This window comes from Trifolium pratense, linkage group LG1, assembly GCF_020283565.1.
Source record: "Trifolium pratense cultivar HEN17-A07 linkage group LG1, ARS_RC_1.1, whole genome shotgun sequence".
In the NCBI taxonomy this organism is placed as follows: domain Eukaryota; kingdom Viridiplantae; phylum Streptophyta; class Magnoliopsida; order Fabales; family Fabaceae; genus Trifolium; species Trifolium pratense.
Window position 1 is genome coordinate 27,472,326 of NC_060059.1, and position 63,433 is coordinate 27,535,758.

General features: G+C 33.6%; 8 protein-coding genes across 10 annotated transcripts in view; 5 read left to right on the plus strand and 3 right to left on the minus strand.

Annotated features, from left to right (window-relative positions):
• LOC123902991 (uncharacterized CRM domain-containing protein At3g25440, chloroplastic) overlaps positions 1-2,193 on the plus strand; it is a 3,313-nt gene extending 1,120 nt beyond the window's left edge. Inside the window, exons 3-4 of the mRNA XM_045952840.1 lie at positions 542-949; positions 1,437-2,193. Of these exons, the coding sequence (XP_045808796.1) occupies positions 542-949; positions 1,437-1,976 (948 nt within the window). The 3' untranslated portion in view covers positions 1,977-2,193. The remainder of the gene's footprint in view (positions 1-541; positions 950-1,436) is intronic.
• A 2,788-nt stretch (positions 2,194-4,981) lies between these two features.
• On the plus strand, positions 4,982-9,366 carry LOC123923232 (pentatricopeptide repeat-containing protein At1g80270, mitochondrial-like). The gene is made up of 3 exons (XM_045975920.1): positions 4,982-5,107; positions 5,320-5,836; positions 7,960-9,366. Exons 1-3 carry the CDS (start codon positions 5,067-5,069, stop codon positions 9,202-9,204), a joined length of 1,803 nt encoding a protein of 600 aa, XP_045831876.1. The 5' UTR covers positions 4,982-5,066; the 3' UTR covers positions 9,205-9,366.
• A 7,033-nt stretch (positions 9,367-16,399) lies between these two features.
• Positions 16,400-20,095, minus strand: LOC123923547. Its single transcript, XM_045976240.1, has 3 exons — positions 19,891-20,095; positions 17,906-18,051; positions 16,400-16,898 (listed from the first exon to the last, which is right to left on the minus strand). The coding sequence occupies exons 2-3, from the start codon at positions 18,026-18,028 to the stop codon at positions 16,848-16,850; spliced, it is 174 nt and encodes a 57-aa protein (XP_045832196.1). The 5' UTR covers positions 18,029-18,051; positions 19,891-20,095; the 3' UTR covers positions 16,400-16,847.
• A 500-nt stretch (positions 20,096-20,595) lies between these two features.
• LOC123896860 (phosphatidylinositol 4-phosphate 5-kinase 5-like) lies at positions 20,596-24,615 on the plus strand. Of its 2 annotated transcripts, none has more exons than XM_045947274.1 (8): positions 20,596-22,200; positions 22,286-22,453; positions 22,548-22,713; positions 22,818-22,934; positions 23,084-23,277; positions 23,387-23,520; positions 23,604-23,676; positions 23,806-24,606. In XM_045947274.1, the coding sequence occupies exons 1-8, from the start codon at positions 21,017-21,019 to the stop codon at positions 24,095-24,097; spliced, it is 2,328 nt and encodes a 775-aa protein (XP_045803230.1). In that variant the 5' UTR covers positions 20,596-21,016; the 3' UTR covers positions 24,098-24,606. The 2 variants fall into 2 exon arrangements, with proteins under 2 accessions (XP_045803230.1, XP_045803237.1); XM_045947281.1 differs by having other exon boundaries at positions 21,149-22,200; positions 23,399-23,520; positions 23,806-24,615.
• Positions 24,616-25,958: 1,343 nt separating this feature from the next.
• LOC123898973 (ATP-dependent RNA helicase DBP3) lies at positions 25,959-31,816 on the plus strand. The gene is made up of 7 exons (XM_045950030.1): positions 25,959-26,276; positions 27,102-27,659; positions 27,845-27,933; positions 28,238-28,337; positions 29,779-30,033; positions 30,972-31,132; positions 31,312-31,816. The coding sequence occupies exons 1-7, from the start codon at positions 26,121-26,123 to the stop codon at positions 31,604-31,606; spliced, it is 1,614 nt and encodes a 537-aa protein (XP_045805986.1). The 5' UTR covers positions 25,959-26,120; the 3' UTR covers positions 31,607-31,816.
• A 1,149-nt stretch (positions 31,817-32,965) lies between these two features.
• LOC123883927 (glycerol-3-phosphate dehydrogenase SDP6, mitochondrial-like) lies at positions 32,966-37,656 on the minus strand. Its single transcript, XM_045932899.1, has 6 exons — positions 36,944-37,656; positions 35,903-36,376; positions 34,722-35,053; positions 34,198-34,358; positions 33,744-34,002; positions 32,966-33,567 (listed from the first exon to the last, which is right to left on the minus strand). The coding sequence occupies exons 1-6, from the start codon at positions 37,296-37,298 to the stop codon at positions 33,268-33,270; spliced, it is 1,881 nt and encodes a 626-aa protein (XP_045788855.1). The 5' UTR covers positions 37,299-37,656; the 3' UTR covers positions 32,966-33,267.
• Positions 37,657-38,431: 775 nt separating this feature from the next.
• LOC123924736 lies at positions 38,432-39,045 on the plus strand. The gene has a single exon (XM_045977705.1). It carries the CDS (start codon positions 38,535-38,537, stop codon positions 38,991-38,993), a length of 459 nt encoding a protein of 152 aa, XP_045833661.1. The 5' UTR covers positions 38,432-38,534; the 3' UTR covers positions 38,994-39,045.
• Positions 39,046-41,635: 2,590 nt separating this feature from the next.
• Positions 41,636-54,218, minus strand: LOC123909937 (serine/threonine-protein kinase CTR1-like). Of its 2 annotated transcripts, none has more exons than XM_045960883.1 (17): positions 53,730-54,218; positions 52,148-52,449; positions 51,918-52,059; positions 51,570-51,673; positions 50,714-50,919; positions 49,319-49,414; positions 48,986-49,126; positions 48,818-48,858; positions 47,485-47,553; positions 47,229-47,329; positions 47,046-47,130; positions 46,844-46,942; positions 45,433-45,501; positions 45,207-45,338; positions 43,498-43,592; positions 43,042-43,195; positions 41,636-41,897 (listed from the first exon to the last, which is right to left on the minus strand). In XM_045960883.1, the coding sequence occupies exons 1-16, from the start codon at positions 53,997-53,999 to the stop codon at positions 43,120-43,122; spliced, it is 2,028 nt and encodes a 675-aa protein (XP_045816839.1). In that variant the 5' UTR covers positions 54,000-54,218; the 3' UTR covers positions 41,636-41,897; positions 43,042-43,119. The 2 variants fall into 2 exon arrangements, with proteins under 2 accessions (XP_045816839.1, XP_045816848.1); XM_045960892.1 differs by lacking the exon at positions 41,636-41,897 and adding an exon at positions 43,354-43,409 and having other exon boundaries at positions 43,057-43,195; positions 53,730-54,146.
• Between the last annotated feature and the right edge of the window lie 9,215 nt (positions 54,219-63,433).

Sequence of the window (63,433 nt, forward strand, 5' to 3'; positions counted from 1 at the left end):
CGGCAGGCTGTTAAGGGAATAATATGAATTCACCAAGTCATTTGATAATTTAAAGACAAAGATGCAATGCAAGTAATAGATTAATTCAAGAGTGCAAATTCCATAGCTGTGTGAATGTGTCCTGACTCCTGATAGTATAGAGTCCAAATCTGATTAGTTGAATTTGGATTGCCTACTGTCAATTATCAATTATAATCTATGAAGCACCGACACTCCTTAAATTATGTCATTTTCTCAAATTATTATCGGCGTCGACGTTTCAGTGTCCTTGTCGTGTCCGGTGTCCGTGCTTCATAGATTATAGATTATAATAATAGTCAAGTTCTTTGGGGATCCATCATTATTGGTTTTTATGTGTTAATTGCATGTCAATAGGTCATAAAACAAGTTCATTGCTTTCCTCCAGGGTGATAAATAAAGCTCGAGCATTCTCATTTACTTTTTATTTCATTGTTTTTAATTAGATATAAGACATATATGGTTTGTATTTTATGTTTATCATGTCAGTTGGTGAATATATAATTATTTCTGTATAACGTAGGCTCGTAAAAAAGAAGAGAGACTTTGCGAAGCTCTGAAGAAGATTGAGCCAACGGAATCATCAGAAATAACTCATGATCCTGAGATATTGACACCAGAAGAGCACTTTTTCTTCTTAAAAATGGGACTGAAAAGCAAAAATTATGTGCCAGTTGGAAGAAGAGGAATTTACCAAGGTGTAATTTTGAACATGCATCTACATTGGAAAAAACATCAAACTTTGCAAGTGGTGGTGAAGACATTTCCACCAGACGAGGTTAGGGAGATTGCGACTGAGCTGGCAAGATTGACCGGAGGTATAGTGCTTGACATTCATGAAGAAGACACAATAATAATGTACAGAGGGAAAAATTACTCTCAACCACCAACAGAGATAATGTCTCCACGAATCACTCTCCCAAGAAAGAAGGTACTTTGTTTTGTGTTCACAAATTTCATTATTTTTGTGAATAAAAAACACATTTGGAGTTTCCCCGAGTGTGGTGTTTCAAAATTTCTTCGTACTATTCTAGGATTTCATTGCCCAAGCATTTTAAGAAAATTTGGTGACGAGAAATTAAGTGTTCACTGTGATGAGTCTATGAGTATTCTTGCTCAATGCCGTTGTTATTTTGTCAATAATAATTAATAACAGACTCTAACCATTGTCATTTAAGCTGATAAAATGTTAAATCCAACTCTCAGTTTTCTAGTGTGCTTCATTCAAAAAATGGTGATGAATTTATTGTGTTGTGGTTTTTGTGTGTGTGTGTGTGTGCGCGCGCGCACGCTGCTCATGCTTACTTTTATTTTTTTCAAAACTGTTTCTTTTTCCAATTTTGAACTTTTTCATACTTTTTCTTTGTCATCATGCTAATTCTCACTGTCTCTCGTTGGGTTACTCTCATCTTATTCAGGCATTGGATAAATCAAAGTATAGGGATGGCCTCCGCGCTGTGAGGAGATATATTCCCAAACTTGAGCAACAGCTCGAAATTCTTCGAGCACAACTTCAAAGCACAGCTGAAAGTAACACAGAAGCAACTGAGGGAATCCAAATAAGTGACAAAGTGAGTGATGAACCGAGTAGTATTTCAAATTTCCAACTAGATAAATCAGACAAACTTCGCGCGATGATAAATGATAACAAAGGTTGCTCAGAGGATGAGGCAGATATAGACTTTGATTTGGATTCATATTCTGAAAAATTATCAGACATCTTTGAGACAGATTCAGATACAGAGAATTCGGTAAATGAAGAGAAACCTCTTTATTTGAACGAATTTAATAAATTTCCGGATCAAAGTGATGGAGACACAGATGATTTTGAGGAGCATCTGCAACAAATATCTTTCAACTCCAAACACATGGAAAAAGATACCGACTTACCCAAGTTTGATGAAGTCGATCATATTTTTCTGCGTGCTGCATCATTTTTAAAGAAAAAGAGAAAGTGAGACGCATCATTGTACTAAATGTAATTTTTTTTGTCGGAGGTGGTATTATAGTAGAGATTTTTGGAGGAGAGGAAAGCATAATTTCATTTTATCAAGTATAAACCATTAAAACTATCAACTTTTTTCTTCCTGACAAATACTATGAATGAATGAGTTATGGTGCAAGATGAGTGTTCAATTGTAGAAATAATATCCAGAAGAGTTGTTTGATTGTAAATTCTTAGTCATCATTTTCATTCCATTTACTCCTCTATGCAGAGATAGTTGGTTACAATTGTCAGCACAACAGAAGCTATATATTAAAAGGAGAAATTAAGAAAAAGGACTTGAACACTTGAGTAAAAATAAAATAGATACAATTTTAGTCCAAGCCTAAGTGATTAAAACTTTTCAATAGAAATTATTTTTTGAATAATAATCTCTTATCTTATAAATAAATCTTATAAATATTATCCGAATGAGGGATTTCTAGAGGCGAAATTGGGTCATAACCCAAGCTATGTTTGGCGTAGTATCCATACTTCTCATGTGATAGTCAAAAGAGGTTTACGATGTCGGATTGGAAATGGAGAACGAATCAATGTGTGGAACCAACCATGGCTCAGGTCTGATAGTCAAGCACATGTCACCACCAACATAGTCACAGGCTCAGAACATATGACAGTAGCATGCCTTATAAATCACAATGAAGGGAGATGGCAAACTCTACAAGTGCAGCAGTTATTTAACCAAAATGATGCCTCAGCCATCCTTCAGATTCCACTCCATTCAACGCAAGAAGCAGACATGCCGGTTTGGCGATTTAGTCGCGATGGAAAATATTTTGTATGGTCAGCATATTACCATCTAATGGAGGTGGTCATTGATAATAACCATCTCAAGGAAGAAGGAATCTGGAAAAAATTGTGGAAACTCAAAGTTCCAACGAGAGTGAAGATATTCTTGTGGAGAGCTCTCAGAGGCTGCTTACTTGTAAAAGAAAAGCTGATTCGGAAAGGAGTTCAATGTGATTCAAAGTGTCCTTGCTGTGATTCAAGTGGCGAAAATGAGTGACATTGTTTCTTTGGATGTAACGCTGTTCAAGAGGTTTGGATGGATGTGGGATTATCATCGAGACTGCATCAACATATTTCAAATGCGGAGGGATTTAAGCAGCTGGTTTTTTATCTGATTGAAGAACTGGACAGCAAGATCATGGAGCGAATTGGTATGATCCTTTGGACAATTTGGTGGAGACGCAATCAAAAGTGTTTGAACGATAAATTACGTACGACTTTTGAAGTTGGTAGAAGAGCTACAGAGTCACTTAACGACTGGTTGAAAGCGACAAATATGAGAACAACACACCGAAGTCCGGCTGTACATGAGACTGAACTACACTGGTGCAAACCACGACCAGGTATGCTTAAATGTAATGTCAATGCGGCATGCTATGAGGAAGCTAACCAATACTGCATTGGAGCTTGTTTGAGAGATGCAGAAGGCAAAGTTATACATGCCTATATGAAGAAATTTGAAGGCAAACCAAGGTTAGAGAAGTTGAAGCAGTAGCATTATTGGAAGCTCTCAATTGGCTACAACAGTACAACATGCAGCAAATTCAAATAGAAACCGATTGTATGCAAGTAGCCCAATGTGTTGGAGGAAAGGCTAGAAGCAAATTGGAGTTTGGAGTCATTATTAATAAATGTAAAAGTCTTTTTATGTCATTTTCAAAAGTTAGTTATGGGCGGAGACAAGTTAATCGAGTGACTCATGAATTAGCTCAAGCAACTCGTTTATATGCTAGTCCCCAAATTTTTGAGTCTTGTCTATCTTGTATTGAAACTATTGTTATGAATGAAATGAATTAAGTTGTTTCCGTAAAAAAAAAATTATATTAAAAGAAGATGCATATGATTTTACCTATCTATTCTTTTTCCATCTTTTCTATTTTTTAACGCCTAATTAAACTAAGGGACACAATAGTATATTTACAACATTTTAATTCAATAAAATATTAAAATAATCACCTACAATCCTATTTTTTTAACGGGTGACTATTTTTTTATAATTTTTATACGGACTTATATTTCTACTCATATATAAATACACGTAAACGCCTTATATTTTAACAAAAACCTTTTCAACACCATTATAAAAAATCTAAATGGAATTCCACCGGAAAGAAGATTTTCTGAAAAATCAACCATCTCAGTTTCATTTTTTCTAAATTTTCAAGAATTTAACTAGTGAATTGGTTTCTAGACAAATTTAGAGAAGAGAAAAATCAAATTCAAAATATTTTTCAAATAAATTATTCCAAGCAAACATTCAACTACACAGATTATCAAAAAAAAAAATTCAACTCCACCAAACTTGAACAATGGCCTAATTCTTTAGGTATTAAACCGGTTAATTTTTTGACACATGGTATTAAACCGGTTAATGAATTCTCTTTTTAATTAAACAAGTTAGCATTTTTTAATTAATTTATCCCAAGGAACGTTACATTATAAATTTTATTTAATTTTTTATAATTTTTTTGTTACAAAGAGGGCTTTCGTTTCAAATTAGTTGTTGTTTTTTTTAAAAAATTGTTTTGAATTACTTGTCGTTTTGATAATTTAAGGTTATATTTTGTCTATTATACTCTCATGTAAATTCTAAATATTTAGGAGTTGTTGTTGAAACAGTAAAAAATTTAATATATATTTGAAAAATTAAGGTGTCTTTTAACTTTTTTTTTGTATATAACATTTTTTTGGTACATAATATATAAAATTTATTGAAAAGAGAAAATATTTGAAAAAAATATTGATGAATTAAAATAATGATATAATAGCAAAATAAAGTATAAAAATACATTTTCATTATTTTTTTTTTCTAAAATAACAAATAATTCGAAACGGAGGAGTAATATTTTTATTATTCTTTTTGACAAAGGCTTAGAGTTTTTTTTTACCTAGTTGCGGGATAGACGGGATAGTAAATTAGTAATAAATAAGTAATAAATAAGATTAGCCCAGTTTGAGGGTTTTAGTTTCATTTCTAGGGTTTAAACATTTCACTCTCCACTCTCTCTCTCTCTCACTCTCTCTCTCTCTCAGCATGTGGGCTCTTCGTCGAACTTCGATTCGCCTCACGCTAAGGTTATCTCATTCTTCAATCTTCTCTTTACTTTTATTCATAATAATAATCCATACTAATAATCGCTTTCACTAATATTTTCCCATTTCAATCAATTATTTGCATTCTATCGATCTATCTCATTCACTATTATGATCGATGCTTAATCCAATGATTACTGCCTAATTTTATCAATTTTTTCAACATTTTTTTGCTAATTGTGCATTGTTTGTAGAAATCAAGTACTTAATCGTGCTTCTTGTGTCAAATTAATACCAAACACGGTGGTGGAATATGAGGATGCTGTTCCTCATCATGGTAGATTTCTGTCAACCAGCCACACATTTTACCGCACAGACCACAAATTTACTGTCAGCAGCCGGCAACTTTCGTCACAAGCTGATGCTAGTAACAACAAAGAGGATGATGTTGTTGATAATGATGGCGTGGAGATTGAAGATCGTTTGTCTGAACCGGACCTGACTGATGGTGATGACGGTGATGATGGTGGGAAATTACAAGATGAGCTGGATTTGTCTGATACTGAGAGTGATCCAGCTGAGGAGGAGAAAACATCACGGAGAGCAAAGAGTCGGTCTGAATTATTCAAGGCGATTGTAAGTGTTCCAGGTTTGTCTGTTGATTCTGCTCTCAACAAGTGGGTTGAAAAAGGTAAAACATTAACCAGGCAAGAGATCGTGCTGGCCTTGATTAATCTTCGAAAGCGTAAAATGTATGGAAGGGCTTTGCAGGTAAATAAATAGAAACTTATATTGCCGTCGTCCAATTTATGCAATTTAACATTTAAAGTGTTGATGTTATGATAGTAAATTTAGAGTCATAGAGATGAGAACGTTACAATAGATGAGTGGTTACACATGACATGATAGGTTTAGAAATACAATTGGTAGAGAGAAAATTGTGGTTGTTTCCAATATAGACATTCATGTTTAATCTTCCAATTTCTCAAATTTATCTCGACAGTGCAAGTTGAAAAGATATTACTTGTTTTCTTGGGGCATTTGGCCCTACTCATAAACAAACAAAATATATTCCCAAATTAGTGTACACTGTGATTACCAAGTATGAGAATGGAAACCACTAAAGCAAAGTCATGAGAGATACCCTCGTCCTCATTAAGTTGCTGAACATTGCCTCTTGCCTCACAAAACTCACACTTCATAGGCTCTTCACAACCTCCATGATCTTCAACATCTACGAAATAACCTTGACAACCATGAATGTGACTATTTGTAACAATCCCCCCAAGCTGGAGGATAGCTATTTCCCTTTCCTAGCTTGCATAAGCATTAAGCATAACATTTCAAAATATTGACTGTCCAATCCTTTGGTAAGAATGTCTGCAGGTTGCCTTCTGAAGCTACATATGATTACAAATCCATCCACAAACAAGCTTTTCACAGATAATGGCCCTGTTTGTTTCAGATTTTCCAGCAAAAAAATCTATTTTTTTCAAAAAAAAAAATTCACTTTTTTATTTTACTTGTGTTTGTTTCAGACTTTTTCAAAAATCACTTTAGTAAAAAAAATCATTTTTTTCTTCAAAATGAAAAGCTATTTTCAATAGCTTTCTTCAAAATCAATTTTTTTGAAAACCATTTTCTAAGAAAATAGATTTTTATGATTGTAAACAAACGGAAAATAGCTTTAGATTTTCTTCAAAATCTCTACAAAAAAATCTCTAGATTTTTTTTTAAGCTTAAACAAACAGGCCCAAATGTGCCCTCCATCCCAGATTATGAGCTATGCTGAATTGCTGATTGCTGGCTCATTATCATAGGGCAGCTTCTTAGGTCCATTTCATCCCATTTATTCTTCAATAGAGTAAATGGACATAGGTATAGTTTACTTTCTGTATGTATTTGTAATTGTATTACAGTAACAGCTTAGGTTCTGTTATTAGAGAGTTAGCTTCTGACAATTGAATGAGTTAGAATACACCACTTAACATGTTTTAAGGGGCCTCCCTGCATTACACAAAGTATTGTATTGTGTTTTGATTGAGTGGCCATTGCAGGTTGTTTGCTAAATCCCAATATGGGGGACAAAAACTCCACTTCACTCTTCTTTGAGTTTTTTCTATTGTGCCATTGGACAAAACCCCACTGCCCCACCTGTGTTGAACTTTCAGCCAAACTTCTTATTTTCAGCATTCCACTTGTTTAATTCAGAGCTCCAGTATTTTTTACAGCCAAGTCCACTGGTTTGACCGTCTTCTGGCCGGTTTTGGTTATTTTTCTGGCCATTAAAGCAACATATTGATTGCTGATGACTCTGCTGATTCATGCATTCTCTCTGTTGATTTGACTTCAAAAAACTCATTCTCTGCACCCACTCCCGTCTGATTTATGCATGTCTTATTTCTTTCCTTTTCATCTTTTTCTGTTAGTGTGCTTCACAGTTCACACCCCAAAAATTTTGATCTCACGAGTTCATTCATCTTCTGTTTTATGCAGCCTCTGTATATACATATTATTATAAAGTATTTATCTTGTATACCTAACCTTTGGGGTATAGTGGCCATCCTGGTATAGCAGTTTCGGGGTTGATGGGTTTGTCATTCAATGCAGCTCTCTGGGATTAACAACTATAGCTAGTCCTGCAGGGGAGGGGGGAATGGTTCGTTTCCTTTTTGGGCATATAGATTATATTGTGCACGGCCTGTAATTTTTCATCCATTAATTTTGCAGGCATATTGTTATTGTCTTATTTGATCATTCTGTAGAAGTATATTATGTATTACATTACATTATTAATTATTAATGTATATTTACCTTGTTTATGTTTCTGGTTCCACAATATGATGTTTTATAACGTAAGTTTATCTTTTTTCTTTCTTTGGTTTGAATTGTAGCTCTTGGATTGGCTAGAGTCAAACGAAAAGCTTGAATTTACTGAGAAAGAGTATGCTTCTAAACTTGATATGATTGCCAAATTGCGTGGCCTACAAAAGGCAGAACAATTCCTTGCGCATGTTCCAAACTCTTTCAGAGGAGAATTATTATACAGAACATTACTAGCTAACTATGCTAGTGTGTTCAATTTGGGTAAAACAGAGGAAACATTCAACAAAATTAGGGAGTTAGGTTTTCCTATTACACCATTTGCTTGTAACCAGTTACTTATCCTTTATAAGAAGATTGACAAGAAGAAAATAGCTGACGTTTTACTTATGATGGAAAAGGAGAATGTCAAACCTTCTCCTTTTACTTATAAAATTTTAATAGATGCTAAGGGCCTTTCCAATGATATTGAAGGAATGTCTCAAATTGTTGAGACAATGAAGGCAGAAGGTGTCGAACTAGACCACCAAACACAGGCAGCCCTGGCTAGGCATTATGCCTCTGCCGGGCTTACAGAAAAAACTGAAGCTATATTGAAGGAGATTGAAGGTGAAGACTTGAAAGAGAATATGTGGGTATGTCCAACCTTGCTCCGCCTTTATGCAATTTTGCGAAGGGATGATGAAGTGGAAAGAATTTGGAAGGCTTGTGAGTCAAAACCTCGGGTTGAGGACTGCCTTGCAGCAGTTGAAGCTTGGGGCAAGCTGAAGAAAATTGAAAAAGCAGAGGAAGTTTTTGAGATGATGTCAAATAAATGGAAACTTACCGCCAAAAACTACTCAGTACTCTTGAAAATTTATGCAAGGAATAAGATGCTAATCAAGGGTAAGGATCTTATTAAGAAAATGGGAGATAGTGGGTGCGTAATAGGTCCAACGACATGGGATTCAATTGTGACACTTTATGTTCAAGCAGGGGAAGTCGAAAAGGCAGACGCTGTTTTGCAGAAGGCACTACAGCAGGGTAAACTGAGGCCAATGTTTAATACTTATATGACTATTATGGAGCAGTATGCAAGGAGAGGTGACGTCCATAATGCGGAGAAGATGTTCTATAGATTGAGACAAGCTAATTATGTTTCTAGAATAACTCCGTTCCATGCTCTAGCACAGGCTTATAAAAATGCCAAACTACCGGCATATGGGATCAGGGAGAGGATGAAAGCTGATAACATATTTCCCAACAAAGCTTTGGCTAACCAATTGGCTCAACTTGATCCATTTAAGAAAACTGCAGTTTCCGATTTGCTTGATTGAGGAGGAAACTAGCATATTCTGCCTCATGCTTCTACTTTTTTCAAATGCTATTGTTAGATAGTTTGATGCTATGATTCAACTTCCCAAATTCGAATATTTTGTCTTGTACTAAATACTGCATAAATAGGTTTTATGATTTCATTGGGTCCATTTGTTGAGAGCGTTTTTTTTTTTCCTCCAGTTCTCAAAACAATGTTAAGCAGGTATTGGGTGTAGACATAAATGGGACATGTCCTTTAAACCGGTGTCTTACCGGTTCAAGGTTAAATCGGTTGGATCATAGTTCAACCGGATCAAGCCATTTTTATTTAAATATATTAATACGAGGAGGGATCCGTTGACTCCAGGAGTAAGTTTTCATTGACTTACTCCGCTTAATAACTCGATATCGGCATTATATTTCTTCAACCCAACTGTTGAATTCAAAGATCTTATTGAGTAGATCAACTCCACAAATTTTTATAAAAATTCATAATCGTTTGATACTTTTTCTGACAATTTCAATTGAACGTACGACAAACTTTTATAAAAATTTGTGGAGTTGATCTACTCAATGAGATTTTTTTATTTTTTGATAAGCTACTCAATGAGATCTTTGAATTCAATGGTTGAATTGGAGAAATATAATGCCGATATCTAGTTATTAAGCGGAATAAGTCAATGAAAACTTACTCCTGAGTCAACGGATTCCTCCTCTATTAATATTATTAATAACCCACTTATAAGATTTTGGTAGTTTTATTTGGGTCAAAATATTACTTTTAGTTAATTTTTATCTCAATGTATCTTTAGCCAAAGTCCATTTGTTTCTAACCCTAAAAGGAGCTACCGCCCCCTCTTTAAGACAGATCATGATAGCATTTTCTGTCTAAAGCAAAGTATATTCTCTAACACTCCAACAACACTGAACAACAAAAGGAATAAGATCAAATACAACAAGTTGTATGCTATTAATTGAATATCGTTAATCTTGATGAGTCTCAATAACATATCTGATAATTTTAAATTTTTTAAAAAAATTTATGGATGATCTATTAGATATAAACTTTCAATTCAACGGTAGATTTTATAAAACTTAGTGAAGTCTTCCATGTTAGCCAGGCTGCTTCTAATGTGCACAAGTAGCCCAAATTGTGCACCATGCACAAGTTGCTCATATTATTATAACGAATACAAATTTTATAAAATCCACCTTTGGATTGAAAGTTTATAACATATAGATCGTCCATAATTTTTTTTAAAGAAATCGAAAATCATTTGATATGTTATTGTGACTCATCAAAATTAACGGTTTATGAATTTTAATTGAATACCGTTAATCTTGATGAGTCTCAATAACATATCAGATAATTTTTAATTTTTTTTAAAAAATTTATGGATGATCGATTAGATATAAACTTTCAATCCAACGGTAGATTTTATAAAATTCGTATTCGTTATAATAATATTCGAAACTTGTGCACCATGGAAGACTTAGTGAAGTCTTCCATGTTATCCAAAGCCTATAGAAATAATCTTTTATGTTCATCCTACATCTTATTATTCCTTTTTCATTTATTTGTTTATTTTGTTTCTCACAATATTATTTGTTTTCACCGTGAACAATTCCTATTGAATTTTTTCAATTTTTAATTAAAAATCAGAGAAAAATAAAGTTTCAGTTCAACCGTCAATTTTGACCGATTTTCTTGGTTTTATTCTGATTTTCCGATTTTCTAAATGGTTCAACTAAATGATAGTTTTAAGTGTCAACCAAATTGGCAACTTGTACGGTTCACGGTTCAACCGGTCAAATTCACTGGTTCGATTTTCATTACCTTTGCTTTTACCTTCTTTGAACCCAAACCTGCCACGATCCCCAACAGGGTGAAAAATAGAACGCCAACTCCATATCCGATTGAGTTTCGGTATATCCGTCCCGTCCCCATATTTGCTTCAACTTGTATTGCATTTTGTATTTTTTATTAAGAAAATAAAAATCTCAAAACTATGCAATCTCAAAACTATTGCATTTTGAAAAATAGTTTAAGGTTCATCTTAAAAATAACAATAAGCAAATGAATGTGATTTAAAAGTTGAAATTTTCTAGTTACACCCAATTTTTATTAAAATTTAATCATAATACCAAAATTGCCCTTCTTTATATAAATTTTTAGAAACCGTTTTTCATCTTTTTATGCTTCAACCTTTAGGTTCAGCTTCTCTCTCTCATAAACCCTATTAATGTATTCACTCTCACAAACTCAATTAATGTGTCTTTTTTTTTGCTTTCGCTACGAGTTTAATCTGATTCGGGGGACAGTTCTGGCATCAAGTGGTTCCAGCCCCCTCCGATCGCAGTTGCGGGCATCGAACCGTGGTCCTCCCTACCAAGTTCAGCGTTAATCACCATTGAACCAACTAATCACAATGATTTTGAAGATATTTCGTTAAGGAAAATGATAGATGGCACGACAAAATTTGTCGTCGGCATTGCACTATAAGTCCGTAATTTTTCATATTGATTTTTTCTCTTAGATTATTTGACTCAAAATCATTTGTTTAGTTTGTGTTGCATCATTCTTAATGAATTAGTAAACAAACAAATATCTCTCTTCTGGTAGTAGTGGTACTGCAAATTAATCCTTTTAATTACTTATCTTGTTAGTAAGTTGACATTTGGTTTTAAAAGATACTACGTGTAACTCTTGTGAAACGGATAAGCAAGTATGGTGTTCATGAAGTATGGTGTTTTATTACTTTGCCCTTACTTTTTATTTTTGTATTAGTTTATTTTACTTATGAAACGGATAAGCAAGTATGAAATGAAAAAAAATTCAAAGGCCGGGCAAATTGGACGACATAGGGTGTCGTACTATATAGCACTGCTCGTTTGTTAATCTTTTATTGCATAGGTTTAGTGAATTTATACTTTTTCATTTCTAGAGCATTCTCGGATTCATGCGATTTCATGTTTGTCTGTGATTTCAATCATTAGTATATGTAATCTAAGTTAAATGTTTACGTGAACTGATAATGTAACATAACATCACGTACCTGTAAAATATACTTCAAATTATACAAAAATTGAGTTTATACAATGTGAGTAAACTCAGTTTACATAACCTATCGTAACTCAGTTCACACATAAGGTTACATAAACTGAGTTTACATAAACATATATGTAAACTTAGTTTACATTAGATTATGTAAACTGAGTTTACATGCACGTACACAAACTGTACTTAAGGGTATTTTAGTAAATTTAGAGTGTAACCATGTTTTTTTGGGGTGTGATTAGAAAAAATCTTAAAAGTTTGATTAACAAATTAAAGTTAAAAGAGATAAAAATATAGTTTTCAATTCAAGGCCAAGGACAACTTCATTTGTGTTTCAACTCTGGAGCTTCCATTCGATTAGTCATAACATTTTCAATCTTAATAGCCCCAAAAAGTCCCTCATTGATCAACATAACGCTCTCAATCACCATCATTATTAAAGAACAATGATGAGAGCGTTATGACTTATCAATGACGGACTATGGGCCGTTTTTACAACGAATATTGAAATTAACCCAAAAAAGAAAGCAGAAAATCATTAAGAGAAGAGAAGAAGATGAATAATGGTAAATGAAGAAAATGTTTCATTGTATAGACTTCAGCATGGCGTAGGATTGCCCGAAAAAATTGCACAGCCTCTCTGGTAGCCAATAAAAATTGGCTACCGTCCAAGATTATTTGATTGTGACCACTGACCAGGTTCGAATTTTAGAATTCGAAATCTCATAGATATGATTCGAACTCTACGCCTCGAACCTTTTTTGCTCCTCTAGAATTTGTTTTTTTTTAACACTCAAACCCCAGAATTCGAGCGGTGCATTTTTGGCGATCAAGGGGCGGCGTGGGGAGGATAGAGGTCGCGAAAAGAAGCTATAGCTATCTTGAATCCTAGAGAAGAGAATATCTATTTTGGATACTCTCTTGTTCCAATTCTCTCTAAGATAGCTCTTCATCCAAAGTCTTGGGAGTTGGGGAGGATCTTTAATTAAAATGTCATATGAAATAAGAGTAACTTCCACACGTTTTGGTCAAATCAGTTCATCTAATACTATCCATCCGTCCCAATTTGATTGACACAGTTGACTATTTCACGCATGTCGATGCATAACTTTGACGATTAATATTTTTAATTGTATAATAGTAAAAATTATAAAAATTTGATATTTTAAAAATACTCATCGAGACGAATCAAACAACATCTTATATCTTATATGCTAATATTTATTTTTGTTTATTAATAGAAAAATAAAGTCAAAGCAACATATGTGGAGGAGTAAAACTTTGTTTGCAAGTTTGAAAGAAAGGGGAGGACTTTGGAAAAAGAGAAATAAAAGGAAAAATAGAGAAATATTTTACTTTTTTTTATATAGAGCATTTTCATAGAAATGATAAAATAGATATTTATCATTAATATATTCTTAATTTTAAGAATATTATGACAACGGAAATTAAATTTAGATTCATATAAATCTTCTAAAATCCTCCTCTAATATAATTTTATTTTTTGATAAAATCCTCTAATATAATTTTTGTTCCACTAAATTAGGAGCTTTTGTGTTATGAAGAAAAATGAACTCTCCAAACTCCTCTCCTCTCAAATTCCTCTATCTCTTTCACTTATTTCTTCCTTTCTCAAAACTCTCCCCTCCAAACTCACAAACAAAGCCTAATTGATGCCATACCACACGTACAACTTTGTGCCATTTTCTCACCATGTGCACAGATGTTGTCTTACGCCTCATTTTTTTTTCTTACTTTATTCTTTTGTTTTTATTTATTTTAAAGTATTTATAACTGATCTACATGCGGTGACGGAGCCGGGATTTTTTATTAGTGGAGGCACCAAATATATAAATTTGTAGCACTAAATACATACTCTTAAAAAAAAATTCCACATAGGGACTCGATCTTATGATTTCACATTCATCGGGTGCATAAGAATTAGAAGTTGATGAGTGCTGTGAACTTGACTTTCTTTTGAAAAAACAATACATTGCTTATTGTTAGATTTTTTTTTAACCAAATTAAAACTATGTTCAAATCATACACATACACTATGTATAGACTCAAATCATATGCAATAATTCCAATTAAGCACTCCCAAACTCTAACAATGAAATTTCTACCATTACACAAATTCAAGTTCAACAAGCTAATAATAGTTGTTAACTCTCATTACATTAATAAACAAATTAAAAATAATAATGTATGTGATTGAAATTATTTAAGTTCAACAAGGTAATAATAGATGTTAACTTTATTCATATTAGCCTTTTAAAAAATATGTTATAAACTAAATTAACCGTAAATATTCAAATAGAAGAATCAAATTGATAATAAATTGTTAAAATATACTATCCTTAATATCAAAGTTAGCTTCTGCAGTCTAATGTTTGTTTGAGTGTGCATATCAAATTTTTTCAAGTAATAGAAACATATGCTTTATTTACTTTGTGCCTTTCGTCATAGCTTGATGAAGACAAGCACATTATGTTTCTACCTCTGGAGAACCCATCTATCCTTTTTTCGAGTAACAACAGTTTGTGCCACCATTTTTGTTTATTACAATTGTGACACCATTTGTTCAGACTTGAACATCATATCGTACATCCCATTAGATGGCAGAGTATTTTAGATTCGGCATAAAGAAGAGATCAGTCATGAAAACCTTATGGTCAAAACAGAAACTTGTACTTATTATAGAAACCTTGTACTTGTTGAAAGTGAAGATAAAGAAAAGATTAGCCATGGGGGGCAAAAATGGTTCCAAAACACATTGCTGGGGTGCAGTGCAGAGACAACTTTCTGTGAGAGACGGTTATAATTTACACTGATATAATGAAGGGTTCCTATTTTGCAAAGAGCGCACTGTGTGAAATGCATTCGTACATTTCATCGATGAATTATTTGTAACATATATCACTGCAGATCTAAAAATGTGTTTTGAAAGGTTAAACATGATCGTATTACCTTCTATACAAGTTTAAGTTCCAAAACACAATTTTTACATTTTCAAAGTTGGCTTCTGCAGAGTATAAACAGCCTGGAAGTTTTTGAAAGGTGAAATAGCCTATAGTAAAATACTATCTTTAATATCACTCCAAATAAAATGACATGATAAAAGCTTATATCAATACACAGCCATGAACAACAGTTCGTTTCAGACCGACATGTCAATGCATCTCCTAATCAAGATTGACTGTAAACAGAAAAGTATCAATTTCCAATATCAAGTTCAGTATACCAATTTCCAATATCAAGTTCAGAAAGAAGCACCGACAAAACCATCACAGAAATATACTCCATGGAATGAATTTGAATTTGGGTAAACAAACAATAGTGAAAAATAATTTGCCTGCACACAGTGGTTTTAATTCTTTTTACTAAGAGCCTTGACAGTGGGGAAATAATTTATATTTATTATACATAAAAAGTAGGGAGATATTTTCCTTACCAAGACATAATAGTAATATGATAAAACGAAGTGAAGGTACAAAAAGAAGTGTAAAACAATCAACTAATGACATGATAAAAAGTCGAAGGGTTTCAATTATCCTTTCATACAATACAATTGATGGTTAATCCCTGTGCATGTTTTGGTATAAAACCATATAGGGTCTCAGACTGGAGCTTAATCAGCAGCAGAAGGCGTAAAATTTGGGAAAGAATCAAAGTTAATAGTACGATTAAGATTGTGTTTGTTGTTAGAATAGTATAAGGAATCTGTATTATTTTCACTTGCTGTTGAGCAGTAATGGTGGCCAGGAATATGATATTTAGTTTCAGTAAGATGATGCTCGCAAAAATGGAAGACACACATCAATAACCTTTTAAGGCCATGTGTTGCAGTAGCAGCAGAAGCTGTCATGTCTAATAAGACTAGTTCAAGGTTTCATGAATTCCATGTTTAGTCTACTACTCATTTTTCTGGTTTTGGTTGTATAACTGGATGGAAATTTTCACTGTACTTTTAATCTGTATATTTGATTCTGGTTGTGGGTGAGGATCTGTTGTTTTTAGGGTGTGTGCGTGATGGTATACACAATCAGTAAGTTTGTATTGGTACATCTTGTACCAATTTTGCTTATCATACCGAATGCACTTCTGTAGCTTTTTTAAAAATAAATAAATTAATATATGGTAAAAAGAAATGAAGGTATGCAATTGATATATGTTATGATAATTTCTTAGGTAGATTTGTTAGCAAATCATAATTCATGAAGTGCCACTTGTTTTTCTCTTCACATAATGAGATTTAAAGCAACTTGCCTACCATGTGGCATTTACTCATAAATAAAACTTACAAAAATGACCCTTAATAACTAGAGTTTCCGTACCTAAACTTCTGTTCAAAAGACATCTCTACATTGATGTGAATCAACATCCAAAAACAAGTAAATAAATCTATCCAAATTTTTTATGATAAATTACTTGGCTTACACTTGAGTAAAGCTAGAATAAGAATACCTTTAAAATGCTTAATGAAGGAGACCAAGTTGGGCCAAGAATTCAGACATGTACTCACATCACAGGTATTCCATCTATATTGCAATGACCCAAGAGAAAACTTTTACATTATGAGACGGAAAGAAGACAATTAAAAGGCTAGATCATTTGACGGCTAGAAGCTTCACGCTCCTGACGACGCCTTTCCCTCTGTAAATTAGATCAAGTGAAGAATCGGTCAAACAGACAAGTTAACAAATCAGTTGCATATAACTTTAAAACTAGTCACCACCAAGCAAAATCTACAAAAAAATGCCCCATACTGAATTACTTGAGGCTTCCATGTAGCTAACAGAACAATGCTTATCGTGCAGAGGCTGTCTACATGGATAGGCGGCTACTGGACAATGTATGTTACACTTATTTATAGCTACAAATTCAATAAACTTTTTTTTTTGTGTGTGTGGAGAGGGGTCTAAACAAATTCCCCTGCAAAACTAGCAATTACTGGAACCAGCCAGGTTATAGAAAGTATAATTTAGCACTACAGCGACCGAGCTACATTTCTCAGCCATCTTATCCTTGTTGAAATTTGCATATACTGGTGACGGCTATAGCGCCTATGATGCAATGGCTTTGGTTCACAGTTTCCGTAAACTGCGATATGATTCTGAAACAGTTAAGTTTAATGATCCTAATTAATAATGATCCAAATCAGATGGCAATTGAAGGAGAAACCTAAGCTGATTCACTTTTCTTGAGATGGTAGCTAAAAATGCCACATACAAACATCCAATATATCACAAAGGCCAATTCAGGATAAAAAAATCCACATTAACAATGAGTGTTACTATAAGGCCAGGAAATACAGATATTTTCAATGTGACAGTCCCTAATAGTTAATTCCTCCACCACCACCAACAACAACCAAGCCTTATCTCACTAACTAGGGTCGGCTAGATGGATCGAACAACGTCATAATGTTCTGTCATATACTCGATATCATATTTCTATCTAACTCATTAATCTCTGGGTTTTTCTTAATAGTTTCTCTTATAGTTTTTCTACGCAATTATCTTCCCATAGCGATTTGACTACCTCCATCCATCTAATCTACTCTCTTTAATATAACAACAACATCCTTAATATAACAACAACAATAATAATGACAATTTTGGAAGGAAAGAAAGAGAAATGTGAGTGACCGAGTGACTGACCCTTCTTTCCCAGTAAGGATGAAAGCAAACAAAATCATACACTGGGGTAATGGTTGCACACAAAACAAAATTTAGTGAAGTAAACAACAAGATTGCAGTCATGGGTCGGGTTCTATGAGGCATGATTGTTTATTCTGACCCCAAACCTGCAATCAATCAAACATATGTATTAATCACGGTGCGGAGTGCTGCGAGCAATTCTCAGAACAGAGCCGCCTTAAACACTTACAATCCATAACTAATAATACAGAAAAAAATTTACAAGTTAATTCAATATCAAAGGAAGAATGAAAATCATGCACATCAATATGCAAAACCAAAACAAGTAAATCTAAGCTTATCAATCTATAGCTTAAGCTCACACATTAATTCTTTAATACAAAAAAATGGGGAAATAAAAGGAAAATAGACCTAATCACAACAACAAAGTTTACATAACCAGATAAAGATGCAAGTTAGAAAATTAGCAAATAAAATCACAAATTAATAAAGAAGATAAACTGAGCAATTAGAAAATGAAACAAAGTACTGTTTTTTCCCAGCTCCCCTTTTCGTTCAGATAATCAGATGTGTGGTGGCCAGTTGGCAGTGGGCGGTGTGTTTGCCCTTTGGTTGGTTCAGTGCGTAGAGTAAGGAGAGGGAGAGGAACAAAAGTGGATTGGGCCTCAAATCAAAGTACACAAATAACAAAGATAATTTCTTTTGCCGTGCCCTGAGCTTCTCGCACCTCATGAGTTTTAAAAAATACTCTGATCGAATTTTAAAACTTGAAAGTGTAAAATACAGTTCGAGTTCTATAACTCGAGCACCCGAATATTTATTTGAATATTTCAAGACTTTACACGTACAAGTTTTAGAACTCGAGCAACCTATTCAAGTTTGAAAACTTAAGCAGCAACCTTTTTTGGATTCTAGAACTTGAAATCTATTTTTTACTGAGATAATTTTGGTTTCTCAAGTTTTGTTTACTACATTAATTCAAATATTGACCCTCTTCATGATTCTCACGCTAATGTAAAAATATATGTATATATATCAACACAACACAAAGCACAAGCAGTCAAGCACAAGCAATGCCTTGGTTGGTCACAAAATACAATAGACATCCTACTAACAGAGGCATATAGCAGACAAAGGAAACAAAGAGCTACAACTATCCCCACAAACTCAAAACCTCCTCCACCTCGGACTCACACAAGCCCCTCAATACAAAATAAAAACACTAGGAAGATCGGATACATAACTAATTCACCTAAAATCAACAAAAAAACAATGAATACAATCAACCAACAACAAGCACAAAACTTACAGTCTCAACTCTCACACTCACACTAAAATCAACAAAAAAAACAATGAATACAATTAGAATAATGCTAGCAACACACTCTTTAACAAACACACTCCAACACACTCTCTTTTATTGGTTGAAATTCACATGGGTCCCATAAAAAAATGTGGACCCATATAACTTTTATGGGACCCATATAAATTTTAACCAATACAAGAGAGTGTGTTAGAGTGTGTTTGTTAAAGAGTGTGTTGCTAGCACTCATACAATTAACCAACAAGCACAAAGCTTACAGTCTCAACTCTCACACTCACACTAAAAATCAACAAAAACAATCAGTCAACACTAAAACTCACAGTCTCACACTAAAATCAACAAAACTCACACTTACAATCTCAAGCTAAAATTACAATCTCATAGCTAAAATCACAATCTCACACTAAAATAAAAAGTTCAAATCAGAAAATTACAATCTTCAAATCAGTTTAATATTCAAGTCAGTTCAAAATCACAATCTTCGCACCAAAATCACAATCTCACACTAAAAAAATCAGTTCAAAATCATTCATAAAAAAATTCAAATTGCTTCACAAAATTTTCAAGAACAAACTCATCCCTTCAAAATCAACAATCAACAATGTGCTGTTGAATAGAGTGTGTGAGAGAAGGATAAGAAAGCTTTCCTAAGTTGCCTTACCTATCCAAAAACAGAGAACCGTCGCGGAGATGCAGAAGTAGCTGGAGACTCGCCTTCGCCGCCGGTGACCGGTCTTAGAGGGAATAGAGCGTCGCACCGTCGTTTAGTCGCGTTTCAGAGAGGGAGACGACGGTCGAAGAGGGAGAGAACTGAGAAGAAACAGTGAAAGAAGAGAGAACGCGTAACAGGGAAAGGGTTTGGAGGATATTCTTGTAATTTTCGTTAAAAATATCAGGGGTACTTACGTAATTTTACACAAAATTCTTTTTTCCAGAAGCCAAAATAGAATTTGGTACGAGGGACTACAGTTACATCCTTCACAACTTCGATCGGAGGGGGCTAACCACTTGACGTCAGTATTGACCCGAACCATATTAAACTGGTGGTGAAAAAAAAAAACAAAATTTAAAGATAAATAAATAAATAAAATAAAATAGAAAAGTTTACCGGAGTATTGCAAATCGACAATTAGGCATGTAACTAGTATATTTTTATTTTTTTTACTTAAAATTATGCATGTAACTATTGTTGCCAAATTATTTCTTGTTTGGTTAATAAAATAAATAAATAAATCTGGATATAAATGATTTCGTAACATGCAGTGAAAAAATACTAAATGGATAAATTTGTTATGACCTTATAAGTAAGAATAGTAAAGAAACCCGTTGATTTAGCACTTGTCTCCATATGTTACATTTTTTAGTGGTTGTAGGCGACGTACTCTTTTTACCCAAAATCAATTCAAACATGGGAGGAGAAGGGAAAAAAACACCTCTTACCCATTCAGACATGAATGTTTTCACGGTTTCTTCTTTGTCACATTTCATTCCTTAATGACTTAATTTGTGTAACAAATTTCACAAAACTAATAAGGAAATATTGTGCATGTGCATCTATAACATCACATTTTCTCAAGAATATGAGAATCAAATATCTTACACCAACATGCATGTGTTGGTTTCGGTGTAGAAAAGATAAGGCTCCAAAAGCCAGTTATAAAATTTCATGTAATAAGATAATTTTGTTGTGATTTTTTTGTATTTTTGTTTATATGTGTGTATATATCCATGACATTTGAAGTATTTGGTGGGAGGAGTTTTTAATATTCCAAATGTAAAATAACAAAATGATGGGTAAAGATAGTAGTATGATGAAGGCATGGGAGGCTACGGTGAAGAAGACGCAGGCGGTTGCAAAGAAGCGTGCCAATAGCATATTTGGTTCAACATATGTAGCAGCTTCACAAGGAGATGAAAATGAAAACAAGGATGAAACAGAAGTATACCATGCAGAGAGGGTTCTATCGAATGGAGATTACTATAAGGGAGAATGGGTCGATAACTTTCCGCATGGGAAAGGAAAGTATTTATGGACAGATGGGTGTATATATGTTGGAGAATGGTTCAAAGGTAAAACAATGGGAAAAGGAAGGTTCACTTGGCCTACAGGTCCATCTTATGAAGGTGAATTCAAGAGTGGTTATATGGATGGGATAGGTTCATACACTGGTGCTAATGGAGATACTTATAAGGGGCAATGGGTAATGAATTTAAAACATGGTCATGGTGAGAAGATTTATTCAAATGGAGATAAGTATGAGGGGGAATGGAGAAGGGGTTTGCAGGACGGACAAGGGAAGTACGAGTGGAAAGACGAGAACTATTACATCGGGGAATGGAGAAATGGAAGTATTTGGGGTAAAGGCTCGTTCGTTTGGAGTAGTAATGGGAATAGGTATGATGGGTATTGGGAAGATGGTTTACCTAAAGGGAATGGAACATTCAAATGGGTTGATGGAAGTTTTTATGTAGGTAATTGGAGTAAAGATCCGGTAGACCAAAATGGAACATATTATCCGTCTTCTCCAGGGTCGTCTGAGGGTCATCTTGATTGGGATCCACAACAAGTGTATATTGAGTTAAGTGAATATCAAATTTGTCCAAGCGAAAAGGTTTCAATTTTGCCATCGCAGAAACGACTTGCAGTGTGGAGGTCTACAAAGGGAGGTGGAGGGGACTGTGTTAGTGGTAAGCCTAGAAGAATGTCGGTGGATGCAGGGAGGGCGAGTGTAGGGGTTGAAAAACCAAGTGATAGAATGCAAATATGGGGTGGTGGGGAGGGTACAGATATTAATAATGGTAGTAGAACTCCAATTAAAGAGGGTCATGAATTGTTTACTTTACATGCACATGCTTGTAATAATCCAGGCCAACCTTTGAAAGCACCTAAGAAATCAAAGAGGCAAGGAGAAACCATATGTAAAGGACATAAAAATTATGAGCTTATGCTCAATTTACAATTAGGAATCAGGTAAGGTAAAAATTCCATTGTTGTTCTTTTTTATGTAACATAACTTTTTTTCATTAGTCATGTTCATTGTTGCATATATACATAGGCACGCCGTTGGAAGACCTGCCCCCTCGGCATCTTTAGATTTGAAGCCTTCGGCTTTTGATTCCAAAGAAAAAGTGTGGACTAGATTTCCTCCTGAAGGATCCAAATATACACCTCCACATCCATCTAGTGAGTTCAAGTGGAAAGACTATTGCCCTGTAGTTTTTAGGTAGTTAGTCCCTATTATTTTTTTTTGTTATTTATTTTCATTTGAATGTTATAATTAATCAATGTATGATTCTTATATCAAACAATTCCCTCAGAACTCTTAGGAAGTTATTCAAAGTGGATGCAGCGGATTACATGTTATCGATATGTGGAAATGATGCCCTACGCGAACTTTCTTCTCCTGGAAAAAGTGGAAGCTTCTTTTACTTGACCAATGATGATCGTTATATGATTAAGACAATGAAGAAAGCCGAGGCAAAAGTGAGTGTCGTAGTAATTTATCTTGTTTCAATCTAAAAAAATGTCTTGGAAACCAATGAACATTATTAATATGTTAATATGGCCATGGTGAATTTCTTCTGCAGGCTCTCTTGAGAATGCTTCCTGCTTATTATAATCATTTTCGATCATTTGACAATGCTCTACTGACAAAGTTTTATGGCTTGCATTGTGTGAAGTTAAACGGACCTTCTCAAAAAAAGGTGTAAACTTATATATAGCACATAATAGAATTTGCTATTGTTTAAAATTTCGAAGCATTTTCATATTCAATAGTGTTTATCCTTATAAGAAAGCCGAAATTGGTATAGTTTGATAAGAGAGAAGTATGATATAAGTTTATGCATTTCAGGTTCGGTTTATCATAATGGGAAACCTTTTCTGTTCTGAGTATACCATACATAGACGTTTTGATTTGAAGGGTTCTTCACTTGGGCGCATAACAACTAAGCCCGAGTCAGAGATTACTGAAACAACCATCCTTAAAGATCTTGATTTAAATTTTATATTTCGACTACAGCGGTCTTGGTTTCAAGAATTTTGCAGGTGACGAAAGTTTAATGTGACCAAATCAAGAGGTTAATAACAATTTTGTACCGAAAAGTGAAAGAATAAGTGGTTGAAGCATGTATTTGTTTGTTATATATGATCTCAGGCAAATTGACAGGGATTGTGAGCTTCTGGAACTGGAAGGAATTATGGACTACAGTTTATTAGTTGGGATTCATTTCAAAGATATATCACCAGAGGGAGAACTTATTCCTTCAGGATCTCATTCTCCACCTGCAGGTATCTAAATTTTTATACTACATACATACATCCTCATTTAATTATTAGAAAATTTAATAACTGTTATGGCTTTTCAATTTTAGGTGATTCAGAGAGTGAAGGAACTCCGCATATGTCACGAGTAGACATGGATCAACTTCTTCTAGATCCTTCAAGGTCACATACATGTCTTCCTGAAAATTTAATATCATCGTAACCAGACTAAACTGGTGGTGAAAAAAAAAAAAACACAAATGTAATACTGCGAATTAAGCTCAATAAACTAACTATTTTGTATATTTGTAGGTGGGCAAGTATCAAATTGGGAGTGCATATGCCAGCAAGGGTTGAAAGGACGGTAAGAACAAGTGATTGTGAATTGCAACTTGTAGGAGAACCAATTGGAGAGTACTATGAAGTTGTCTTGTTTTTTGGTATCATAGACATACTTCAAGACTATGATATCAGTAAGAAGCTTGAGCATGCCTATAAGTCCATTCATTATGACCCTACCTCAATATCAGCCGTTGATCCAAGACAATACTCGAGGCGTTTTCGTGATTTCATATTCAAAGTTTTTTCACAAGATTCTTCTTGAAATGTAATCCTAAAGAATATCGTGTGAGCATCACAATTAGCAACATATGCTAGTTTTTGGAAAAGTCTTCCCTACTGAGGATTCTACCAAGAACTTGATTGGTAAAAAAAAATCTTAATCACCATTTGATTTTATTTATACACACACAAAGATCGATATGGAATTCTTACATTGTGACAAATTGAGTGTTGCAAGTCACACCTCATATACCCTTTGAATTTTCACCATAGATAGGATCATATAGTTAAAAGTTGTATAATTTTATTTAATTCTAATAATTTTTTTTATTCAGTTCTTAATTAGCTTCGTTCTACGTAATGCTGGAAGCAAAAACAACTCGGTTTCCTTGCATCTTGTACGCCATTGCTAAAATAGGTTCTTCACTTGAGATGTATATTACTATTTAGTATTAGTAAAATAGAAGATCAATGTATATGATCATTTTTTCAAGGCTTAGATGTACTTTTGTCTCTATTTTAATATTTTGAATTTTTAGTCCTTCGTTTTTTTAATCATTAGTCAATTTTTTGGTCCCTATATTATGAAAGTCAACATAACTTTTTAGTCTCCTACCAATTTTAATGATGTGTCACCTTGATTGATGATTTGGCGCTGAGATGACATTAGTGATTGGGAAACTTTGATTTCCTTGTCATTAAAGAAAAGAAATCATAAAACATTGTGAGAATAGCTTAAAAAATGAGGTCACATAATTAGCAATTAAAATTGAATTTAATCCATTGGATTAACATAAAATGAAGGGTAAGGATGTGGAGTAATTATAATGAAATATATCCCTCCTCTTTTTTTTTTTATATTTAATATAAAATATGCAACATGGGATGGGATGTAATTTGAGCCGGAACTAGTGATGGAACCAGTCGTGTGTGCCACCAAAAAATTATGATACAAAAATTATATTATAATATACGAAAAAGCAAGATCACAAAAATTTAAGTTATATAATAAGCATAATTTTGATCATAATTTTTTTTAAGTATAAATTGGACAATTGGTCTCTTAAATTATTTATTGGTTTCATATTGATTTCTTAACTAATTAAGTTATAAAATTAAAGTTAAGGGAGCAATTTATAACTTGCATATGGGGCTGTCATTAACTAGGACTGATGTTGTAGCCGTGCACACATATTCTTTGATCCATTTTCACCACAACGTTGGGAACAACATTTTTCTCATAACTTCATCCAAATACCCCCAATCCACCGACTTTATTGGATCTAAATTGGGAGGTACGCCTTAATCACATATTCTTAGAGCCGAATAGATGTGCAAACATATTGGCGAGTTGCAATCTACAGGTTGCTACGATGGTTTATGATGAGCCTCCTTTAGAGATGCGACATGTCTTTTTTGATGATTTCAGGTGTGCGAACATATTGGATTAGTGTTTTCTCGCTCACATTCAAGTTTGAGAGCCTCCTTATTATAATGTTGAGTTTTCCGAGCTTCATCAGACTCCCCCAACAACCTTAGGACATTAGGTTAAAAATTTGTCTCTCTTATAACCTATCCACTCTGCTTCTCCACCTGGCCAAAACCACGAATCTGATACCACTTTTGGGTCATGATGTGGCAGCTAAAAAGATCATCTACATTGGACTTAAAGAACAACCATACAAGTGAGTTTGACCCCAAATTATTCTCATTGTACATGTTAGACAAACTGTTGTAACTTTTTATTTTCTTTTCTTTTTGATCAATTATAGAAATTTCATCCTAAAGATTATAAGTGGGATGATCGGATTTCGAACACCAACCCCTTCCTGAACATGGACTCGACATCAAACCAGATGTAGTTTTCGGACCTGCATATATAATGCAAAGTCACTTATAACGATGAAGCCTTACCAAAAAAAAAAGATGAAGGGTAAAATGGGAAATTTAGGGTGTAAATGAATGAATATTAAGGGGGAGTAGCTAGCTAGAATCAAGAATAAAAGCGCGCCGCAACAGAATACTAGAAGAATAGAGGAAGCAATCACAGAGAAAGGTTGATTGCAATGGCGAAGGGTGACGACTCCATCCTAAAAAAGCGGAACAAAAAGATTAGAAAAAGACTAAGCGGCAAGACTGACAAGACCACTGTCTCTGCTAAGATTGCCGCTGTTATCGCCGCCAAGAAACGCCGCAAGGCCGGTAAACGCCGCATCTGCGAGGTTGGTTTCTTCCACTGTTTGTTGTTGGTTAGGTTATAATAATCTTTTATTTGTAGATACTTGTTTGTTGAAGATGATGTTAAAAAAACATTGCTGCTGTAATGTCTGAATATTCAATTGTATTCATTGTAATATTTGATAGGACAGATGCATACGAGAGTTTTTAAGTTTCGCGTTTGTAACAGTTAGGTTTTTAAGTTTTCCAGCTAACAAAAAACAAAAAACACTGACGTGTGACCGTTAATTTTGATGTTAACAATGATGAATTCGAGGCTCAATCTGATGTGAACCATGAGGCCTAGACAATTGAGACCGAATTAGAAGAGAGGATAACCGGAAGAAGAGCAACGGTGCAACAAGCTAGAAACTTAAAAGACTGATTTGTCTGTAAAAAAATTAAGGGATAAAGACGTAACTGTTACAAACGTGAAACTTAAAGCACTCATAGATGCATTTGGCCTATTTTATATGATTAAACCACTAAATTGGTGCCTGCCTTTGTACGGCACTCTCCAATAGGTCATTGACTTTATGTATATTTCAAAAATGTCCCCCTGTTAAATTTTATTCATATTAGTCCTTTTGAGAATATGATATGGACTAAATTGATATTAAGTGGATAAAATTAGAAACCAAATTGATAGTAAGTTATTAAAATATGGGGACTTAATTGATAGTAAGTGGCTAAATAGTAATACAAGGCCTAACTTGACAGCTTAACAAAGTCACTGACCTTTTTGAGATATTCATAAAGTTAGAGACTTATTTGAGAGACCGATTATACTAGAATTGCATAAATAACATTTTCTTCATCATATATTACAGGGTATGTGTTTTAGTTTACCTAGTCTAGATGATCCATTCAATGATAGACGTGGGAAACCGGAATTCAAAAAAAAGGAGGAACCTGAAAAGAAAAAACCTTTCCAAAAAGAAAAGGCGCTTCCTGTTAAAGGGAAGAGTGCACCCAGTGGGAAAGGCGCAGTTCGTCAAAGTATTTCACACAAATTGAATCAACAAACAGGAAATGATGATACTAACAATAAAAGTCACTCGGAAAAGGATAATGAAATTTCAGACTTCCCATCTAAATTTGTTTTTTGGTGTCTGAGTGCAATTGAAAACGCACTGCGACATGATGATGCCTACACTGATGGAGAGGGCAACTCTTTCTTTCTTAACTCGTGGGGATTAGAATTTTCAAAGTGTTTTCCTACCGGCAAAGATCTCATGGACACTGGTGGAACCTTTGCTACTACTGAGCAAATTGCATGGATGGTTTCTGCGGCAGCTGATACTTTTGTTAGAAAAGAGAAACAAGGCGTATCAATAGACACCCCTTTTCTTTTGTTCCTCGTTCCTTCCGAAAAAAAAGCTGCCCAGGTTAGATACTCTTTTACCTGCTATACACTTCTGATATAAACTTTTACCTTTCTGTTTAATGAAAGGCAATAGCAATAAAGGGAAGGAAATTTTACTAAATTTGCTTGTCACTGTAAACCTTTACAACCGCTCGACTTATTTGTTGATAATAACCTGAATTCTAAAGCTTTAATATTGATACGCAGGTTCGAACGGTTTGCAAACCTTTGAAATCTGTAGGAATACATACAGTGAGTATTCATCCTGGCGCTTCCTTAGATCATCAGATCCAAGGGTATTTGTTTAAAACTTGTCTTTCTTTTCTTTCCTTTTCTTTTTTCCATTGTTAACATGTTGATATTCATGTGTTTGATTAATATGGCATGATATGCATAGAGCATAGGATTTTTTTTGTACTGACCGTTTTTTGGTAATGAACGTCGTTGTTCTTTTATTCAAGTTCGCTGATAACAATAAGATCTTTGTTTGCATGAATATTTTGAGAATGAGCATGCTCATAATTAGTTGTTTTAAGGTTTTCTCAGCTTAATCTTTTTGTTAGCCAACTGCTTATTGAACATTTGTCTTGTCTTCAACAGTCTGAAAAGTTGTGAGCCTGAGTTTCTCATTTCTACTCCTGAGAGGCTCTTGGAACTTGTTTCAATGAAGGCAATTGATATTTCTGGCGTCTCTATGCTGGTATGTTTTCTTTCCAATGTTCCATGCAGAGAATATGTATATACCTATTTAGAAGAAGAAAATTTATGTATAAAACAATATTACAATATGCATATATCTATTTAAAAGAAGAAAATCTTGGAGGTGTCAAAGCATCTTCCCGTCGAAACAAAGATCAGCCCCTGGTTTCTCTTCCTTTTTCTCCCATTTTCTCTTAATTTCTTGGTGTGTCTTGATTTCTATCATGTTATAGTGCTCCTCTTTGATCCAGAATCCATGTAGCAATTATTGATTGATGCCTAATCTTGATGCAATACTAGCAGGACCCATTTGTGTCCATACTCAGCGCCTAATGGTGTTGTTGAGAGTAAGCATAGGCACGTAGTTCAGGACTTCAGACTCAGCGCCTAATAGTGTTGTTGAGAGTAAGCATAGGCACGTAGTTCAGGACTTCAGGTGAGGTTAACCCCATTTGCGCTTTAAAGTTTGAGACCATACTTTCCTTTCACTCTGGTTGTGGCTGTTGTCTTTTCCTCAGCCCTCAGAAATGATACAAACTGTCTTACTGGTCCAAGAAATGTGGTTTCCTGTATATTACACTCAGCATACAGGCTACAAGTGTCTTGCATGGTGAATTGTTCATCTCTAAAAGATGTACTCTTTAACGAGTACTGATTCCATTATTCCTCTTTATTTCAATCTAAACTAACTGCTGTTTCATCTCATTCTTCTTCCCCTCCAATCTCTGATAGTTCCCCTATTCTATCCCCGCTATTCCCCTCCCCATCCTTTTCTCCACCAGCTCCTATTTACACTCCATCTGCTCCTCCTTCTCCTCTCAGACTTGCACCGATTCTGAATTATTTGGTTGTGCAAATGTTCAACAATCCGTTCCACTGGTATCCTCCAATTCCCTTACATCACAAGTCCTTATGATTCTTTGAGTACCACTCTTCCTCCTCAGCAACAGACTATATTCCTCCTTATTATCCTTCCACTTTATCCATTCCATGCAAACAAGATTTGAGTCATATTTGCATGATCCTAGCTCCAGGTTAATATATATTTTTGTTTAGTGCATATTTTTTGTTAGTTCCTATGGGGGAATTTCGGTGGAAGGGAAAGGAATTTGGAGGAACGACTCAATCATTGTTTGGTCAACACATTCCCATGAGGCCAACTTATTTTTATGATTTAATACATTGCTATATTTGAGTGGTAGAAACTTGGTTGATGTGCTTATTTTCTATCATTGTAACCAAATCTTCTGCTTATGAGTGGAGTGGCAATTACTGGAGTCTTTTAATATTAAAAAAAACTGTGTATGGGTTTATATGAACAAAGTATTACCTGGTATTCTTTATAAGTCAGTTTCAACCATCTCTCTTTTATAATGTATAGTATTCTATTTACTATCTTCTTTTATTGATCACTGGTTAGTTAATGTTTTGGTATTAAATAGGTTATTGATGGGCTAAATGCTATTTGTAATGCTGGCCACGCTGATGCAATAAAATCCATCAAGATGTTTATTTCTGGCAATCCCAGTCTTGTGGTTTTCAATGATAGCTTCAACAATACATCTATCCCAGTTGTTCAGCATCTTTTGACGGGACCTATTTGTAGAATATCTATCAATAATTCAATCGACAGCCTAAGTTCATGCATTGTACAGTCTGTTCAAGTGTGTACATCAGACAAAGATAAACGTGTTAAGGTAAATTTATTTCTCTGCTAGTGATGGATATTATTTTATACATACCAAGAAAACTAATAAATTGTTATTTTTTATGGAATTATTTGTTTTTTTTTCTACAATACTCTTAACTATTTATCATATTATTTCACACATTTATCTCTATACAGTAAATACTTGAGGATATTATTGACAAAACAATAATTAATGTTGCATCGAACTTTGAAAACGATAAGCAAGTAGGAACAAAATTTCTACAAAAGTGACAATTAAAAAGGAACGGAGGAAGTATATTTTTTGTATTGGAATCAACACTTAGGGGTACCTTACTCAGCTTTTATGGACAATACAGCTGTGGAAAATGCTTGCATGTAGCTATGCATATTTATTTAGAGGGTTAAATATGTTTTTGGTCCCTATAGTTTCACAGAATTTTCGTTTTAGTCCCTGAAGTTTGTTTTCACATTTTTTAGTCCCTGAAGTTTCTTCACTCAAGGTTTTTAGTCCCTACTCTTCATTCAACTCGTGCATATCATTCAAAATTTTAAAAAAATTTCTGCGGTCATGTTTAGTACATTATATGAATCTCTGTTACAAAAGTTTAATTTTTCTTAACAAGAGATGAATTAAATATGAATTTTTTAGTTTTTTGCACATAAAAATTCATAAATAATTCATCTCATGTTAAAAAAAATTAAATTTTTATCGGAGATGTTCTTATAATATTATAAACATGAATATAAAATATCATTCAAAACTGTGAAAGTGTACAATAGTTTGATTAAAAGTAGAGACTAAAATCCTTGAGTGAAGAAACTTCAGGGACTAAAAAGTGTGAAAACAAACTTCAGGGACTAAAACGAAAATTCTGTGAAATTATAGGGACCAAAAAACATATCTAACCCTTATTTTGGATGTGCAAGTTTTAAAAGCATTTGTTATTACTATTATTCTTGCAGAGCCTCGATATCCTATGTCAATTTTGGAGCAGCCAGAATCATAATTCAAACCTTCTATATATCTTGAGGAAGGATGTCAAGTGCCATAATTTAGTGAAGGCTCTCGAATCCATGGGTTGTTCCACGTCACTTGATTCTAATGCAGCGAATATTAATAATAGGTAACATGTCAAATGCTTTTATATATATTTGATTTAATTTTATGTATTTTGATATGTACCATGACTGATTCTGTAACAAACTCATTTTCATACCAGTATCACAAGTTGCACTATAACATTTACACTTTATATTTATATTGAACTTTCTATTGGAGCTTATGTATTGTTTTGTTGCACAGTGTGGATTCAAACCGGAAATTGGTTACAATGATTGATTTGGAGGATATCTCTACTGTGGATATAGGGATGTATGATGTAATAGTCCTGCCAACTTTTGTACCCTCCATGGACACTTACGAGCATATTTTGACAAACATGGCACGCCAAAGTGTCAACGGTGTTTTGCACGGTTTCTTAACAAAAAGTGATACAGAACTAGCTGGACCACTCATTTCAATTCTTGAACAATGTAAGCAGGAAGTGCCTGAGACCCTGCAAGATCTGCATCAGGCATCAAACATGTTGGAAGATTGAATGTTGAAGGTTCTTTGTCATTGTTTTACTTGCGTTAATTCTATATCTACGGCTTTTATGATTATTAATGGGAGGATGACTGGTGTCCTAATTGGAATTCGGAAACATTGCATCCCATGAAGACTCCCCATTCAGAAAATTTTGTAACAATGTCTTTGTTTAGAATATTATATTTTTATTACCCGAGTGAAAGATAGTAGAATTTTGCTACAAGAGTTATGCCAAGTTGTCAACTTTTAGCTTTCACTGCTTTTCTATTTTCCTGATGTGACGAGTTGGTGCTAGAACTAGCTTTGAGAATTAGTGCATAGAAGCGATTTTTCTTTCTGAACTCTTTTCTACCAATAGAAAAAGTTTTTCAAAGGAAAAAAAGAGAGGCATATATAAAACACTTAAGTTTTTATTTTCTAAAATTATGTTAATTTTAATTTGCTAAGAAATAGATAAGATTAATGTAATGAACAACAGTGATAGTGAGAAGCTTAAAGAGTGAGAAGCTTAAAGACAAGTTAGGAATAATGTATTAGAAATGAAGAGAACATTTTTTTGTATTTAACTGCTAAAAACTTAAACACAAGTTAAAGGCTTAATTAACTTTTGGCCAGTTATCTTTATTTTAGGTATTTTAGGTTTTAAGTTGGTCTCTTATCTTTTAAAAGTTTCAAGTTGGTCCCTTATCTTTTCTGTCGTTTAACCACCACAACTCAACACCAACAGAAATCACAAAGCTAAGGGACCAACTAATTGAAACTTTTAAAAGATAAGAGATCAATTTAAAACCTAAAATAAAGATAAGAGATCAAAAGTGTAATTAAAAAAAAAAACACAAATCATAAATTTCTTTAAAAGATAGGGACTAATTAATTGAACGGCAGAAAAGATAAGAGACAAATTTAAAACTTTTAAAAGATAAAAGACCAACTTGAAACCTAAAATATAGATAGGGCCCAAAAGTATAATTAATCCTAATTTTTTCTATCCCCTGCTCATGATTCCTCTGCTAACTAAACATTCTTATGAAGCCTGCATGCATCACCAGGCAAAACTCCCCAAGCAATCCCATTAGGCGGAACAGACATGTTATGTTCGCTATCACCTCGCGAGCCTATTCCAAGAACCCCTGCAACCAAATAACCATATTCCATGATTAATCTCTTACAACTCCAAACCCTTCTCCCTTTAACCGTGCATTGCAAACCCCATAATCATGCTCGAACAACTCAACGATTTTTTCCATCATGACATCGTCAACTCTATAACCTCCCAACCGCCCACTTTTCACCCTCTAACCTACTAAGTGTATGATTTTGTGGCACAATTCGTGACTTTTACTTTTAGCATAAAACTTGTACATTCAAATAAGATGGATAATATAGTTCTTTTTAAAAGGGGTTGCTAGATAAACCCTCAAATTCGTATATACATTGACACACAGAAGCTCTATATGCAAAAACACCAGGTTTGCAATGTGAATCCCTTTCTAGTTCAAAATCAAATAGACAAATACAGACCGTGAGAATATTTGTCCTTGTACATTATTTATTTATTAATTTATTTGTTATTCATCCCTTTGGAACCCAGCAGAAGTGGACAACTTGAAAATAAATAACAGCAGCAGAATTTCTATATACAATGTGTGGGCTGATATGGACAACAATTTACTAATTGTGCTTCCCATCATAGAACTGGGCATTTTTGGATGATTTAAAAGTCTCCAAAAAATCTTTAGCCTTCTGCAGCTCTTCCTTCTGCCTTGATTTGTCCCATTTATGCTCAGCTGCCAATAATTGAATCACACGAGGTAATGCCCGTCTTGCTGCATCAGTGTCGAGGAAAGCGAGGCGAGACCTCCGTGCAATGAAGTCAATGGCTGATTCACAGTACTCATGACGAGCACAGTAAGCCACCTCAGCCTCCAAAAAAGGGTAACCATGAGCAAGCCGCTTACCCAAATTTTCATTCTACATACAAAACAAAATGTACAATTAATATAAACCTTCCCATGGATTAAACCATAAGCACGTTGTTTATTTCTAAAAAAATCACCACTTATATACCATAACTAAAATGCACAGGTTTTCTTTTAATTTTTCAAACCAGACTAAATCCTTGTGTTAAGTAATTCAGAGAAGCTAACCTGAGCAATGGCAGCCACCCGTTCACCCAATGTTCCATATGCATGAGACAGGTGTTTAGCTGAAGCGGTGTCCATTACCCCAGGAACAACTTTTCCCCCATGTGTTAATTTCATGCGCACATACTGTTGCGTGAGAACTGTAAAAGAAGCAGGATCCCACCCTTCGCCACCGACAATCCTAAGGTTGTTGGTCACACATTCACCAGTGGGGGTCAGTTTCCCAGCCTTTATAGCTATATTAACAGCATCTTCAGCCATGCTGAAACACAGTGTAATATTAATCAGAATGTTTTTACAATAAGAATGTTGCATGCTGGAATGGAACAATGAGAAGGCAAGAAACTAATGAATGATTCAGGCGAAGTATGGAAGGATTAACATATTGGTTAGTATGATCATAATATGCCTGGAGAAACATTAGGAAAAACATCAACAACCTTGAGCTTGGAATTACCTGCGATAGGTTGTCCACTTGCCACCAGTGATGGTAACTAAACCAGGGTGATCTTCAAAGACAACATGATCCCTGGAAATGCTTTCAGTATTTTTAGCTGATGGGTCCGTTGCTAATGGTCGAATGCCACTCCAAGCAGAAAGAACATCAGAGCGTCGGACCTAGGTTTTCCAAGCATTATTTAGTTTTTAATAATAAAAAAACTGTATAATGGAGAAAAGTATAAAGTATAAGGACATCAATCAAGTACTGTATTAACAAGGACGACCCAGTATTTTTTTTAATGACAAATGAAGGGGTAGAGAGAAGGGTGTTCCTACAAATGAAAAGATATAACACCATAGTAATAGAGCTCACAGATTTATAATGCAAGATGCTGTCATGACTCTGGCCTAAGATTATACAAATTATTTCCAAACAAGTAATAAGCAGGGGATCATTTAATTTCTGCAACTAACATTGGAAAGAAAAGGAAAAATAGTTTGTTAAGAGTTTACTTTATTAGCGGCTATATCATATCATACCTTAACATTAAGGTAGTCAGAGATGGCGTCTAATATAAATTGTATTTCATCTTCATGTGGTTCTGGAAGAAAAGTAATGGCAGTATTGGAGTCTGTAGTCCCGGCAACTGTTCTTCCCAACCAAGGCAGCATAAAAACAACACGCCCGTCCTTAGTTTTAGGAACAATTAAACCCATACCCTCTGGAGAATAATAATCAGGGAGTATAATATGTACACCGCTGCTTGGACAAATCACATCTCGTACATTTTTGTCAGCCATTTTCCTTACTGAATCACAAAACGGACCAGCTGCATTCACAATTACTTTTGCATACGTATCAAATTCTTTGCCTGCATCATGCAAAATAACAAATAAAATAAATTAAAAACGGAACTATTGAAACAATTAACAACTACAAACTGGTTGTGCAGGGTTCACCCACAACTGTAATTAGTTTGTCTCAGTTTGGTTCCCACACAAGAAATCAATTAACCGAACCATTTTTCTAAATGCAGTTTGGTTCTCATTTTTTATGAACCGGTTCGGTTTAAAGGGTTTTGTCCAGTTCTCTGGTTCGGTTTTTGGTTTTTTTGGACGCCCCTAACTGCAGTATACACACTTGTAAGGTAACGGTATTCATTATACTTAGTCCACAACCAAATCATAAAAAAATAAAAAGATTATACTTCTAAGAAATAATTCCTCCGATTGTGTGTCTTCCATACATTGTCTAATCTCTTATTCAATCAGATATAAAGAACAATCTTATGCTATAAAAAGCTGGTCCAATGGGGTCTGAGTCATTTTGTGTCAGTCACACAATAACAACTTCAATCCCCACACCAATGGGGCATTTGGAAGAGTTTTTGTGGAGCTTATATGGCCTTACCTTATCGCTTAAGTAGGTGTTTGATTAAACTTATAAAAATAGCTTATTTCAATAAGATTTTCAGATGTGCTTATGCTGTAAGATATTTTAGGATTTTTTTAGTTTGTTTCAATAAGATTTTCAGATATGCGTATGAAAATCAGCTATGATGTAAGCTCTTATAACACAAACTCTCATGTCATAAGTGCTTATTAATAAATTCTTAATTATATTGCTTATCCAAATGTGTACTGAATGCTATAACCAAAAAAGTGAAAAATATAGTAAACAATAGAGGTTAACGGTAACAAATAGAAATAAAAGGTGTTACCAGTTAAATTGTCCCTAATTCGTGCACCAATTATCCGTTCACCAACATCGTCCTTCAATAGGGATACAACTTCAGCATGGTTCATCACTGCTGCACCAGCCAATGCAGCCGTGCAAGCCAATCCAACATTAAGACGCGCATCATTCATCTGGCCATCATAATAAACAACTGTGCCCCTCAAGCTTCTACCATTTCCCTCTGTTGCCAATGTGGGAAAGAGCTCAATGGACTCTTTCGTAGAATAATATCTCGATAAATGCAAAAGTCGTGCTCCTGCTACCAGATCGTACATTTTCAAGCCTATCCAGAAGTAAACTACTTCAAACCAGTCAAAACATGGAGTCATGCAAGGTAAAGCATTGCATAGGTGTGGTGCATTGTCAATAACCTGTTTACGCTCCTCAAGTGCATGGAATACTAACTTGAGTTGGCCATAGTCCAGTTTAAAGACAGCTTTTTCCAAGTAACGAACACCTAGGACCAAAAACGGAAATATTATATCAACAAGTACATACTGCTAAGTGCTAACAAAAAAGGAAGTAAAACAAGACATAAAATTATCATAACAATTCCCTATAGCATTGAAACTACATTCAACAGTCTTAGGATGAAGATTGGTTTTTATCAATCTTATTTTAACTTATATGCAAGGAAACTTCAAAAACCTTGAGTTATCCAAACAACACACATTCTTTAATTCTGCATGTAAATTTCAAGTATGCAATATTTCGAGAGATTAATTTTTTGACATAAACCAGATATCCTCTACGCACAACTGCAGAGACTAATCTCTCGAGCCTTGTGGACCCAAATGGGCGGCAAACTCTTCCTAAGAGTTAATTGTTTTCCCGACAAGATTTCCTTTACTAATCACATCATAACTAAATTAGTAACCGTCAATTTCATTTTGCAAATTCTCCTAATCTACCTAAACAATTTCATTAGTATATTAAAAAGCAACAATTTAACAACGGACTAATAATAGTAATTAATGATAATGATTGCGGAGAAGAAGAAAAAGAAGACGAGTAGTTAAGCTACCTCCATGTATGAGCTTTGTGGAGCGAGAAGAAGTTCCAGAAGAGAAATCCTCTCTTTCAACGAGGCCAACACGGAGTCCACGTGTTGCAGCATCCAAGGCAACGCCGGTACCGGTGGCTCCTCCACCAATTACGAGAATGTCGAGAGGGTTGGAGGAGGTGGAGCCGGTGAGTGACGACTGCTGTACTTGTCTGGATGGGAGGACGGCGTCTGGGTTGTGGATCTTGTGTTGGAAGGCAGTGAGCTGGGATCCATGATCGTTAGATGAAAATGAAGGTGAAAGAAGGATTGCACCGCCGTAAGCGGTGGCTGCAGCAGCTCCGAGGGCGGTACCGAGTCGCCTCAGGCGAGTCATTAAAAAGACAGAGAGAAATGTGGGACTTATTTCAACAAGTCAAAGAGACTACTACCGACTATGACTAGTTTCTACTTAAATTAAACAAAGTTCGGCAAGTGTTATAAGCGGTAGATTATTACACTTGTTAATCATTCACTCAACTCCTTAAATAGATCCAATTACTTGAGTCGCAAATAATACATTTGTTTATTGAAAAAAGGAAAAATAGGTTTGTTCTTATTTAGCAAGTACTGGTATAGTATTTCACATTCAAGGAAATTGGTTCTTCTTTATGATCTAAGAAATATGAGTGGTGTTTTTGAGATCAATTGATATTTATTTTGCTTATGGTTGATATTACTTAAGACTGAGTCTTATTTTTTGAGATACACTTAAGAGAATTTATAAGAAAACAAAAACTCTATTAGAGATGGGTAAAGATGATCATGAGATACATTGTTTGGATTATCTACTAAATACGTAGAAAAGAGGGTCCAGGCTGTTAAACCTGAGGATAGATGGGTCATATAAAACTCCTCCAATCAACTTGACACCATTCTTAATGTTGATGGCAGCTATCACAATGACGGCAACCCTATTCATTATGGGTTTAGAGGGCTTCTTCGTCATCCTTTAGAGGCTTGGATCTCAAGTTTCTCCAGGTTCCTCTCTTGATCTTCTAATATTCTTCATTATGAAATATTTTGTTATTGACTAATCAACTTGATTACTAGACATTGCTTGTTTTAGAAACTCTCAATTGTGTCGATATCCTTCATGTTATAACTCCTAAATTTCATAAGTATACCACCCTTATTTAAGACATCAAATATCTCATTCAATTTAATTGGGAAGTACACATTATCCACACCTTTCGGGAAAAAAATAATTATGCTGTCTTTTTCGATAAACTTAGAGTTTCTTCTCGTTTAGTTCATTGTACTCCTCTGCATGATTTGATGGAGCTTTTCTCCGCCAACTCTTCCCAATTTTGGTTCCAAAGAGTGTTTTCCCTTCTCTTTTTGTCCTTATTTATTTTCTTTAGCTTTATAACCCAAAAAAACAAAAAATAGACATTCATTTTTTTTTTTTACAAAAAATAGACATTCATTTTATAAATAATATGATATGATAGTGGAAAAAAAGAATTTCCTAATAAATATTCCTAATATGTGTTTGTTTGTCAAAAAGATAAAATAGCATATTTCATTTCTGGTAGCTATGAATTGTGAATAGCATAGACAGAGCGATGTCATGAGGATGTTAGGGTTAACCAATTTGATATCACTCTCATTTCCTTCTTCTCACCATTACCATAATAATCCTCAATCATCCTTCTTCAATCCTCCTCCTCGAAAACCACTTCCTTTGTTTGTTGCTGCTGCTGCATCCAACAACAATAACAACAACAATGGGGTAAAGGAATCACAACAACAACAACAACCCTCTTCTTCTTCTGGTTCCAATTCCTCCAATGGACAAGAAGAACAACAAAGAAAACCCTCTTCTTATTTTTTTGGTTTGAATTGGAGTAACCTTTTAGACCCAGATCCTGATAATCTTCTTGCACTTGGATTAACAGGTCTTCTTACATGGGCAAGTGTTCAAGTTCTCTTCCAACTTTTGTTTATTTCTTTGGCTATTCTTGTTGCTGCCCTCAAATACTCTTTCATTGCTGCTCTTCTCATTTTCATTCTCATTGCCCTTCTTTAATTATACTCTTTTGTAATGTCATTTTCATATATACATAATGGATAACTTATTACTTTTGCACAGCCACTACTACTATTGTTGTTGTTGTTGTACTTGTTGGTAATTTTGTGGATAAAGCATTGTTATTACTGCTAAGTAGTCCCACATCGGATGTGAGGTGGTCTGTGCAAAAGGTTTATAAGTAGAAGAGACCATCTTCACCTTACCGACCAGTTTTGTAGGGTTGAGTTGGGCCAAACTCCCAATTCTTGTGGTTTATGTTAGGAGTATTGTACATAATGCCTATGTGTGGGAGATATCAATCCGACCTAAACTCTATGATGATATTAGAGTAGATTCTATTTAAGATCTATTGGGTCACTCGAATCAAAAGCTATAGATGTCGAGTCTTGGACGGGCTTGAGGGCGTGTTTTAAGAGTGTGGGAAGGTTGACTTAGACTGAACCCAAAAATTCTAAAGAGTGTAGACTTGTTATTTGATTCTTTTGTCTATTAATTTGTCTAGTTTTTAAGGATTCTCGCTGTTATTTTTCATTTGCTTTTATCATTCCAATGGACAATGCAATTTTTAGATCTGATACTTTCTTTCATATGATCGATGTAATTGAGAAGTAATTCAACATTGCTTACATTACTCTTGTGGTTCTGTTGTGTTTTTCCCCCAATTGTTTGTCATGTTTTTCTCTGTATACCTAAAAATCTAGGTTTTTTGGGTTTTGAATGAAACCATGAATGACAATTGAACTGTCTCACTATCATATGTTTGCTTTAACATTCCATAGATAAGTAGTTAGTCTATATTAAACAATTGTGACATATAATGGAAATTCATACCTAAAAGTAAAATGAAAATTTTGCAATTCTCCCTACCATCAATCTCAATAAAGCTTCATTATTCATATTACATAATATATATTTGTTCTTTGCCAGTTTTTGCTACTATTTGTTATCCTGCATAATTTGGATTTTTCTTGTCTGGTGTTTGATAAAAAATTTAATACAATGTTTGTTATCCTTGTCATGTTTCTTTACAGAGCAGTATTTTATAAAAGCAAAAAAACTAGACTAGCTTGCTTAATTGATAACTGTATAGGTTTTAGGATGTGGATTAGACAACTAAACAGTTCTGACAACAAATTATCGATAACTCATAAATATCGTGAAATTTATGTAAAAGTGATAAGGAAAATTACCTATTTATTTATTTGTACATAGTCCAAGTGATAAGGGATTTGGGTCTATTAAGCAGGGGTTCAATCCTTGACCCCTCCTAAGCTATTAACGCCGTTATTGACTTACCTAACAGAAGAAACGATTGCTGCTTGTGAACTCTCCCCATAAGAGAAGTATAGAAGGTTCTTTCCCGTTGTTCTCCCACTCAAATATTCATTAGGAATCATTGTTTTTCTATTTTTCTGTTAAACTTTAGGAATGATTTGAGCTACTCATTCATTACTGTTAAATTCTTTCATTTCCCTTGTGTTGGGTGGCAGGGGGAGTGTTGCCATGGAAAGTCGGCTTGAGATTTCCTGCAGTAATAAAACACACTGTTTCACATTGTTTTGTATCTCAGCCATTAATTATAGATCAAATGGTTTAAATTAACTTAGTTACAAAATCACTATAAATGATCTCAGCCGACCGGATGGTTCTGATCTCTTACAGCGTCCTATTGTAACAATAGAAAATCCCAATCCATGGAAGGTCACCAATATGTGTTGTTGTGTTTGCATATGTGACAGGTTAATGGAGGTGTCTATTTTGTTAATGTGATCTAAGGGTTGATTGACTAACAGGATGTTCCCTATTTGGTGAAGGGAATTTAAAGCATATACTAGGGAGGGGTTTGATTGTTGAGCATGCTCCCTTTACGATTTTAGCTTTCTAGTGTGAAGAAACATAAAAAAATATTTTTGCTTTGCTCAAGTATTATAATCATGCGCAAGTAGTTTGTATTAAGACCTAACAACGAGATTCCAGTTCCATCTTTTTAACATACTAAACAAAATTAATTTGAGAGGTCAGTGTTATAAAATGTTAGAGGGCAAGTGTGTGACATTTAATCAAAACTCAAGAAGGAACTATATACTTCTAGTTTTAATTTACTCAAGAAGGAACTATATGTACTTCTAGTTTTAATTTATGTTCGAATATAATAAATATTATGTATTATTCTTTTCGGTGAAATAAAGGAGCCAAAGGTTCATGTACCAAAAAAAAAAAAGGAGCCAAAGGTTCAAAACAAACTGAGACGACTTAGGAAAAGCAACTCCAGACAAGTCACCCTTAATGCAATCAACCAAACTTGGAACAATATGAAAAACATTTAACTCCGTGTCTAACCTAAGCACATATTTGGCGAGAGAATCAACTGCTTGGTTAAGTTCACGAACATGTGTCCACAGAAAACGCCATCAGGAGAGCAACCCCATACTAATTCATCTGCTGACTTAGTCAAGCAAAGGTATAGTGGAGAAATGGATTATGCACAAAGTTGGGAAAGAGAAGCCGGGGCGAGGGGTTGAGGGGTCAACCGAATCCTCTGAACTTACGAAAATGAGAATAGATTCTTATATATTTTGCATTTTAAACCTTTGATTTTTTTTTTTCACTACTAACCCAAAAGTGCAAGAACGCAAAAGTTTGAACTCCCTAGTAATAATGAGTAGTTAAAATATTGCTGAATGCTTATATCTACATTTATCTTCCCATTGTAATGACAATATTGAGAAAAAAAATAGCATTTTCAAAAAGAATTACAAATATAAATCAGAACCCTGAAGTGATACATGATCATTATATATACATGGAAAGCAAATGATATGTATATTATTATATATATAACATAAAAAGTAGGCTGCTTCTCTATCAACCAGTAACATAATTCAGCTCTTCAGCTAGATCCTGTAAACCAAACACAAACAATCAGCAATAGCTTAATCAGCAATATACTAGTACATTTTTACCAAAAACTTTATGCAAAATGGGGGTGAATTTTTAGTAGAACTCTAATATATTAAGGATTTTCCCTGTTAGTTGAGGTACTTAATTGGAGGATTTTTGTGTTTGACATCTAGGAAAGTTATTTATTGCTTGGATAAGGAATATCACTACCCTAGGCTTTGTTTGACAGTTAAGAGAAAAAGGGAGGGGATTTGGGGAGTGTTTTTGAATGGAATGAAAATACTCATGAGTAATATTTATTTGTTTGAAGAGTAATTGATTTGAAAATTTATTCAAAATCCTCTAAAGCCACCAATGCATTTCTTTTAATTCTCCCTCCCATATTTGAGGGTTTTAATCCCAATGAAGAAAATAAAAAACACATGCAAGGTAGGATTTGAAATCATACTTTGGTAATTAATTTCTTGCAAAGATGTTTTGATAAATACTTGTAAAAAATTAAATTGGAAATTATTGATTTCAACAAATAATAAGTTAAATCCAACAAGAACATACTATTGACAGGTTAGTGATGACATTGTTGGTGATGACGGATCACAGAATACAGTGGAAGGCCAAAAACTCGCTATAAACACGCCATGGTGGCCTGTGCTGCCACCATGAATGGCTATGATGGTTGTCAAAATATCTGTCACTCCATTCCACCATTTAACAACAATGGTCCATCAAGGTGAACCACTTATTTGATTTTACTAACCAATTTCTTCATGGTTAAGATCATAACTAGCTATTATAGCTGTCAATTTCCGTTGAGTGAATTTTCTAAATGTCTAATCGATCCAATATGTTTGACCCAAAAGGAACTAGAGCTCGGAAATCAATGAAGTCTTACAATACTGCTCGGAAATCAATGAAGTCTTACAATACTTCAAACATACTCCATTTTCCCATTAATAAATAAGCTAAGTTCAGGCTAGGTTGGAAGATTTAAACCAAATAAAACATGAATGGCTCAATTTATTTGCGCATCTATTGCAAACTATGTTCATAAATGATTCTGAATTTGAAATTATGAGTACCAGTGTATCACATTAAACATAAGTAACAAAATGCTGAACTTAAATAATTTCAAATTAAGACATACCTGAATAAACTGTAATCCAGGTATAATGTTGTTATTTATCATCTGTATAGTGGTAGATGTTTATCAACATGAACTTATTCACACTTCAGCATCAGCAATTATTTGCTGCAAACATTTCATAATGTAGGAAAAAGAAGGCCGCCTCTTTTGTTCCCTACAGTAAGAAACTATTATTTCAGATTCAACCATATGGCAAGGTATTACAAAAAATGCAGGAACCTATTGAACCACACATTATAATTAGTTGGACAATGGTAGGCATAACTAGTAAGAGCACGCCACATTAACAAATTGGTGGGATTTGAATCCTACCAGGGCCCTTGTTGACGAGTCATCTGTATGTGTCTCATTGAGCCCAGGGCATTACCCTGAATGTAGGATGAGACAATCACCACTAAGCTTAAAATTCATATACCAAAAAACAAAAGAATCAAAGTAATTTTTTAATTTACTTACGTAGACCAGCAGAGCTCAATCAAGGCAGCCACTTGAGGATTCACATGCCTCGGAATGTCTAGCCTTTTGCCCATAAAACCAACAGCTGCAACAACCTACACTGACAGTATTTTGATTGTCAAATAATGACCTATGCACAGACGGGATAGTGAGGAAGAAGCTTAACCAGAGGAGATAACATACAGCCTTGGCCATCAAATTTTAATTTGGGTGAATTACAATATAGGGATCGGTAAAAATATTTAGTCTAGATTTAACCTTTTTGTATAAAAAGAACAATTTTATCAAGATGAAAGGAAAAACATTACGAACAGAAAGAACAAAGGAGAAGGAATCCTCCTCAGAAACTATAAAACAGATAATAAAACAAAAAGAAAAAAATCAGTGGAACAAAGCTGCTTATATAATTGAAGGGATTCCATACGTCCAACTATCAAAAGAAGGGCCTGATAATATAATTGATCCAATGGTCTATAGATCAGTTGTTGGTACATTACAGCATGTTATGTGTGCTCCATGCAGAACCAAATACATGAAACTATATTCATTTGTCATGGTAAAAATACTGTGTTTTACACGTAGCAGCTCAGGGCAAATGTGTCTCACTAGGGCCCTCTCTCTCCTACTAGAATTCTTCAATTATATCACTATTACAGAGTGTTCAATTCCCCCACAGTATTACACCCTCCTTCAGCTGGAGGGGGGTAAGTTAGAGATATCAAATAGTATTGGTTATCATCTGAAGCCCCTCGAGAGAACATTTAGACTGTGAAGTTAACACAACTATGCATCTATAGGTAGCCATATGAAGTGAGAACAACTATAAATCTACGGGGTGAACCTAACTCAACCCCAAAAGTTAGCTCAAGAAGCGAAGATTATTCAATTCTTAGAAGGACTACATTCTGGTGCCATCTTGGAATTTGGGGTGAGTTTAACCCAGTTCCAAAAGTTAGCCAAGGAGTGAGGATTGTCGGATCCTTATAACAACTACATTATTTATATCTCTAGTCAATGTGGTAACGTCCTCAACATATTGCTTGGATTTGAGTCAGTTTTTAATATTCATCAAACTGCAAGAATTAGAGGTGGTATCGTGGGCACAAGCCCAAATACAATTAGGAAACTGATCTCTGTTCTCTAACAAATTCACATATTACACATGTTAAAGAGTTCCACATTGGATGATATATGGCCTGGAAATGTATTTATATAAGGAAATCAAACTACAAGCAGTTAATGTAAAATGCAAAAGAAATATATTCAGAAAATAAATAAAATAAAAAAATAAAATAAAAAAAGGAGGTATTAAAATAGCGACCACCCATGACCCAACATTTGTGCTCAGCCCACTCCTCTCCAGCCCATTGTTTTTTCCATCATACATGTGTTAAAAAACTATCACAATTGAGGTCACTCCGTGCATTTCTGTATTCATTATTGAAGACACAGGCGCCTCCCTCTCCCCTATTAATAAAAACCCCTCCCCCACCCCCTTTAAAATAAATACTTTTTGAAAGATGAAAGAACTATAAAAAAATGTTCACTAAATCTTTTAAATACACACGCGCGCGCATGCATGTGTGTGTGTGTAAAGAGAACTTTCTCCAAAATCAGATTTCAAAGAAAGGAACAATATCGTTTCTTCTGCACAGTATTCTCGAGATAAGCTTACAATCCGAAGTGTCAAGACAAGGAAAATAATCTACCTGTGAAGGATTTAATTCCCTCCATGGTTGTTGAAGGGTCACCAATTCCCACAAGATTACACCAAAGCTAAATACATCACATTTTTCATTTGATGGTTCACCTCGGATGACTTCTGGTGCCATCCATTCAGGCTGATTTAGAATGTCAAACCATCAAAGAATTAGTTTACATAAGAAAAAGTTTTTAAAAAACAACGAACTTTTTCAGTTAAGGAGTAGAACTTACCGTTCCAGCAGCTGTTCTAGATGAAAGATATGTATTTGATTTTGTACGTGAAAGGCCAAAGTCACATACCTGAGTAAATATTATAAACAAAATGAGCTTCGATAAACCATAATCTGTAGATCCATATATCCACGATGCAAGGACATTGTACAAGGAATAGCTATCCTAGGCAAAGGCTTTTTTTTTTTTTGTGTGTGTGTGTGTGTATCAGTTCAGGTTTTATCTTCCTCTTATGTCTTATGCACTAATTTTAGTGGGTGGCCTTGACTTTAGCAAGTTTAATTATTGAGTTGGGTGGAGCCCGAGCCACCTTGGTATTGACCTTCCTTGAAAACTCTAGCCCATGCTAAAATTGATGATAGCATCATAACATGTAAGTAACAGCTTAGCTGTAGAGTTTTCCCTAGCTAGAAACAGTGATGTTTATTAAATAACAAAATCCACTGTCCTGTGTTATCATGGCCCATGAACAAAACTACTTGATGACCTATGACAGGAGTTTGACCTTTTCTAAGAGGATGACTGGAAGTGTACCGAAGAATAAGATAGTGTTCAGTTTATAAAGATGCAGGAAAATGGTTGTCATTTTGTCTTTCTTGCAGGGCTTCCCAAAGAACTGGATAAAGTAAGGGGAAGAATTCTCGGGAAGACTTCGTTGCCCGCTATTTGAGACTTTTTCAGAGGTACAGACCACTGAGAGAAGAAGCCTGACAAAGGGTTATGATCGGCAAGTCAGTTCCTTTTTTAAGGAAATTATGTGTATTGTAATTCTCCTATTTAAGGAGTGCACTCTATTGAAATTGAAATAATACAATCCATTTTACCATATTAATTTTGACCATCCTAAATCTTCTCAACGAGATAGGAAAGCTCGGGTGTAAAGCTACTGGAAGTAAAATCTTTGTATGCCATTTCATGGATCACCCGAAGTAAGACAATTGCAGGCCTAGATCATGTTCCACAATGCCTTAAAACCATGTTTGGAAGAGGACTACTATTATGAAAGGCGGAAATCTATCCATGGAATTGAAGACATGCTCATTTTGTAGGCGGATATCATATGTTTTCTAAGTGGAAATTTGGTCATGGAGGAGCAAGAAATAGAGAAAGTAATTTGTTCAATCAAGTCCAAAGACTTGTATTACAACAGATTATTTCTGTTTTCTTGTGAACAATTTTTTTTCCTTTGTTTCCTTTTACAAAGACTGATTTGCTTCCTGGAACCTAGCTCTATTCTAGCCAAGTAGTTATTAGCATAAAATGATAAATCTACATGAATGTAAATGACCTCTTTACCATGAATCCAATTAATAATATTCAGAAAATGGTCACATAATATAAGATACTCTTAATATATTTTATTTTATAACAGAATAAGGAGATTATAGATCTTTTATATTTTCTAACATACCTTAACAGTGTATGAATCGTCAACCAAAAGATTTGGAGACTTCAAATCTCTATGAACAATGGGAGGTTTCATTTGATGAAGATAATTCATTCCACTTGCCTAGACAAACATCAAATCTCAAAAAGTCTTAGTGAAGGAGCACTTTCTTTTTTATGACAAAGAAAAATCATAGAAATTGTGAGACTAATCAATGAAGACATACCACGTCATAAGCCATACTTAAACGACGCTTCTCACTGATTGAGGGTCCAACAGTTGGCATCTGCAGAAGTTCATACAAGCTTCCTCTGAAATTCAAGGAGACTATTTGCTTAAGAATAAAACATTCAGCCTAAAATCACTTCCAACCACAAAAAGTGATGATTGTGTCGGGAAATTATTGCACCTTGATAAATATTCTGTTACTATTGATAACTTTGGTGGTTGGACAACGGCACCCATTAGAAGTACAATGTTTGGATGACGTAGGCGCTTCATGAGTGTGACCTATGAAATAAACTGGGATACTGAAGTAAAATCAATGAGGACAAAAAAATGAATATGTGAAATATAATATAAAATCATTCCATGGCCTCAATCTGGAAAAGAAAAAAGAAAAAGAAAAACTAAAAAAGAACATGAATAAAAATAATAATGAATACCTCCTTTAGAAACTCTTCAAATCGTTCAGAATCAAAACCCTGCACCTTAAGTATCTTCACAGCAACATCCTGAATGGGAACACACAGTTAGAATTTGGTTAGCAGATTGTACCCTATAACCCCAACCAATGCAGAAAGGACAGCATAAAAACATGTAAAATGGAGTAATAGTTGTCACAATGGTAAGTTGTTCTTTCTTCAGTTTTGGAGTCAGCAGTTCAAGAGTTATAGTCATTGATCCCCTAGGAGATCCACTTATAGCCACCATGTTCTTGTTGAAAACGACCCGATTTATCAGAGAAGGCAAAGTGTTTTACTTGATTTATAGTAAAAAATCATCAGACAATGGCACAGGTAACATTTGAATTGGTGCAGACAGTGGCAAATCTATTCATAGATAGATGAATGGAGCAGTTTCCCCCACAAGATAAATATGATTGTTATCTAGAGTAAAATACACTCCCCTCTCCTGAGGATACTTAAATTACACTACCCTCCCCTCTTAGGTTAAAATATACACTCCCCTCCCTCTTATGCAAACAATAGAGAAAATTACACTCTCCTCCCCTGAAAGATGATTGGATTACACTCTATTCCCCTTTTATGTTAAAATCTACACTCCCCTTCCTTGATAAACACTTTAGCCCATTTTAAACCCTATGAGAAACTATAAAGCAAATACAGGATAAAATTAAAATCTTGGACAAATTACTAAAGTCAATTAAAAATGATATTTAAAATTGAATTTTATTATTCTAAAATCAAAAAATTAATAATAAAATGTTACAAAGTTAATTATCATTGACATTAGAAGTTATAAAAAAAAAAGGAAAATTGATTTCTTAAATGGTGGCTAAAAGTTTTTTTTTTTTTGACAGAAAATGGTGGTTTAGAATTTATTGTTATCATAAAAATATCTATTTATGTTAAAATTGATAATTAAAGTGTAATACATATTTAACTTTTAAGGGAGCATAGTAATTTAAGCATTTCTTAGGAGAGGGTATACTGTATATATTTATTTCTCAAGGGAAGAAAGTGTATACTTTACATAAGAGGGCAGAGGAGTGTAATTCAAACTTCTCTCAGGGGAGCGAGTAAAATTTACTCCATTAATTGTTATATTTTATAGACCTGGACTCATCCCTCTTATATTGTGTTTTATCTTTCGGTATAAATAAATATGAAGATAGGAAGACTAACAGGTTACAACACTCGGTCATTCTCATTCTTCAATTTTTCTAACAATAATGAATGACAGCAACAGCATGAATGTTGATATCCTTATAATGCGGACAGATGAATAAGTAGGTTTGAAGAAATAAATGCTTACAGAGCCACGCCAGTCTGCACGAAGGACAGTTCCAAATGACCCTGAAAAACAGTTATTGATGCTCTTATTTTACTGTTTCATATTAGATTTTCTCTAATACACAGACTACTTGGGTAGAATCAGAAAATTTTACACTATATATCTTACACAAAGTTTCAAATACAGTACCTGTCCCAATGTTCTCCTTCAAAATAAGTTCACTCCACGGAATGTCCAGATCTTCCTCCTCAAGGTCAACTGCATGACTTGAATAATTCACTACTGACTGGTTTGCTTCATTGAAAGACACATGTTCCTCTGTACCAGGACCTACACGAAATAGTATATCAAATTAGGAGAATCCAGTGCCATTATCACAGAAAACAGAGAATACAGAGCTTTTGAGCTTGTTTATTAGAAAAACAGATTAGGCATATTAAATACAGAAGGTATAATCTGTTTAATGAGAAGGAGATTTTGCTCATTCTTTCTCCTACTATAGAAAAGACGATTAATTCTTACTCAAAGCAACTATCTGGTTGTTCCCACTAGCATAGTTTGTGCCAAACATTTCAGTTTGCTGTAGATCCATTTTGTCACTACAATCAATAGTACCTCCTGTCATGACGAAAATCAGCAATTTTAGAGGTATACTATGGGGACAGATACCTTGTTAAACTTTTGATATTTCTCATTAACATTTATATATTCAAAATTACATTTCCTTCCTAAAATAATAATAACATATTAAGGATTACGCTGTATGAACAATATCATGCAAGGTTTTAAATTGATATGGCAGAAAGAAGCAACAAATATAGAATAACACATACTATCAACCAACAGAATAACAATACCAAAACGACCAAAATGTGTGGCCGTACAGACACAATCAAAGGATTACACTAACAAAATGCTTGTAGGAAACCACAAAACAAACACAACCTGAGGAAAAATTACAGAAAACGAAGCCACTACAATAACCATGAAATTCTACAAGAAAGTTTCCTCAAGAAAATACCCACAACAAAAGGGATAAACTAATGATAAAAACAAAACAACACTCCTTCTACCTTCAATAAAGAAGGAATCTTTTTCGTGCTAGAAATCTACAGAGTTCTAAGTAATTTAAATAATAAAACGGAATAAGTGTTACAATGACATATGATAAAAATAACTCAAGTACAACTAATACAACTCAAATTCAATGACACTTTTAACATTGTAATACTCCCTCCATCCCAAAATGAGTGACCTTTGTGCAAAAAGAATTTATCCCAAAATAACCGACCTTTTCAATTTTCAATGCAACCTTAATTACTTTTTTCCAATTCTACCCTCTATTACTTACATCACTCTTAATTAAATCTTCCACTTTGCATTTATGATAATTGTAAATACACCAATACTTATTAAGGTTACTTTAGTAAAAATACTATTCTCTCTCTTTCATTTATATAATTTTCTTAATGTGTAAAATAGGTCACTCAGTTTGGGACGGAGGGAGTACTACCTCTGGTCCGAAGAAAAATCAATATAAATCAATAAATACATCTTAAAAGTTGTAATTTTTTTCTTATAAATGAGACCAAAAAAAGCTCTTATAATCAGGACCAGAGGTTGTAAATAATAAAATAATATTCCAAATAATGTAATGTAACATTATTTTCCATTTGTGTATATTGGTAACTTTTAACATTTCATTGAAAAACAAAGATTTACTCCAGCAGTCAATATTTGAAAGTCCAGGGATATAATTATAAAAGCCCAGGTGATGTAAGCTAAGAGAAAGGGGAAAAAAGAGATAATTATTTTTGGTTAATAAAAAAAGAAGGTTCCTCGCTTTTCTAAATACTCTAATTGCACCCGACAATTATTTTATTTAAAAAAGGCATCCAGAAAGGCAAAGGAAATAACCTGATTTGGTATCAAATACAAGATGCAGTGCTTGGTTGTCCAAGAAATACAATTGGGCCATTGTCTTTGTATATTCAGCTGTTTCAACTGGCTTGAACCTTGGATGACATAATGGTGAAGGGATCAACATCGAAGATGCAGAATTCACTGAAGAATCGGGTGGACATGTTTCCCCAGGCCTTCCTACTAAATCAATCATATACTCCCTGGAAAGGTGTATACAGTATTCTGTTATACCTCTTATTAAGGATTATCAAGAGGAGAGGCTGAAACTGACCATGTCAGTTATGTTAGGTTTCATAATTATAGGAATTGGTTCTATAACTGATATTGGGCTCAACGGGGCCATTTTACAAATAATATCTCATGGATTTATTGGCGCTGCACTTTTCTCTTTTGGCAGGAACTAGTTATTTATAAGCAGTTCCTTATGGCAGTTTTATATTTATCCGTGACAGTTTATGTTTATGTGTAATTTGGTTTGTACTAGGAATAAATAAGGAAAGACAAGACTTAGTTAGTTATCCTCGAGTCGTTATTTGGTTCTATAAGCCTGAAAATTAAACCATTATTCTTCCTGAACATATTAAGCTTGCCAATGATTGTGGAAAATGTATCCCTTTATTATGGGGTAATTATGCCTCCCCAGTCCCACCTTCACATTAATTTCTTTCCATCGAAGAAAAAAAAAATAAAGCTCAATATCACTTTTAAATTCAAAAGCACCGATTTCTAACAAAATAATCTAAAATACCGATCTTCAAAATCTGATCATTTTACCCCCCACAAAGTCGCAAGTAATTTAAAAAAATTCATATTCGAACATGTATTTCAATAATTAACAAAGGCAACTGACCTGTCAGAACCAAATTGTACTAAACAAGAAGCACCCATGTCCTTTCTACAATACTTGCAGCCCTTAGCAATTCGACACGGTAGGTTAATTAAATCTGCTAACACCTGCAATTAAAATTGTTAGGATATTCACATGCAAAATGTAACCAAACTTCAAAAGCATGCTAAAAATAATATTCACAGTTCAGAACTTCAAGGTGTACAATAAGGAACTAGAAGATAAAACAGCAATCATCTTAGTGATACTTTTTTTTTTTTTTGGAAAAGCTCATCTCAGACTTATTGAAGTAAAAAATTGTCCTGACCAGAAAATGAGTAAAAAAATAATGAATCCAATAATGAATATTACTTTAAACAGCAATGCTCGATGAACACAAAGGCCAACTGGTAAGCTTCCAATTGGAAGAATGATACATTGTAGACAGCTTTTAAGTATTTCAGAGCATTCCTTCCAGCGTATACCTAAATTTTCCTCGTCGGAAGATCCTCCCCTATTTAAAAGAATAAAAGCTTGTTAAAAAGATGTCAATGCTAATGCCACTTTTTCTTATTAAAAAAATTGAAGACAGGTGAACTTACCCCATCCTACTATAAACAAGATTTGCAAGCTGATCAGTTGCATCTTTGATAGTAATCCAGTTACTTGAAAGACTTAACACCCTACTTTGCAGTTCTCTCAAACCAGGGTCTCTAGATTTGTCAATAGCAACAACTACAACTGACGAGTTATCACATGGTTTAACAGACATCAGTGATTCAAATGATGGAATCATACCAACATTTTGCATATCGGTACTTATAGTCCATGTATATGGATCCATCCCATGGATTATGTAAAAGCCATCTAGAACTTTGTCAGAGTATTGCAAACAACCATTTACCTGGTAAGGAAAGGTTAATGAACACCGAATATAATTCCAGTTCATGAAAGATTAATGAACAAAAATTGTGTATATATGGCAATTGGTAGCTCTGTAGATTAAACATTGAATTAAAAGGTTCGTGGATGATTACAAAGCTACTTTACACTATCAAGTGTCAAGTAAATTTAAAAATTACTCATTAACAATGAAGTGAACTGTGTCACAGTCAACTAGTTCAGTACAACACATAGAAAAGGTGAGCACAATCAGTATATGGTATGTATCTTGTAAAAATGTTGTACACACATTGAACCCGGAGTGTTTTTAATACCTGCTCTTTTATTTTATAAATATTTTCAACTCTGGCAGATAAAAGCGGGCCCTAATTACATCTATAGAGCAATTACAAATTTTCAGTCAATAAATGAGTATTTTGGGACCCATATGGATTAGATTATTTGAGCTTATTTACTGGCATAAGTACCTGTGAGATTGTTTGGGATAGCTTACAGAAACAGCTTGTTTCTATAGGCTCTCCACGATAGCTAATGAAAACAACTTATAGCTTATATAAAAAAGTTTGACTTTGTTTTATTTTTGGTTTCAAAAACAGCTTATACATAAGCAGTTATAGAATAATCACTTACACTATAAATGCTTAATTAAGTTGTTTATCCAAACAAGACCTTAATCAGATAAACCAGAGACCAAAAAGAACTTAGCAAAAGTATGACATTATTTAGATTCACATAAATCTAACTTTTAATTATTTTTTTAAAAAATCTAACTTTTAATTATTATTTTTTCGTCAAGTAGCTTGGTGGCTAGAAATTTCACCCTTAAAGTGGATAAGTGGGATGACCGGGGCTCGAATCCCGGCCCCATGCATATATAATGCAATGTTCCGCCAATTGAGCTAAGCTCAAGGGACATCTAACTTTTAATTTTAAAAGGCTTAACTTAGGTACTACCATCATATACACACCATTGCATATTTGTCAAACAATTATTTAGCTACTTTCATAACTAGTGAAATAATAAATTTATATTTCCTAAGCCAACCCGTGAATATAGTTGACGAAAATAATTAGTTATTTTCGGTCATCTAATAACCGGACAATTCTCACCTTACATGTCAGTTTTGTATGGTTTAGTTAGGCCCAACTCAGTCTAAGAAAATCAAATTAAAATCAAATCAAACTAGCACATGAGATATTCTAACTAGCACATGAGAAATTCTATTGTGTATACTCTAATTTACAAATGCGTGAGAGAGAGAGAGATCAGAGAGTACCCACCCAAAAACGGTGTGAAAGTGATTGAGGAGAATCAGAAGAAGAAGAAGAAGAAGAAGGTTCAAAATCCAACAAGTAATTAGATTGAGCGGAAGAAGCTGAATGAGATGAAATGCGAAGCGCCAGTGCAAGCTGCAACTGATAGCTTTCTTCTGTTTGCTTTGCCCAGCTTTTGAACGAACCTTCATCGTTTTCATCTTCATCATCTTCATCGCTGTGCATTCTCGTGGTGTCAGATTCAGATTCGCGTTCACGGTGACCACCGCCGTACATTTCTTTGTCAGTAAGTCAAATCAGTCTTCACGAAGTTCTAGGCAGGCGTTACCCAACTTTCCTCTTTCAACAAATATCCTATCTTCTTCTTCTTCTTCTTCTTCTTCTTTTTCTCTTTCTGTCAAAATTACTTATAGCTTTTTATTTTTGCCTTTATGTTTTTTACTCTTTTTGTACCAAACTAGTAGGACACGCGTTGCAATACCAGGCATATAATTTAGTAGTATTTTATGAGAAACTCTTACATGGTCTTTAGACCAAGAAGACATATTTGGTCTCAACCAATAAAAATCTGGCAACACATTCATATAAAATAAATCAACTTTAACAAAGAGTGAGAGAGAAATTTGGCAATAAAAAATTTGACAAAAGACTAAACCAATATTTTTGAAAGACCATATTTTTTTTTTGTCAGTTTTTTTTATGTACCACATTTTATTCTTGGTTTAATCGTACGTTTAGTCCCTTATATTTATTTTAAATTTTAAATTGATCCATTATGTTTATTTTGTTTCAAATTGATTTCTTATATTTTAAAAATTTTAAGCTGGTCCCCCAAGTTTCTAAAATTTGAATTAGTTAGTAGTATAAAGATGAATAAATAGGGACTAACTAATTCAAATTTTCAAATTTCAGGAATCAACTTTAAACTTTTAAAACATAAGGGACCAACTTGAAACTTTTAAAATATAAGGGACCAACTTGAAACCTTAAATAAGCATAAAGGATCAAATGTGCGATTGAACCTTTATTAATAAAAATATTCTCTCCGAGCTCAAATATAAACAACAAAATGTTGTATTTATTATTTTTATTATAAAAAATAACAATAAATTTTTTCTGGTGAGTGAAATTACTAAATTTGGTCTATTGATGATGAGTTCGATGTGCTAAAAATCTTAAGTTCAATCCTCAATTTTCAGCTACTATGTAATGGCGGGAAACGAAAAAAAATTATGGGAAAGTAACTTGGTGAGAATTAATTTGTTCTATTTCTCTCTCTTTTAGTAACTCTATATTGTATTTTGCTATTATAATAAAAATATGTAATAGTAATTATTTTTTTATTGATTTAATGTGTTGTGCCACTTTTTAATTGGTTAGGACCAAGGATCCCTTATAGTCACGTGATCACCTAAGACTTTCTCGTATTTTATTTAATGTCAAAATTTTAAAATGAAAAAGTATTTTGTAATATAAATAAGCAAAAGGATTTAATGATTAAAATATCATTGATATTAGTATAAAAATAAATATGGGAGTAATAAGGATTACACAACCAAAATAAGGATTACACAACCAAGTTCGGATGCATGAGTTGGAGAGTGAAGTGATAAAAAAGTTATGAGGTTCGAAAAATAGGTATTCATATTAATATATGAGTATAAATATAAGTTTTCATAAAAATTATTAAAAAAAAGAAAAAAGTAGACATGCATATTAATAAAATATGCATGTGTATTTTATTTTAGTTTTTTTGGTACAAAATATGCATGTGTATTAATATATAAATAAAAATATAAGTACCTCTAAAAATTATTAAAAAATAAAATAAAAAATAGACATGCATGTTAATACGTGGAAATCATTGTTTTGGTACCTAGAAGAAGTACACCTTGATGTCATAGTAGTCTCTAACTCAAACAAAAATTCAAATAAATCCTTTGATTTTCAATCTGTTAGTCATTTTAGTCTTAAATGTTAACTATGAACATTAATTCCAGCAAAAATAACATGGTCACTGAGAAAGACACAATATATTGATGTGTCTCATTATCTTCGTATCAAGTCAACGTGTGGTGATAAAATAATCCAACGATTCATATTCAATGTTTTAATTACCAAAAAAAAAAATCAAAAGTTCTAGTCACCTTTTTCCTCAAAACATTCTTCTTAGATTTCAAAGAAAAATAATAGTGCATACAACTATAGAGCAACTCCAGTGGATTAAAATTTTGGTTCCTTCGTCAGTATGGAGTTTCAAGGAGGAAAGTATTTTAGAACCACTAGAATACGCCAGCGTGTTGCTCCTGCTATATCATGTAGGCGATTGAGCAAAACGTTTTGAACCAACCGAAACTCAGCTCAACCGATAGCATAAAACAAATATGTGGGCGGTTCTTTTCGGGTCTCAAACTCGCGGGTGAAAGATCATAGTTTTCTGTAGTTTGGCATGGACGATTGCGGGTCACAAAACTTTAATCCAACGATACCCACAACTGGCCGATAAATTATACTTTTTATTGACTATTCACGTGTTTTTCATTTACTCTAGTGTAGCTTTACATGTTTTTCACTTACTAATCACATTGAAATTTAAATGCAAGGCTTGAGGTAGTAGTACACAATTGTGATTGACTTGAAAGCAAACTACTAGTGTGCAACTATGTCCTTATTTAGAGAGTCAATTTTTCCTTATAATTAAAAAGTGCTTGTTTTTATTATATAATAGTTTATTATATTATATTGGTCCTTATCTTTTAATGTGCCACATAATAATACATAGTACCTAGACTAAAAAACTAAAAATAATAATACATAGTAGTATGTTTTACTTTATTTTTTTCTGGGCTATGTTTTCTCTGCTTCGTCTTTGTTTCTTCATTTAAATACTCACTCTATAACAATGGTGGAGCTTATCTTCTTCATATTTTTTCAGTTGTGGCTCAAAAATGTTGATTTAACAATAAGGAAGAAAACTTATATGCAATTACATAGGTCCAGTTTTTACGGTTCTTCGATAGAAAATTGACACATGGACTTTTTAGTTTAAATTTATTTAATTTATTAAATTGAGTTAACGTCTGGTACCAACAAAAAAATAAATTGAGTTGACGTCAGTTAGTTTCACCGTCCCCTGAACCGTTTCGTATTCTAACCTAACAATCTCTCATCGTTAATCACTGACTCCATTCTCAAAAGCAACAAAAGCGTCAAACCACCACCACCGTAAGAACAGACAGTGCCGGAAAGAAACCTGTAGCGAAGTGTATTGCTGCACTTTTCATGATCATGGTGTGAGTGCAGTTAGGCTGAACCATTGTAGATGATGATAGGGATCAAGAAGATTGGCGTCCTTAATATGTTGCGGTCACATAAATTCAATGGTTTTACCGGATTGTAAGCCACACTTTCTAGATAATTGAAACATGATTATCATGATTGGATTTTATGGGTTACTATGTTTCTCGCAAGTTGGAGGTGTTAATGGTTTTTTTTTTTAAAGGAGGTGTTAACAGTTTTTCTTATTTCTGCTAACGGTGGTTACAATTAAAAAATTAATAATACAGGTGTCATTTGTTTATTAGCGAACAGTAAAAATAGGACCTGTTTAACTGTATATAAGTTTTGTCCTAACAATAAATTTGCCCGCTAAAATCGTGAACCATCTAACCAACAACCCACCAAACCCGGTGCTCAAAATGGTAAAAAATGGGCCAAAAATTGCCACTTGCAGTTTTGTTCGGGTGGGAGGCTTTGGACCCGAAACCGCCCAAAACCGACCGATGATCACCCGTATTATCATGAGGCAACATTCTTTTGTTTGTACCTTCAATTAAATAGTATTGTTTTCTTTTAAAACAATTAAAATAATAAAAAAAAATACCGTTTTTTCTTTGAAATTCCTAAAATAACATTCAATAGAGAAGTTAGTGCAACTACTCAAACATGTATAATAAACACCAATAATTATTGTATTTCGGCGCATACTTTCTTTTCATATTATCATACCATAAAACTTATGTCTCAATCTAGCTTTCTAACTTGATTTTCTAACACACAACACTTGTACATTTTCTACATGTCCCGTCACATTCTTTCTATTGAAATTAAAAATCACATTTGCCTCTTAATTTCATCAATTAAAATTTTAGTTTACCGCCAAACCTTTTTTATATAAATTGACTGATCAAGATCAACTTCGATTAATTAAACAACAACTTCAATTAACCTCTTTATTTGATTGATCATATACTTTCTCATTGGATGTAGACAATGCCTCTTAATATTGATTTGAATGATGATCCTCCTAAAACTAGTTTGCTTTCTATTGACTTAAATGTGTCCATCATATGAGGAAGAAGCTATTGTTGGAATGAATGAAAATTAATCGGTTAATGACGTCAATATGTATGAAGATGTTGACATGAATGTGTATCAAGAAGAAGAAGAAGTTGTTAATGACATGTATGAAGAAGATGCTCTACTAAATGGCAACATTTTGTGAGTTTTCTGAATTTTAATGAACTTTTTTTCCATGAGATTTTTTTGCAAACATTTGTCAGTTCCATTTAAATGATTTGTAAAAGTATCTTGAGATTTTTCTTTATACTCTTATATTACAGGGTTGGATGTTGATTATATGAAAAACTTTGTTGAAGAAATAAATCTTGAATTTTTGCATGAAGATTGTAGTATTAAAGATTTATTAAATATATTTTATGTGTTTTTTCTTTTTGAGTGGTATGTTAGAGACTGTAAAGTGAGCAAAAAATAATGAGTGACAAAGTAACGAGATAATAAATTATGGGCAAAGTAAATATGTTATACAAAATCATACAAAGAGAAAATAAATAGAAGGTAGATAAATACTTGGATATAGGTACCTCGGTCTGCCGAAACAAATTAAAATCACTCAACAACAGAAGAACTCGACAAAAAAAAAATTGATATAGATTTCATTCTACTAAGGTGCCTATTTGTGGACATTGATTACATGACAATAAATTTTAGGGACACCACATTATAATAAATGCTGCAATATTTCACAAATAATCATAGCACATGACAATATCCAAATAGTACATCGCTCCAAAAAGTTGAAGAGAGACGCATAAATGAGTTTTATAATTTTATCTGATACTTTCTGTAAGAGAATAAAAAAAACTTAAAAAATGATTTCACTCTGTACTATCAATGATATGAAATATGCTTGATTATTTAAGAAAATAAATTATGCTTGATTATTGGTCCCATGTACCCGATATTATCAATGATATGAAATTGTTGAAATATAATGCATATTTCTAGAATCTTCTACAATACATTAGTAACTTGTAGAATAACTATTAATCATTAAGAGATGATGTGCACTTGTAGAATAAACCATTACTAGAATGCTTGAATAGCTAGTAGAGTAAACCATTACTAGATTTCTATTAGGAAATATCTTGAAAAATCTATAATGAATTATCTAGAATAAACCATTACAATTGTATTCAAGACTTTGAGATGTAATGTGTAAAAAAAAAGACTTTGGGATGTAATGATAATAACATAGAGGCTTCATCAAATTATTACTCTCTCCTCCTACAATAACTTGATTACTAATGTGTTACCTCTTGTTTCATGTTACTAACTACTCAATACTAGCTCTCACACTACTTGCTACTATCTTCCAACTATCAACTAAAGTCTTCTACATTATCCAACTACATTATAAACTAACACTATCACCTCAACTACTAGCAGAAACTAAACACAAACACACTTTTCCATACCACTTCCTCCTAGTCTCTACCGGTCAAGGACCAAAATTAATTAAGCAATTATGAATATTTTACTGTTAGGTTCCCTAAGATGAGTAGAGATGATCAGAGTATATTTTTGGGAAAAGAACGGGGTGCACTAGGGAATTAGAGTCTCGCTGTAAGGAGGAACATGTGACTTAACGACTATTTGCAATTGCAAATATGAAACCTACGGTGTTGGAAGCACGTGGGAAAGAAAACCGAAGTGGAGGAAAGTGAGACAAGAAAGAACCAAGTCTCTTTAATTGCACGAATCTTATTTTCGTCAATACACTCATCCTTATATGCACTCATCTCGACTACTGATATTATCTCATTGCAGTTAAACATTATGTTCTACGTATCTGTTCAGATTGTCTTATTAAATAATCAAAGTGGTGACTGATTCAATTAAAGAATGGCTTGGTGCCAACACCAAGTATTTTGATATATTGAGTGTGGTAAACATTGAATTGAAGAGAGAAATGAATTACATAGAAGCAAGAAAGATAAGCAGAAAAGAAGAAACTAAATATTTCTTTAAAGCACGTGAATAACATTCCCATTTTTCCTCTATAATGAGAATAAACTAATGAAAGACAACTATAGAGTTAAAAACAAAATGTCATTTCACACACTATTGTTTAAAAACATAATTTGGTGAAACAAATATAACACTTCATAATTTGGTTCAATCGAAGTGAACTCATTTTAGAGGAAAAAATATGGAATCTCAACAATTCATGACAAAGTCAATGTTTGATTTATGGAAAGTATATTCACATCAATATGAAAAATTGGATTAGCAACTCCCCTAATTCTTAATTATGGACAAGACTTCTCATTAACATTTCATGGAAAACATTATTCTTCAGCATGACTTGCCACATAATGGAATATGTAGAAACATAGACAACCCAATATTAATTATTATAAAAAAAATTGCATTTGTAAAATTATATTCTTTGATGAGCTTATTGAAGCTGTGGAAAATGCATATGAGAATTTTGATTGCATGAGTTCAAACAAAATATTTCTCACACTACCATCGAGTATGATTAAGATCATGAAGCGCAAGGGATCCAATAATTCTAAAACTCCTCATATGCAAAAAGATGTATTGATTGCCCAAAACAAGTTACTCACTCAGCTAGAATGTGATTTGAAATTACTTCGTGAAGTTTATGAATACCTTAACTCAAGTTTATGGATATAAAACTTATTTGTAAAATTAATCCATACATGGTATTTAAACAATTATGCGTCTATTTATGGAATTAACTAATAAGAGTATTTAGTTCCTTTTATCCTTAATAGCCAAATATTCCCAATAACAATTTAGTTCCTTTTATCAATAGGAGTATTACATATGATGCTCATAATAATACGTCTAGCTAGTAACAATGATCGATAAAATTTAAATGAAAATAAAAACGCCCGAGAGTTAATTATCATGATTATAGTACTGGATTAAAAACACATAAGATGCTATTTTCTTATATAAGACGCAAATTAAATAACACATAATCAAGTTTTTATAAGAAAGCAGGATTTATGTAAATGTTGGCAATGTCTTCAACCTCTTTCTTGATCTCCTCGTTAGCATATTCAAAACTCGCTCTTTCACCCGGAACTTCATTCAGATCAAAAACATTTTCATCGAGGACTTTGTTGAAATCAAAATTATGCTTCAAGTTGCCAATAGATTGCACATCTTCATCACCATTGTCATCATCTGTGCCAATTTCTCCATCTATATCTTATGAATCTTTAACAATGAGTTGTGAGAGGACCTCAATGTCATCATTTGTGTCCATCTCTCCATACTTAACCAATGAGTCTTCAACAATCAGTTGTGATAAATCCTCATCATCACTGGTGTCCAAATCAAATGATGGTATGCTAAAAGATTCATATGTTGCTGCCATTTCTAAGTAGTGGAAAATTCAATTTTCATGAAAACAATAGGTACTATGAGAGAAATACTTGTATGATCTTGGTCGCCATTTGGTCACACACACATAACAAAACATACATATTATTCAATTATTTTTTCTTTGTGCTTTTTTCTCTACTATGTGAGTGTGACCAAATTGGGACCAAAGTCCATGCAAGTATTACTCAGTACTATGAATATGTTTTTATAACAATAAGAAATTCTTACTCCAACAGTAGTACAACATAGGGAGTGAGAGTAATTCTCGCGTAACAACTAACAACCTTAATTATCCTCCAATGATACAAAATAGGGAGTGAAAATATTTACGTTGGAAGTTGTAGAAGTGAGAATACTGATGCGTCATTAATGTTTCCTGCAGGCTTAGTATAGGCAGTTGTGTAGTGGTATTTTTGGGAAAAGAAATTAAATAGAGTTTAATTTATTGACTTTTGCTTATAAAAGAGACTAAGGCTATGTTTGGATTGATGAAATATGATGGAGTGGAATGGAATGTAGTGGTATAGAGTCATGCTCCATTGTTTGGATTTATAAAAAATGGATGGAATGGTATGGAATACAATGGAATCTATTCCATCACATACCACCATCTCCTTTATTATTCCTTTCCATCCAATTTGGGGTGTATGCAATGGAATGAACTCTTCTAATTACACAATTACACTTTCATCCCTATTTTTTCTATTTCATCATTGAACAATTCCTTCTTCTCATTTTCTTTCGGTTTCTCCTTTGGTTTCCATGATTGTTTTCTTTGTGTTACTGTTTATGTACATTCACAAAGTGTTTTATTCATATTTCTTATATGTGTGGGGTATTCTTATATCTATTTTACTTGCTTCATATGCGATGATACTTGCTTCATATTTCTTCGTGTTCCTGCATTTTTTTTCCAATTTTTAATTGAATCATAAATTAACTTGATGACGATCAGCATCAAGGTTTTTTTTTTCAAAAATGAAAATAAAAAACTACATCAATGCTTAAACTCAAAAGAAGAAAAAAAGAATTAGGAGGTATAAAAATCAAAGGGAAAACAAACTTGTAAAAATAACTATTATTTTCTTGATAAAGAAGGGTAAAATTGGAATAAAAAGGTTATAACTTAGTCTATTCCGTTCACTTCCCAAACGATGAAGTGATAATTTTGTTCTATTCCATCACTGAATATCCAAACAATAGAACGGAATTTGTGTTCCATTCCGTTCCGCTCCACTCCATTCCATTATGTTTCATTCCGCTCCGTTCCGTTATGTACCATCAATCCAAACAGAGCCTAAAGGGAGTAGATTAAAAGGTTGTACTGTCATACTGATACACACGCACATCCTTTCTTTTCTGCTTCCTTGTGCAAGTTTTTTTATTTATTTTTTAAACAATTGTAATATACTATACGCAAAAAATCTTTTCTCTTTTCTTGACAGTTTCCTTTACAATTTCATGACTAATGTGAATCTTTCTATTTTTTTTTCATTAAAAGTTGAAGAGATGATTAAACCAAGACATTAAAAATCCAAAAAATTATAATTCCAAAAATAAAATATATTCAAAATAAATTAAATCTAAAATAAAATAGTAATTTCAAATATAAAACATACCCAAAATAAATTATATCATTTACAAAACAAAATAAGATTTTTTTTTTAAGCAAAAACAAAATAAACTAGCACACCGTGTAAAACCAAAAGCTAAAAATACCATAACTAAAAATAAACACTAGCTACCAATATAAAACCAAAAGCTAAAAATACTGTATAACAAAAGAAAATGTTGTAGAGGGAGAACTATGTAGAGAAATATTCCTATTCAGGATAAAAGACTAAAAGTAAGTGGAAGAGTAAAAGAAAGAGGCGTACAGTACCAATATTTGACAAAATGAAGAAAGAGGAAGACTTTAAGGTGTGTTTGGTTTGCGAGATAGAAAGAGGGAGAAAAAAAACTTCCAAAACCAATGAATGAATTTGGTT

Coding starts and splice junctions, on each gene's coding strand:
- LOC123898973 (XM_045950030.1), top strand. CDS start 26,121: ATGGCGAAGGGTGACGACTCCATCCTAAAAAAGCGGAACAAAAAGATT. Junction 27,660..27,844: donor CCGAAAAAAAAGCTGCCCAG/GTTAGATACTCT, acceptor ATTGATACGCAG/GTTCGAACGGTTTGCAAACC. Junction 27,934..28,237: donor TTAGATCATCAGATCCAAGG/GTATTTGTTTAA, acceptor TGTCTTCAACAG/TCTGAAAAGTTGTGAGCCTG.
- LOC123923232 (XM_045975920.1), top strand. CDS start 5,067: ATGTGGGCTCTTCGTCGAACTTCGATTCGCCTCACGCTAAG. Junction 5,108..5,319: donor TCGATTCGCCTCACGCTAAG/GTTATCTCATTC, acceptor CATTGTTTGTAG/AAATCAAGTACTTAATCGTG. Junction 5,837..7,959: donor TGTATGGAAGGGCTTTGCAG/GTAAATAAATAG, acceptor TTTGAATTGTAG/CTCTTGGATTGGCTAGAGTC.
- LOC123883927 (XM_045932899.1), bottom strand. CDS start 37,298: ATGACTCGCCTGAGGCGACTCGGTACCGCCCTCGGAGCTGCTGCAGCC. Junction 34,359..34,721: donor CTGACTACCTTAATGTTAAG/GTATGATATGAT, acceptor TGGAAAACCTAG/GTCCGACGCTCTGATGTTCT. Junction 34,003..34,197: donor AAGTGGACAACCTATCGCAG/GTAATTCCAAGC, acceptor ACTGTGTTTCAG/CATGGCTGAAGATGCTGTTA.
- LOC123909937 (XM_045960883.1), bottom strand. CDS start 53,999: ATGTACGGCGGTGGTCACCGTGAACGCGAATCTGAATCTGACACCACG. Junction 46,943..47,045: donor TAAGTATGGCTTATGACGTG/GTATGTCTTCAT, acceptor ATGTTTGTCTAG/GCAAGTGGAATGAATTATCT. Junction 45,502..46,843: donor ACGATTCATACACTGTTAAG/GTATGTTAGAAA, acceptor ATATTTACTCAG/GTATGTGACTTTGGCCTTTC.
- LOC123924736 (XM_045977705.1), top strand. CDS start 38,535: ATGAGGATGTTAGGGTTAACCAATTTGATATCACTCTCATTTCCTTCT.
- LOC123896860 (XM_045947274.1), top strand. CDS start 21,017: ATGATGGGTAAAGATAGTAGTATGATGAAGGCATGGGAGGCTACGGTG. Junction 22,201..22,285: donor AATTTACAATTAGGAATCAG/GTAAGGTAAAAA, acceptor ATATATACATAG/GCACGCCGTTGGAAGACCTG. Junction 22,935..23,083: donor ACGGACCTTCTCAAAAAAAG/GTGTAAACTTAT, acceptor TATGCATTTCAG/GTTCGGTTTATCATAATGGG.
- LOC123923547 (XM_045976240.1), bottom strand. CDS start 18,028: ATGCCTCATAGAACCCGACCCATGACTGCAATCTTGTTGTTTACTTCA. Junction 16,899..17,905: donor ATCCTTACTGGGAAAGAAGG/GTCAGTCACTCG, acceptor TCTAATTTACAG/AGGGAAAGGCGTCGTCAGGA.